General features: G+C 41.2%; 1 protein-coding gene and 1 pseudogene across 3 annotated transcripts; both read right to left on the bottom strand.

Moving 5' to 3' along the window:
* Positions 1-744: 744 nt before the first annotated feature.
* LOC128572880 (high mobility group protein B3-like) lies at positions 745-1,759 on the bottom strand (annotated as a pseudogene).
* Positions 1,760-12,575: 10,816 nt separating this feature from the next.
* On the bottom strand, positions 12,576-62,370 carry LOC128572871 (zinc finger protein 43-like). Of its 3 annotated transcripts, XM_053573002.1 has the most exons (5): positions 62,256-62,370; positions 34,643-34,881; positions 24,808-24,934; positions 24,236-24,331; positions 12,576-14,541 (listed from the first exon to the last, which is right to left on the bottom strand). In XM_053573002.1, the coding sequence occupies exons 2-5, from the start codon at positions 34,799-34,801 to the stop codon at positions 12,683-12,685; spliced, it is 2,241 nt and encodes a 746-aa protein (XP_053428977.1). In that variant the 5' UTR covers positions 34,802-34,881; positions 62,256-62,370; the 3' UTR covers positions 12,576-12,682. The 3 variants fall into 3 exon arrangements, with proteins under 3 accessions (XP_053428977.1, XP_053428979.1, XP_053428978.1); XM_053573004.1 differs by lacking the exons at positions 34,643-34,881; positions 62,256-62,370 and adding an exon at positions 57,759-57,834; XM_053573003.1 differs by lacking the exon at positions 62,256-62,370 and having other exon boundaries at positions 34,590-34,753.
* Positions 62,371-72,089: the final 9,719 nt, after the last annotated feature.

Raw genomic sequence — 72,089 nt, 5'->3', positions numbered from 1 at the left:
TGCCACTTGCCAACAATGAAGAGTTCTACGGTTTGTTTTAAAACACTTTAAAAACTACCGCACTTAACTAAAAAAAAAAAAAAAAAAGAAATCCAAACACTTCTCATGCCAACTGACCCCGCTTTGTCCACAGCTAAGAATGGAAGCAGAATGCTATGCCACTATACACAAAAACAAGACAACCTGAAGCTAAATGGATGCCTGCCACAGTGTCAACAGGTCCAGCTCACAGTGCATGCCCAGAGATACGGCCCCTCCAAAGGGCATCTTTCTCCATGGCCTTAATGACAAGCAAGGAGCAGCAAGAGTTGATCTCGGTTGTTTTGTTCTTTTTACAAACTATAAATATGTACAGTTGATAAGTCAGGATTTCTAGCCAATAACCATATAGTTAACACCACCTTACAAATTAAAAAAAAAAAAAAATACCAGAAACATCTTTAAATGCCTTGTCACACCAACAGCAAATTGCACAGAGTGAGGAGAACACGAGAGTGCCTTTTCATTTTAAAAATGTTTGGAAATATGTACAATTTTGATACAGTTTCAGGATGCTCCAGACACCCACGGCCACTTCATGTAAACCACTGACAATTTCTAGAGCACTTGGAGACTACAATATGATTGTGATCAAATTTTGTGATTAAACCTAATGAGGGCAATAGACATTCCTCAATTAAGAGATGTGTCATTTACAGCACTCCCTACTCCCTTGTATTCACAAGGAGACAGATAAACAGTTTTTTATTCATCCTCCTCCTCCTCCTCATCTTCTTCATCTTCCTCTTCCATCTTTTTCCTGGCAACTTTAGTGGGACCCTTTTTTTTATTTATTTATTTTAAGACAGAGCCTCAAGCTGTCACCCTGGGTAGAGTGCTGTGGCTTCACAGCTCACAACAACCTCCAACTCCTGGGTTCAAGCGATTCTCCTGCCTCTGCCTCCCAAGTAGCTGGGACTACAGGTGCCTGCCACAACGCCCAGCTTTTTTTTTTTTTTGTAGAGACAGAGTCTCACCGTACCGCCCTCGGTAGAGTGCTGGGGCATCACACGGCTCACAGCAACCTTCAACTCTTGGGCCTACGCGATTCTCTTGCCTCAGCCTCCCGAGTAGCTGGGACTACAGGAGCCCACCACAACGCCCAGCTATTTTTTTGTTGCAGTTTGGCCGGGGTTGGGTTTGAACCCGCCACCCTCGGCATATGGGGCCAGCGCCCTACTCACTGAGCCACAGGCACCGCCCTAGTGGGACCATTTGAGCCATCAAACTTTCCTTTAGACTTATAGTCAGCGACATCCTTCTCATACTTCTCCTTCAGCTTGGCTGCCTTAGTGATCTAAGGCTGCTTTTTGCTGTCACTTAAGTTATTACACATCTCACCCAGCTTTTTTGCCACATCTCCAATAGAGATATCAGGATTTGTACACTTGATCTTGGGGCAGAATTCTGAACAGAAGAGGAAAAATCCAGACGGTGGCCTCTTGGGGGCATTAGGGTCCTTCTTCTTTCCTCCTTTAGCTGGTCCATAATCCTTCATTTCCTGATCATAGTGGACATTATCAGCCTTTGCCATTTCATCAAATTTAGACTTCTTTTTCCCAGACATTGCCTTCCACCTTTCAGAGCACTTCTTGGAAAATTCTGCAAAATTTACAAGGACCTCTGGGTTTTTCTTCTTATATTTTTCTCTGCATGTCTGCACAAAGAAGGCATAGGCAGACATCTTGCCCTTTGGTTTCTTAGGGTCACCTTTAGCCATCTTGACTGTGTTGTTCACTAGTGTCCTTTCTAACTTCTAATAAAAGTCCTATCTTACCACTGACCAGTGGTCCATGGGTTCATTCTTCAGATCCCTGAGACCAAGGACCTACTGATGAATGAAATTCCGGTATCACTCTGACACCACAGCACTCTACCAAGTGTGACAAAGTGAGGCTCTGTCTCCAATAAATAAATAAACTTGAAACTTCACTATTTCAATTTTAATTAAAATACTTTACTACTTCTATTGCACACATACTTTATATCCACGAGACATTTAGAATTAGCTAGCTGGACTTTGTATTTTTATTTAAGGGGGCAGCCTGAACTTTAAAACGGGAGGCAGTCCTCTGAGTCAGCTTGTCCAAAAGAAATAAAATGAGAGCTATATGAATCACTTCCACTTTTCTAGGGGCCACATCACAAAAAAAAAAAAATGAAATATACAGCCATGCTGAATATTCAAACATTAAAACATATGCCCAGCCTAATGTTCGTAATTCTTTCAATAATCAGCACCACAACCAATTCGTCTGAGTAAATTTAAAAAACAACCTATTTTTTATTTTTTTGTTGTTGTTGTTGCAGTTTGGCTGAGGCCAGGGCCTGAACCTGCCACCCTCACCATAGGGTCTGGTGCTTTACTCCCTGAGCCACAGGTGCCACCCAAACAACCTATTTTCTTCTTCTTTTTTTTTTTTTTTGTAGAGACAGAGTCTCACTGTACCACCCTCGGGTAGAATGCCATGACGTCACACAGCTCACAGCAACCTCTAACTCTTAGGCTTACACGATTCTCTTGCCTCAGCCTCCCATGCAGCTGGGACTACAGGTGCCAGCCACAATGCCCGGCGATTTTTTTGTTGCAGTTTGGCAGGGGCTGGGTTTAAACCCGCCACCCTCGACATATGGGGCCCGTGCCCTACTCACCGAGCCACAGGCGAATACCTATTCTCTAAAACAAAAACTGACACCTATCTGAGAAGAAATAAGTCTCCCAGTTTCAGCCTATAGAGTAGTTTAAAAAAACAAAGGGAACCAAGTGGTAATCAGATAAGGCTGAAAACTCAGAATATCAGTTTCTGTCCCAGAAAGCTTTGTATTCCAAGTATGCTTCAAAGTCTTTATTTGAAGCAGAGCTCCAGATGTGCAACGACAACTATGTAATATAACTAATTCAGTTTCTCAATTTTCTTTTTTTCTTAAATTTTTTTTTTATTGTTGGGGATTCATTAATCTCTCAATTTTCTTATGAAAAATTTGCACCGTATAAAAGACAAGTTCTAAGGTAGTTTAAAGCACATTATTTGTCACTTCCTGCTCTGTAGTATCAGCACACTTCCTGCTCTGTAGTTTGATCAGAATAATTTCCTGGGGACTGCGTCTGTGGCTAAGTGGGTAGGGTGCTGGGGCCATATACCGAGGTTGGTGGGTTCAAACCCAGCCCCAGCCAGCTAAAACAGCAGTGACAACTCCAACAAAAATAGCCAGGCATTTTGGCAGGTGCCATAGTTTCAGCTACTCAGGAGGCTGAGGCAAGAGTATCACCTAAACCCAAGAGTTGGAGCTTGCTGTGAGCTGTGACACCAGGACACTAATGAGGGTGACAAAGTGAGACTCTGTCTCAAAAAAAAAAAAAAGAAAAAAAATGAATAATTTCCTGGCAGGGACCTGAATTACAATAAACACCACATAGAGTCCCATCTACCAATTTCAATTATTTCTCAGTAAAAAAGTTTTCTTTTAAACAAAGAATCAAAACTGGCCATGTTCTACCTACTTGTTCCATTTACTTTAGAAAAATATGTAGACAGGTCAAATGCTCTTTGATGAAACCCCTTTTGGGGGGTTGCTAAAATCTAATAATTTTATTGAATGGCAGATGAGACAGCAGGGTGACACTAGGGAATACCACCACTCATTCACATGAAGAAAGCACACTGTGGGGCTAGCACACTGTCTACAAACTAGTGCATTTAGCATATTATGGTAGTTTTCACTGAAACTGTACATACATATACCTATCTACTATGGTAAACAAATAGCTATAAGAAAAAAAATTAAGTGTTTTGTAATTAATATTTAAATGTTTTTTGCAAAATGCAAAAATTCTTTTTTTTTTTTTTTCTGTAGAGACAAAGTCTCACTGCACCGCCCTCGGGTAGAGTGCCGTGGCGTCACACGGCTCACAGCAACCTCTAACTCTTGGGCTTACGCGATTCTCTTGCCTCAGCCTCCCGAGCAGCTGGGACTACAGGCGCCCGCCACAACGCCCGGCTATTTTTTTGTTGCAGTTTGGCTGGGGCTGGGTTTGAACCCACCACCCTCGGCATATGGGGCCAGCTCCCTACTCACTGAGCCACAGGCGCCGCCCAACAATTCTTATACAAAATGACTGCTACGGTCATTTTGATTAGAGGTCAATTCAGTAGGCTTAAGGGAAAACAGAACCTAAACAGAGGCCTCAAGAAAGCCCTATATGCAAAGGGTAAGTAGAGCAGTGGCTAGTAAAAAATATTGAGGGAAACACCAGAGAGGTATGAGGACAATCCAGAAAGAATGATGTCGTGGAAGTCAAGGGAAGACACTGTTTGAGAATACAGGAAGTGTACAATGTGTCAAATGCTGCTAAAAAGTCAGGTAAGATGTGCACGTGATGAGCATAGGCATGGCAAATGCACGCACCTGAAGAGTGAAGCAGCCTGGGAGGCCAGTTCACCATGACTTGAGCGTGTGTGTTTGAGGCAGAAGGCAAGTAAGAGGAAGCAGCCAGGTCATGAAGACCCTTGTGTGCCATGCTAAAGGACTGTCAAAATATAAAAAGCCACACTTATAAAAATAATTGGCTTCACTTATAAAAATAACAAATTCATAATTGTGGTTTTAAAAGCTACTATTACTAACAGTCCGCAGAACAGAGTACGGTGTTTAAAGAGATGGTTAGAAGACTATTAAAAGGTTCAAGGTAGACATGAGGAAGGCCTCGGTGACCATGGTTAGCAAAGAGTTAAGAAACAGGAATGGTCCAAGTATCTAGCTTAGGTGACTGGGTAGGAGATAGTGTGGTGCACTGACTGCAGATTCCTAAAGCAGTCATTTAGAAAATCCTTTTTTTTCTCCCTGGCATTCATTTTTTGTTCTCCAAGAAAATGTTCTAAATTCTCATGTCTTTCTTCTTTAATGAAGAAGAGTGTTTAAAGATCTTTAAACATATTTACCCCAGTGGGAGTTTGGTGTAATCTTTAAGAAATTTCCTCTGACAGGTAGGACATTAATAAATTTGTATGTCAAAAAATAAATAAATAAATTTGTTTTTCTTTTGTCTTATGAATTTTCTATGTGTGTATTGGTATTCAGGGAACAATCAAAAAATTAAGAGGGAGATTTTCTTTTGGACTCTGAATTAGTGAGAGTGTTATTGATGGAGAGGGTCCAGCTGCCTGTCACCGTCAGCCAATATACAGGGATAGGTTCATCAAACTTTGTCAGAAAGCCAGTATTTCTGGAGAATAGTGAGAGTAGCCTGTCCACACTGTCTGTTCCTCCATTTCTAAAATCACACCTTTATATTTAATGGTTCATAGCAAATACCACATTAACTTTAAATAAAAAACAGCACTACTCAGTGACAAATTATAACATTTTCAATTGAAAAGCTAGTTCTCTTGGAGCCCAGTGTGGTGGCTCATGCTTTTATTCATAGCACTTTGGGAGACCATAGTAGGTGGATCACCTGAGCTCTGGAGTTTGAGATCAGCCTGAGCTAGACCGAGACCCCATCTCTAAAATTAGTCAGGATTTGTTGGTTTCTTTGTTCTTTCTTTCTTTTTTTTTTTTTTTTTGCTTAGCAAGCCCAGGCCAGTTTTGAACCCACTAGCCCTATAACCATTGAACCATGGGCACTCAGCAAAAATCATAGTTTAATACTTTCAAAGAGGCTGAGCACCAGGGCTCATACCTACAATCATAGAACTCTGGGAGGCTGAGGTGGGTGGATTGCTTGAGCTCAAGAGTTAGAGATCAGTTTGAGCAAGAAGATGACCACAGACTCTAAAAAACTAGCTAGGGATTGTGGCAGGTGTCCATAGTCCCAGCTACTTGGGAGGCTAAGGTGGGAGGATTGCTTGTGCCTAGAAGTTGAAGGTTGCTGTGAGCTATGACATTCCTGCACTGTAGTCTGGGGCAATAGAGTGAGACACTGTCCCCCAAATAGTTATTTAACCAATGCACATACTTATCTATTGTTTTATTTTTGCATCTCCACTCTTTGGGTAAGTTTCAGATTAATACAAGTGTAAAAATGATTAGGTGACATTGTGTTTGTGTGGTCAAGTCCCTGTTGCAGATGTGCCCCTCACCCAGGGTACATCTGCCATACATCCTTATATTGTGTACTTTAAGTGGGAGCACACCAATCTCCCTATGTCCTCCCCTCTAATTTTGTATTGTTTTGCTGTAAGACCAACCATTCTAACACTCTGAGAGCTTTGGGACCTAAAATGAAAGCAGAGTCCTGATTCTGTGTGGGCAACATGGCCTTTGATCAGTCAGGTATGAGTGGGCTGAATTTGAAAAATACGTCAGCAGGTGGGTTAATGAAGGGTGGAAATATAAGAATTGGCAGGGTGGTGATTGGCAGACTCATTTCCTCCTGGGTGGAATCACTGCTTCCTGGATAGAATGGTTCTATTTGGGTGGGTCCTACATTCGGCCATAACACAATGGGTCCATTATAAGAATAAATTGGAGTTGGATTTTATTTTCCTAACCTAGGAGTGCAAGGCTTTAGATCCCTTTCAGCCTAATTCCCTCCTATATATTTTAACACTCTGCAGGGGGACTGCTTTCCCCACTACATTTTTTTCACAAGTATAGCAAGCCTTAACCCATTGTAGCAACCATGGTAAAACTCACCCTATTCCCATGAGCATCCTGGGAAGCAGAAGAATGATTGTCCAATTTCTTTTTTTTTTGTGGAGACAGAGTCTCGCTTTATGGTCCTCAGTAGAGTGCCATGGCCTCACACAGCTCACAGCAACCTCCAACTCCTTGGCTTAAGCAATTCTCTTGCCTCAGCCTCCCGAGTAGCTGGGACTACAGGCGCCTGCCACAACGCCCAGCTATTTTTTGGTTGCAGTTTGGCCAGGGCCGGGTTTGAAACTGCCACCCTCGGTATATGGGGCCGGCGCCCTACTCACTGAGCCACAGACGAACAACCTATTCTCTAAAACAAAAACTGACACCTATCTGAGAAGAAATAAGTCTCCCAGTTTCAGCCTATAGAGTAGTTTAAAAAAACAAAGAGAACCAAGTGGTAATCAGATAAGGCTGAGCCACAGGCGCCACCCGATTGTCCAATTTCTAAGTGATGGTCAGAGACTTTTATGAATGCCTTTTAGAAGGGATGGGGGAGAATGTGGAAAGAATAGGTGTATCATGCTGTTGCTACAGAGGATGTGTAGATGGAGGGAAACAGGTAGATTTGTAAATTAACCTGAGAGGCAGGTCTTGTGATTTTTTATTTTTTTTTGAGACAGAGTCTCTCAGTTGTTGCTCTGAGTAGAATGCCATGATGTCATTATTCACAGACACCTCCAACTCAGGATCAAGCCATCCTCTTGCCTCAGTTTTTTTTATTTTTAGTAGAGACAAGGGTCTCACTCTTGTTCAGTGTCAAACTCCTGAGCTCAAGTAATCCACCCGCTTTGGCCTCCTAGAGTCCTAGGAATACACACATGAGCCACCCCTCCTGGTCCAGGTATTGTGTTGTCAATGATTTGGGCCCAGGTTTGTTAGTATTGAGAAAAGAAAGTCAGCAGCCCCTTTTGATTCCCAATCAGGTTACTCGGGTTTTATGTAGATAGAGGAAAGGCCTCTTCCAATGCTTCCTGATCATGAATGGCCTTTAATTCAGAATATTCTTTATACCAAGGAGTCACATTTTGAGGTAACATTTACTTAATTTCTTCATTCCCCTCTTCTGGAACTTCCATGGGCACTGCCCAAACTTTCTCTTATTAATCTACCACAATTACAAAATACAAAAAAAATTTTAAAAAAACTACCACAATTGTGAGTTAATCTGTTAATGAAGCAACCAAGGGAAAAAGGCAGGCTTTTCCATGATTCCTATATATACAAGGGGGTTTCTTATAATGTCACGTTTGTATGTCTATGAAGTACCACCTTATGAACAAGAGGCCAAGTTTGTAATTAGACTGGCATTTACAGTGGAGGACTTGGTAACAGAGGGCGTCAGATAACTAAGTCTACAGCGTCCTCAACATTCAGATGGAAGCCATTTGTATATGTTACTACTACAGAAGATAAAAAACACCAGTGGTATTTTTAGACAGAGTGAAGTTAAAACCTGTGACTTTCCATCGTGGAGTTTGATGTGTCTTCTCCTTCTCACTGGCACTTTCACATATCCAGTTGTCATGTGCCCCTGAGAAATTTTTCTTTTTTTTTTTGAGACAGAGTCTCACTTTGTCACACTTAGTAGAGTGCTATAGCATCATAGCTCACAGCAACCTTAAAATCCTGGGCTTAAGTGATTCTCTTGCCTCAGCCTGCCGAGTAGCTGGGAAGACAGGTACTCACCACAATGCCTGGCTATTTTTTGTTGCAGTTTTCAGTGCTGTTTTAGCTGCCCAGGGCTGGGTTCAAAAGTGCCACACTCGGTATTTGGGACTGGTGCCCTACCCACTGAGACACTTGTGCTGCCCTTCAGGTTTTTTGATGAAAAGAATGAGGGTGCTTGGGCGGCGCCTGTGGCTCAGTGAGTAGGGCGCTGGCCCCATATGCCGAGGGTGGCGGGTTCAAACCCAGCCCCGGCAAAACTGCAACAAAAAAATAGCCGGGCGTTGTGGCGGGTGCCTGTAGTCCCAATTGCTCGGGAGGTTGAGGCAAGAGAATCGCGTAAGCCCAAGAGTTAGAAGTTGCTGTGAGCCTTGTGACGCCACGGCACACTACCAAGGGCGGTACAGTGAGACTCTGTCTCTACAAATAAAGAAAAAAAAGAATAAGGGTGTTCATCTGGTATGGTGGCTCACACCTGTCATCTTAGCACTTGGGAGGCCGAAGTGGATAGGTTGTCTAAGCTCATAGGTTCAAGATCAACCTAAGCCAGAACTAGACCTCTTCTCTTAAAAATAGCTGGCAAAAATAGTCCCAGCTACTTGGGATGCTGAGGTAAGAAAATTGAGCCCAATAGTTTGATGTTTATGTGAGCTGTGATGCCACGGCACTCTACTGAGGATTACCAAGTGACTCTCTGTCCCTACCCCCATCCCCAAAAATTAAAAAATAGGAGCTCTATATAAAGATTCAGAGTCTTATAGGTCCACATCTCATGAAGTTGTCAAAGGGGCTTGGTCTACTATTGCTTCATAAAGTATGGACTTTTTTTGGTGGTTGAGCTTCTGATTTTAAGTGGGCCTCAACTGCAGTGATCCTGAGGGCTTTTCTAGGGATATCCTCTTCCCAATCAGAGTTCACCTGGATGTTGATTTATTTCTTCTGACCATTTGTCCTCAGCCTCCAGATGCTGGAGTAGCTCATACCAGACTGTTCCTGGTGTATCTTCATTGGAAGGCTATTGTTTCCTGGACAGAAGGTAATCTGAGTACATAATTTAGACAAGACTCTCCTCAGCAAGACAACAAGGAAATCAAGCATCTGAAAAAATCAGCGAGGCATGTCTTTTTCTCCAATCCAGTATGCAAGAGGTTTAAGAAAGTATTTGTGTTCCGGCTGTCCAGTCCCGCCTGCTACAGAGCCAGGTTGTTTAGTCATAGGAGAGAGTGCAGTATGAAGCACTAAATATGCAGCCCTAGCATTTGTTAGAAAGTCTTGGTCCACAGCTTTCCACAAGTAGAGAAGACAGGGTAGACTACCCATCAGTCACGGCATCCCTACAGTTACTGGGGCAAATAGTTGCTGTCCAGAAAGGCATCATTGTCATGGACAAAGTAATAATGCTGTGCCTATCTCAGGTGGCCAGAGTTCTCCAGGTCCTGCATTTTCCCACCCGGAATCACAACATCAGATTCCAGGTGCAGGAGGCATCTATTACCAAGTATCTAACCACTTTCTACCCTCAATACCTGAATATTACGCCTACCAGTGTTTGGGCACCTCTGTTTAGCCTTTGCCTCATTCAGTCCTCTTGCTCAGATGATGTCCCTGTCTGCTCTAATTCCAGGTGCCAAGAACAGTTATTACAACCAAGACAGAGAAACAAATGAGCAGAATAAGCAGATACAAGTGTCCAAAAGGGCAAAGTTTATAAAGGATTGCACACTCCAGAGAAAGAGCAGATCTACATTTTCAAGTGAAGACCCTGGGATTAGGAATATGTTTCCTCTTCATGGATTTTCCAATTTTAGGTTAGTGGCGTGAGGGTAAAATATTCGTGATTTTTTTGGAAATGGGGAAACCTTCCAGAATGGAGACTCCTCCCATTTCTATCAGTGTAATCAATGAACACTATTTGTCATTGTAATTGTAGATTATGATATAACTGGTGTAAATTGTACTATGTTTATGAAAATAGGTCACTTGAGCCTACTATCATCTTACTCATATGCCCACAAAAAGACTCCTTTTTTGTGGCGTTGGCCATATCTTCACATTGTGGCCTCTCTACCTCTGAGACTCATGTCTGTAGAACAAACATCAGTTCAGTTTTGGGACGCCTTCTTGAAATGTCAACTTTTGTTTCCTGGAAGTCCCTTCTGCTTGATTTGTTCTTCTTACATTATGGACAAAGGATCTCCTAGTATCACCTGCCCTTGGCTCTCCTTAGCTCTACCTAACAAGATAAACACAACTTTAAGGCTCTGAGACATGACTGACATTTGTAGAGTATTTCTTTCATTTGAATTTTTTTTTTTTTTTTGTAGAAACAGAGTCTCACTTTATGGCCCTCAGTAGAGTGCCATGGCATCACACAGCTCACAGCAACCTCCAACTCCTGGGCTTAAGCGATTCTCTTGCCTCAGCCTCCTGAGTAGCTGGGACTACAGGCGCCTGCCACAACGCCCAGATACTTTTTGGTTGCAGTTCAGCAGTGGCCGGGTTTGAACCCGCCACCCTCGGTATCTGGGGCCGGCGCCTTATTGACTGAGCCACAGGCGCCACCCTCTTTCATTTGAATTAGTATTGGAAAAGCATGAGATATATTTTTTTGTGTTTTTTTTTCCCCGGGGCTGGGTTTGAACCTGCCACCTCTGGCATATTGGACTGGTGCCCTACTCCTTGAGCCACAGGCACCACCCAGCATGAGATATATTTAAAGAAACTGTCACACTCTTTTTTTTTTTTTTTTTTTTGTAGAGATATAGTCTCACTTTATTGACTTTGGTAGAATTCCGAGGCATCACAGCTCACAGCAACCTTCAACTCCCGGGCTTAGGTGATTCTTTTGCCTCAGCCTCCCAAGCAGCTTGGACTACAGGCATCTGCCACAATGCCCAGCAATTTTTGTTTGCAGTTTGGCCTGGGCCAGGTTTGAACCCTCCACCCTTGGTGTATGGGGCCAGCACCCTACTTACTGAGCCACAGATGCCGCTTGATATTGTCAGTCTTAACATATGCAGTATTTCTCTATGAATTCTGTTATGTACCGAAATGAGTACAGGTGATATGATTTGACACTTCTCATTAGTAGGGAATTTCTGCTATAAATTTTTTATTTATACAATGGTTTACAGATTAAACAGCTGTCAACCTCTTCACATTTGTAGAATTTTTCTTTTTTATCTCTTTTTTTTTTTTTTTGGCCAGGGCTGGGTTTGAACCCACCACCTCCGGCATATGGGACCTACTCCTTGAGCCACAGGCGCCACCCTGTAGAATTTTTCTGTAACATGAATTCTGTTGTGTACATAAAAGTGTCTACTGGAATGAGGCTTTGCGACATCTTCACATTGTTACCACTTTTCTCTGCTATGATTTCTCTTATTTTTTTTTTTTTTTGAGACAGAGCCTCAAGCTGTTGCCCTGGGAAGAGTGCTATGGCTTCATAGCTCACAGCAACCTCCAACTCTTGGCTCAAGCGATTCTCCTGCCTCTGCCTCCCAAGTAGCTGGGACTACAGGCACCCACCACAAAGCCCGGCTACTTTTTGGTTGCAGCCGTCATTGTTGTTTGGCGGGCCCGGGCTGGATTCGAACCTGCCAGCTCACGTGTATGTGGCTGGCACCTTAGCCGCTTGAGCCACAGGCACCAAACCAATTTCTCTTATGTTTAATAAGACTGAGGACCACTAAAAACCTTTGCCACATTATTTACATTTGTAAGATTTCTCTCCAATATGAATGTTCTTATTTGTAGTAAGGTTTGAGCTCTGGTTAAAGTCAGTGCCACACTGTTCACATTTGTAGGATTTCTCACCAGTTTGAGTTCTTTTATGCTTAGGATGCTATGCACACCAGGTAAAGGCACTGCTACAGTCTCCATATGGAGGGTTTCTCTCCTGCGTGATTCCTTCTGGGTACAGTGAGAACTGAATGTGAATTACAGTTTGCCTACTGTATTCTCTCCAGAATAAATTCATAAATGTCTAGAAAAGTTCACAAATGAATTAAAGGCTTTGCCACATTTTTGACCTTTGTAAAGTTTCTCTCCACAACAAATTCTTTCATGTGTACTACTAGTTCACCTACATTTAAAGGCTTTAACACATTTTTTAAATTTGTAATTTTATGTATAGTGCAAATTCTTTTATGTTCAGAAAGGTGAGTACCAGTTAAAGGCTTTGTCACATTCTTGACATTTGTAGTGTTTCTCTCCAGAGTGAATTCTTTGATGTATAGAAAGGTGTGAGTGCCAAGTAAAAGCTTTTCCACATTCTTGACATTTGTAGGGTTTCTCTCCAGAATGAATTTGTTGATGTACCGAAAGGTTTGAGTATGGGTTAAAGGCTTTTCCACATTCCTGAAATTTGTAGTTTCTCTCCAGAGTGAATTTTTTGATGTCTAGTAAGGGATAAACTAACATTAAAGGCTTTGCCACATTCTTGACATTTGTAGGGTTTCTCTCCAGAGTGACTTCTTTGATGTACAGAAAGACCTGAGCGCTGGGTAAATGTTTTGCCACATTCTTGACATTTGTAAGGTTTCTCTCCAGAATGAATTCTTTGATGTGCAGAAAGGTGTGAGTGCTGGTTAAAGGATTTTCCACATTCTTGACATTTGTAGGGTTTCTCTCCAGAGTGAATTCTTTGATGTACAGAAAGGCTTGATTGCCGGGTAAAGGTTTTGCCACACTCTTGACATTTGTAGGGTTTCTCTCCAGAGTGAATTCTTTGATGTCTAGTAAGGGATGAACTAACATTAAAGGTTTTGCCACACTCTTGACATTTGTAGGGTTTCACCCCAGAGTGAATTCTTTGATGTATAAAAAGGTCTGAGCACCGGTTAAAGGCTTTGCCACATTCTTGACATTTATAGGGTTTCTCTCCAGAATGAATTCTTTGATGTGCAGAAAGGTGTGAGTTCTGGTTAAAGGATTTTCCACATTCTTGACATTTGTAGGGTTTGTCTCCAGAATGAATTCTTCGATGTTCAGATAGGTGTGAGTGCCTGTTAAAGGCTTTGCCACATTCTTGACATTTGTAGGGTTTCTCTCCAGAATGAATTCTTTGATGTACAGAAAGGTGTGAGTACTGGTTAAAGGTTTTCCCACAGTCTTGACATTTGTAGGGTTTCTCTCCTGAGTGAATTCTTTGATGTCTACAAAGGTGTGTGTGCCGGTTAAAGGCTTTGCCACATTCCTGACATTTGTAGGGTTTCTCTCCAGAGTGAATTCTTTGATGTACAGAAAGGTTTGAGTGCCTGTTAAAGGCTTTACCACTTTCTTTATATTTGTAGGGTTTCTCTCCAGAGTGAATACATTTATGTTTAGTAAAGGATGAAATAGTATTAAAAGTTCTGGCATATTCTTGATGTTTGTAGAGTTTCTGTCCAGAGTGAATTCTTTGACATACAGAGGGGCTTGAGTTAGCTTTCTCTCCCGAATAAATTCTTTGACGTCTAGAGAGGAGTGCCTGCCTGATAAAATCTTTTCCACATTGTTCACATTTGTATAGTTTCCCTCCAGAATGAAGTACTTTATGTACAGAAAGGCTTGAGTAATGTTTAAAGACTCTGCCACAGTCTTGACATTTATAGAGTTTCTCTCTGAAATGAATTCTATTATGGCCATAAATGTGAGAGTACTTCTTGGTAAGTTTGTCACATTTTTTACATTTGTAAGGTTTTTCTCCTGTACTCAAAATGTTATGTTTACAATACTTTGATCTGTGGTTAAGACATTTGCCATCATTTTCGTTCTTGTTGAGTTTCTTTCCAGTATGGAGTCTTGAGGAAGATTGGAAGACTTGGCTAACTTCTTTGCATTTGTATTGTTTTTCTCCAGTATTTGTTATCTTATGTTCTGTGATGTGTGAGAACTTAGATGCTTTCCCATACTTTTTACATTTAAAATTTTTTTCTAAGTTATATATCATCTTGTGTCTATTTAGATTTGACAACTGTCTGAAGACATTCATACATTTACTACATTGGAAGACTTTGCCATGGGTAGCTGTTAAACATTGGTCAAGTCCACTGTAACATAGTTTCTGCTGATCATACTCATACACACCTTCGCAATCTTTTGTAAAGTTCAAATTCTCAGGGCCACAGCTTTCACATTTGCTCAGGATCATCTCTGGAAATAAAATATTTGTGCTCAGCTCTTGCAAACTGTCTTTGGTTGAATGATTAGATAGGGCTGAAAAAAATTTAAACAATAATTTTAGCCACTCACTTTTTATCAGAAGCCAGTAAATATACATTAAACACTTTATTTACAAACTCATGTCAAGAATATTAGGAAGATGCCATAATACAGGAAAGAGTCACCAATTATCTTAAAGATAAGTAAATGTTGCATGTATACACTGCATTTTGGGGAATTCTGAAAACCTGATAATATGCAGCACAACAGGTAAGCAAAAGTTATACAGATAATGTAGAGGCAGGGCATTGTATCATGTATTTAATCCTAGAAATCAGGGACATTGAAGTGAATGGATCACTTGAGCACAGGTGTTTGAGACCTCATCTGGATCGGTGCCTGTAGCTCAAGCAACTAAAGCTCCAGCCACATACACTGGAGATGTAAGGTTTGAATTCAGACCCAACCTGCAAAACAACAATGACAACCAAAAACTAGCTGAGCTTTGGGGTGGGCAAATGTAATCCCAGCTACTCCTGGCTGTGGCAAGAGAATCGCTTAAGTCCAAGAGTTGGAGGTTGTTATAAACTATGATGCCATGGCAGTCTACCCAGGTTGACAGCTTGACAACTCTGTCTCAAAAAAATAAAAAAATGGGGGTGGAGCCTGTGGCTCAAGGAGTAGGGCGCAGGTCCCATGTGCCGGAGGTGGCGGGTTCAAACCCAGCCCCGGCCAAAAAAAAAAAAAAAAAAAACCACAAAAAAAAAAAAAAAAAAGAAAAAAATAATGAGACACCCCCCCCCCCCAACTATACCACAAATAGAAAAATTGGTCTGGCACTATGGCCCATGCCTCTATTTCCAAGAACTCATGAGGCTGAGGCAGGAAGATCTTTTGTGCCCAGAAGATTGAGAATGCTGTGAGCTTTGACAACACAGCACTCTTCCCAGTGTCACAATTACCTAGGCTGAAATAAATGAATAAAAATACATACATTCATACATTGTGTATGGTCATATACACAAATATAGTTCTAAAATAAAAGGAAAAATTGTCAATAATAATGAAAGACCCAAGGAGAACAATAAGAAAAGTTTGTCATATATACCCCCACCACAGAATTTATGCTGTCTTAATAGAGAATGGTGAAAATGGAAGTAATCTACTAAATCCCAGCTTTGTCTTCAAAAGGAAGAGTAAAACATGTGTTAATACTTCTTGCTTTTGAGGGTGTTTTTAAAGAAAGTTTACTGTCTTACATCAATGAGAGTGCTTAAAGGAATGGTGCTATAGTTTGTAAGACAGACGGCGGATGCTTAATTCAAAGGTAAAATATTATTATAGCAGCAGAGAGACTCCAATGTAACAGAGAGATTCAAGTCTGGCAAGTGATGAGAAACTCTTAAGAAGACGTGGAAAAATGCTTCCACTAGAAAGTAACCACACATTTCCACAGGCAAAACACTGTCCGAATGTACAGATCTCCTTTCCTTATTATAAGGTGTGTCAGAGTCTTGCAGGATAAACCATATCACAAAGTTTGTGAAAGATGACTTTTCTAATCCTCACAAGTCACTGAAAGCTTATAACATACACAAAATGTTAGGGGGACATAACCCATAGAACCAAAAAAAGAAAAAGAAAATCAGGATCTAACCATAAAAAATAGAGATGTCTAAATTACCCTAAATCTTTATCTGAATAGTGCTAAGTGCATCAAATAGAAATGATACAGACAACTAAGTAAAATAAAAAAATGAAGCTACCAAACACAATGAAAATGACTAAGCAGTCTCAAATGTAAGAAAAAAAACGTCATAAAGTATGAAGAAACCTCACCATACTTTAGCTAGGAAAAACAAAGAGTCCCATAAAAGACCGGTGAAGATCAAGGATTTGAAAGTCACACACAAGGTCGGCACGTCTGGCTCATTGGTTAGGGTACTGGCCGATGGAGGGTTGTGTGTTTGAACCTGGCTCCAGCCAAACTGCAACAAAAAATAGCCGGGTGTTGTGGCGGGCGTCGGTAGTTCCAGCTACTCAGGAGGCTGAGGCAAGAGTATCGCTTAAGCCCAGGAGTTGGAGTTTGCTGTGACCTGTGATGCCACGGCACTTTCCTGAGGGCAATAAAGTGAGACTCTGTCTCTTAGAGAAAAAAAAAAAAAAACAAAGAAAGTAAGTCACACACAAGAAGAGAATCTTGAAAACAGCAAGAGAAAATAGATGTGTAATCGCTAAGGATGTTCTCGTCAGATTACTAGTGGATTAATCAACACGAACCTTCCACATCAAAAAAGAGTTGGTGATAAGGTCAAAATGCCGGAAAAAGAAAAACTTGAAAGCACATACACGATATCCACCAAAACTGTTCTTCTAAATGAAGAAAAAAGAAATATTTATCAAGGTATATAGATGCTGGCAGGGTGAGGTGGCTCACGTCTGTAATCCTAGCACTCAGGAAGGCCAAGGGGGGTGGATTGCTAGAGGTCACAGGTTTGAGACCAGCCGTAGCAAGAGCAAGAAACCATTAGTACTAAAAATAGAAAATCTGAGGCAAGAGGATCATTTGAGCCCAAGAGTTTGAGGTCTGTGAGCTATGACACCATAGCACACTACACAAGGCGACATAGTGAGACTCTGTCTCAAAATAAAAAGAAAAAAAGAAAAAAAAGGTCTGCAGTAAACCTCTGGTAATGGGTGTATATTTACAATATAACAAGATATATTTCTTCACATAAGTAACAAAATCAGGTACAGATGTAAAAAGAACAAATTGTCAACAGTAAGCCCTTCTGTTTCAAAGTTATAATATAAATAATTCACAGTAATTTCTTCTCTTTCAAAAACTATGTATATGACTGGGTGGGGTAGCTCATGCTTGCAATCCTAGCACTCTTACAGTCTGAGGTGGGTGGATTGCTTGAGCCCCTGAGTTCCAAATCAGCCTGAGGAAAACTGAAACCCTGCTTCTACTAAAAATAGAAAATCTGAGGCAAGATCGCTTGAAACCAAGAGCTGAAGGTTGCCGTGAGCTATGATGATACCATGGCATTCTACTTAGGGTGACAGCTTGAGAATCAGTTTCAGAAAGAAAAAAAAAAATTATATACAAATTTATGGACTAAACTTCACAATGAAAGGACAAACATTAAATAAAGATAGGGAGCCCAGGCAAGGTGGCTCATGCCTTCAATTCCAGGACTCTTGGGACCCAAGGTGGGTGGATTTCTGGAGGTCCCGGTTCAAGACGAGCCTGAACAAGTGAGAGAGACCCTGTCTATAAGAAAATATCTGGGTGTTCTAGCTAGCACCTACAGTATAAGCAATTCCAGAGGCTGAGGCAAAAGGATCGCTTCGGCCCAAGAAGTTGAGGTTGCTTTGAGCTATGATGCCATGGCACTATACCGGGGGCAATTAAGTGAGACTCTGCCTCAAATAAAATAAAATGAATAAAGATAGGGATTTAAAAAATCAAAATCCAGGGCAGCGCCTGTGGCTCAGTGAGCAGGGCGCCGGCCCCATATACCGAGGGTGGCGGGTTCAAACCCGGCCCCGGCCAAACTGCAACAAAAAAATAGCCAGGCATTGTGGCAGGTGCCTGTAGTCCCAGCTACTCGGGAGGCTGAGGCGGGAGAATTGCCTAAGCCCAGGAGTTGGAGGTTGCTGTGAGCTGTGTGATGCTATGGCACTCTACTGAGGGCGATAAAGTGAAACTGTCTCTACAAAAAAAAAAAAAAAAATCAAAATCCAACTGTATCTTTGATACTCATCTTTCATGTAATGACAAACATGGAATAAAAAATGACAAAACAGAAAGGTATTAGGTCGGGTGGAGTGGCTCACAGCTGTAATCCCAGCACTCTGGGAGGCCAAGGTGGGTGGATAGCTTGAGATCATGGGTGGAGACCAGCTTCAGCAAAAAGCAAGACCCTGTGTCTTGTAAGAATAGAAAAACTGAGGCAAGAGTATCCCTTGAGCCTAAATTTGGAAGTTGCTGTGAGGTATGTTGCCATGGCACTCTCCCCAGAGTGAAAGCTTCAGACTCTGTCTCAAAAAAAAAAAAAAAAAAAAGAAAGAAAGAGAAAGAAAAGAACAAGAACGATATTTAATTCAAATATTAATCAAATGAGAGCAAGGGAGATTATCATAAGGAGATATGTACATAAATGTGTGTGCTTGTGTCTGTATGTATATACACACATGTTAAAACAGAGTCTCATCCTATATACCAGGCTAGAGTGCCACGGCATCAGCCTAGCTCACAGCAACCTGAAACTTCTAGGTTCAAACAATCCTCCTGAATCAGCCTTCTGACTAGCTGGCATTACAGGTGCCTGCAATGATATTTAGGTAAGTTTTTCTTCTATTTCTAGTAGACATAGGGTCTACAGACATGGGGTGTTGCTCTTGTTCTGGCTGGTCTCCAACTCCTGAACTCAAGACATCCTCTCCTCTCAGCCTCCCAGATTTATAGCATTATACACATATGACAAGGGTGCCCAGCAAGAGATAATATATTTTGAGGCAAAACATGTCTTATTTCATAAAATATACTTTAAGTCAAAGTGGTCACAAAAGGTGAAGAGTATGAAATTATAATATAAGGGCTTATAGTTAGAAAATAATAACTCGTTGTTATTTTAAATATATATAAAATACATACCGAAAAAATGTAGGACAGATATAAAACCATCACGTACATGCTCTCATAAAGAGCTATTTGCACATATATTTATTATAGCATTAGTCACATAATCCATTTGGTGAAATAAATACACATCAGCCTCAAGAAACAAATGGTGAAATTTAATTCAGGATATAAAAAGGATAGAGTATTACTCAGCTTCTAAAAATCAGGAAATCTAACATCTCTAATAAAGATAAATGTTAACTTTATGGTAAATGAAATGGCCTTTCAAAAATTATCTTTAATTGCACAAATAATCCACACAAACATAATATCTATTCACCAGTAAGTATGAGTTAAACTGAAGACAGTTTTACTACACTGGGGGCAGTGGTTCATGGCTACAATCCTAGCACCTCTGGGAGACTGAGCTGTACATTGCCTCAGCTCAGGTATTCAAGACCAGTCTAAGCCAGAGCAAGACATGTCTTCAAAAAAAGTAGATGGGGATTGTGGTGGATACCTGTAGTCTCAGTGACAGGGGAGGCTCAGGGAAAAAGATCATTTGAACCCAAGTGTTTCAGGTGCTGTGAACTATAATACCATGCCAGTCTACCGAGGGTGACAAAGTGAGACTCCGTACCCCCTACCCACAAAAAGAGTTTTCATATATATTCACCTACAGGATAAAATAACCATTGGCCAGCAACAAAGAGAAAATCTACTATTCCTAAACCAAATATAAGAAACTTGTAGGCCTATTAACAGAAACAAAATGAAATGAAATTCCCAGTAGACATGTAACTGATTTCTATTTAACTTTTGTTCTCAATGTCTTAAAGTATACAGAGTTGAATAATATCATGCAAAATTATAATTAAAAAAGTGTGAAAAAGTGACTCAGAGATAAAACAGTAATATTATATTTTACATTTTGAATCTTTATTTTCAGACAGAAAAATATGATGGAAAATCTTGTAATGAATATTTTGTAAAGAATGGTACATTTAGCTACAATTTCCCATTTTCCTTATCCATGTATGTCTGGCAAATTTTGGTACATCATGTATAGGTAAAAAGTACAAATAAAATTGACTGAGGTGAGGGGACATACTCTAAAAATTTAAAAAGAGGGACAGCGCCTGTGGCGCTCAGTGAGTAAGGCACTGACCCCATATACTGAGGGTGGTGGGTTCAAACCTGGCCCCGGCCAAACTGCAACAAAAAATAGCCAGGCGTTGTGGTGGGCACCTGTATTCTCAGCTATTCCGGAGGCTGAGGCAAGAGAAATTGCCTTAGCCCAGGAGTTGGAGGCTGCTGTAAGTTGTGACACCACGGCATTCTACCTAGGGTGATAAAGTGAGACTCTGTCTCTAAAGAAAAAAAGAAAAATTAAAAAGAGGCCTGGAGCAGTGGCTCATGTCTGTAATCCTAACATTCTAGGGGGCAGAACCAGGTAGATGGCAGGAGCTCACTAACACTTTTCAAAGAACTATAAATGGTCAATGAGCATTTCAAAGGATGCCTAAAGTCCTAATTCTTAGGGAAATGTGAAGCAAATCAGATTTTGCTTCACATCATACAGTGAAATATTACATCATACAGTGAACCCTAAAAAAACGTGTATCAAAGAATCATAGAAATTACAAACTTTTAGCAAAGTTGATGAAGATAAATGTTTCAGTATTAAAATGCTTGAAGCGGCGCCTGTGGCTCAGTGAGTAGGGCTCGGGCCCCATATGCCAAAGGTGGTGGGTTCAAACCCAGCTCCGGCCAAACTGCAACAACAACAACAAAATAGCTGGGTGCTGTGGCGGGCGCCTGTAGTCCCAGCTACTCGGGAGGCTGAGGCAAGAGAATCGCTTAAGCCCAGGACCTGGAGGTTGCTGTGAGCTGTGTGATGCCACGGCACTCTACCAAGGGCCATAAAGTGAGACTCTCTCTCTATGGAAAAAAAAAAAAAAAAAAAAAAGATGTAAAGTCTCAATCTTGGGCGGCGCATGTGGCTCAGTGAGTAGGGCGCCGGCCCCATATGCCGAGGGTGGCGGGTTCAAACCCAGCCCCGGCCAAACTGCAACAAAAAATTAGCCGGGCCGGGCGTTGTGGCGGGCGCCTGTCGTCCCAGCTACTCCGGAGGCTGAGGCAAGAGAATCGCGTAAGCCCAAGAGTTAGAGGTTGCTGTGAGCCGTGTGACGCCAGGGCACTGTACCGAGGGCGGTACAGTGAGACTCTGTCTCTACAAAAAAAAAAAAATGCTTGAAGGGTCAAAATACCTAATTACTGCTGTCAACAAATGATTAATGTTTACACCGGTCTGAGCTTTTCCTTCATAACCAATTTATGTCCTTTTCTTTTAGGAATCATTTATTCAATAAATGTAAACCTTGAAATTCGGAAAAAAAAAAATGCTTGAAGGTTTCTCAGAAAACTAAATTTAAAGTTATTATTTGGCTCTGTGCCTTTAGCTCTGTGGCTGGGGCATCAGCCACATGCACCAGGACTGGCGGTGTTAGAGGGCGTCTGTTCCCAGATAGTCAGGAGGCTGAGCCAAGGGGATGCCTTGACCTGAAGTGCTTATGGTTGTGAGATATAATGCCATGAAACATTACGTTGTCTCAAAAAGAAAATCCCAAAAATGAAATTTAGGGAGTAGATACGTTTAAACATACTAAGGTTGGCAAAGGCCGGGCGCTGTGAATCAGGCCTATAATCCTAGCACCGTGGGAGGCCGAGGCGGGTGGATTGCTTGAACTCACAAGTTTGAGACCAGCTTGAGCAAAAGCAAAATTCTGTCTGTACTAATAATAGAAAAACTGAGGCAAGAGCATCGCTTGAACCTGAGGTGGAGCCTGCCCTGAGCTATGACACCACTGCACTATAACCAGGGTGACAGCTTGAGACTCTGTCTCAAAAAAAATGGTTGGCAAATTACTGCACATAGAAATTAAATTATTTTTCACAGTCCATATAAAAACAGAATTTTCAGGCAAAAGAACATTAGACTCAGCTCAGCACCTGTGGCTCAAGTGGCTAAGGCACCAGCCACATACATCAGAGCTGGAGGTTTTGCCATAAAGCCCGGTCCTGCCGAACAACAATGATAACTGCAACCAAAAAATAGGTGGGCATTCTGGGGGGCATCTGTGATCTCTGCTACTAAGGAGGCTAAGGCAAGTTAATTGCTTAAGTACAGGAGTTTGAGGTTGCTGTGAGCTATAATGCCACGGTACTCTACCCAGGGGCACAGCTTGAGGCTTGGTATCAAAAAAAAAACAGAACATTAGACTTTCTTACATTTGGGGAAATTCTTAGTGTTCTGCTAAAATGAGACTATAATTTCTTCAGAAACTTATTTGAAATCTTTATAGCATAAAAAAATATAAAACATAAAATACGCAAAAACTATTTGTGGTGTTGCTAGGATTTCTGAAACAAATACTAACATCACCACCTCACTCACATGTTTTAGATATGATGCTAAAGAAAAAGAACCTTTGGCAGCGCCTGTAGCTCAGTGAGTAGTTTCGGCAGGTTAGAACATGGCCCGGTCCAGCAAAAACAACAATGACAACTGCAACAAACAAAATACACGGCGTTATCTCAGGCGCCTGTAGTCCCAGCTACTTCTGAGGCTGAGACAAGATAATAGCTTTAGCCCAGGCTGTGACATTGCTGTGAGCTGTGATGCCATAGCACTCTATCTAGGGAGACAGCTTGAGACTCTGGCTCAAAAAAAAAGAAAAGAAAGAAAAACTTTTATTCAGACACAGTCTCACCCTGTTGTTCAGGCTACAGTGTCATAAAATCAGCCTAACTGAAAGCAACCTCAAACTCCTGGGTTGAAGCAATTCTCCATCCTTATTCCCACCACCAAACCCCAGTAGGTAGGACAACATGCAACCACTACAATGCCTGGATATTTTTTTCTCTTTTTAGTAGAGATGGGTATCAATCTTACACTCCTGAGCTCAAGCAATAGTCCCATCTTGGTTCCCAGAGAGCTAGGATTAGAGGTGTGAGCCACCACACCCAGCCTAAAGAATATTTAAAAAAAATTCCCAGGAATACTAAAAACACACATATATTTCATATCCTTAGAAGCAATGGAAGAACAGTTACATCCTGCACTCACATGTAAGCCACAGGAAGTTCTTTCATTCTCACTGTAACCTAGAAGAAATATCAGTGAAAAGTAAGGTCCTTCTGGAAATTAAAAACATGAACAGGCTAGTGGCTCACAACTATATGCCTAGCACTCAGGGAAGCCAAGGAATGAGGACTTCTTCAGCTCACAAGTTCGAGTCTAGCCTGAGTAAGTATGAGAACTCCCCTGTTTAAAAAAAAAAAAAATTAGCCAGACAGGGTGGAGAAACCTGTAGTTCCAGCTATTTGGGGACTAAGAAAAGTCACTTGACACTGTTAGTTTAAGGTTGCTCTAGCAAGAGGGAAGGAGGGAGAAAGGTAGGGCCTTGGTGTGTGCCACACCTATTGGGGGCAAGGCACAATTGTAAAAGTGACTTTACCTAACAAATGCAATCAGTGTAAACTGGGTTCTTATACCCTCAATGACTCTTCAACAACACAAAAAAAGAAAAAGGTTGCTCTGAGCTAGGCTGATGTCAGGCACTCTAGTGTGAGGCAAGAGAGTGAGACTCTTTTTTTTGTAGAGACAGTCTCACTTTATGGCCCTCGGTAGAGTTCCGTGGCATCACACAGCTCACAGCAACCTCCAACTCCTGGGCTTAAGCGATTCTCTTGCCTCAGCCTCCCGAGTAACTGAGACTACAGGCGCCCACCACAACACCCAGCTATTTTTTGGTTGCAGTTTGGCTGGGGCCGGGTTTGAACCCACCACCCTCAGTATATGGGGCTGGCGCCTTACCGACTGAGCCACAGGTGCCGCCCGAGAGTGAGACTCTTTATCAGTAACAAAACAAAAATTAAAAAATGATAAAAAGATGAACAGAGATGCTTTTATGTAAAAACAATGGAAAGAAACTCAGGCTTCTCAGAAATAATTTCTGATTAAGCTGAGTTTCCCTAATCACACTGTATTGTGTGGTTTCCTCCTAGAACTTGGACCTCTGACCAGTGTTACCTGCTCCACTCACTGCAACCTACCTGGGTGCTTGAGCAATGTCTGCTGAGTCTTCAGCTTCCAGGGTTCTTTGCTTTGCTCCAGACAGGTAATGAGGTCTGGCTTAGAGACAGCAAGACCTGTTTTATTAGAAAAAAAAATTGGGATTCTTCAATTGGCAATCTAATGCCTTGTTGAAGTAGAGAAAAAGACATTTTAAAAGATCCTAAAATAATAATACCAAACAGATTTACTTCAGAATCTTTAAAAAGTATTTAAAGTTGGAACATTCCTAACTCCTCCAATACCAAAACTACTGAAATCAAATTTGGTGCTAGATATCAGACTTAAAGGTATTAGTAACCATCCAGGCCAAGAATTTTCTGAAATTTCCATTTATTTAGTGAAGGATATAAATCAGCTCAAAAAAGGTAAGATTAATGCCAAAATAAAACAACTCGAATTTTTCTTTTCTATACCAAGATATCCTAAAGTTTTCTACAGAAACAAGAACCTGATACTCAGTCAATGAATAAACTGAACAAAAACCTTCTACACAGAGAGAATATGAATTGTTTAGTGTAGCCGTGGAACTGTGTATATAAGTTGTCCTCACCCAGGAAGACCAGGTTTCTGTAGGTCTCTAACATGACTTCTCGATACAAATCCTGCTGAGCAGGGTCCAAGAAGGCCCACTCCTCCATAGAGAATTCAATAGACACGTCCTTGAATGTCAACATTCCCTGAAAAACACAGTTACCAAGAAAACACGAAGATATAAAATTTCACTTTTTTTTTTTTTTTTGAGAGTTTCAAGCTGTTACCCTGGGTAAAGTGCTGTGGCATCACAGCTTACAACTACCTTAAACTCTTGGGCTTAAATGATTTTCTTACCTCAGCTTCCTAGCTTGAACTACAGGCGCCCTGCACAAGGTCCAGCTAATTTTTTTGTTGCCATTATAATTGTTGTTTAGCTGGCCAGTGCAGGGTTCAAATCCACCATCCAGAATGTACATGGCCAGCCCCTTAACCACTGTGCTACAGGCACCAAGCCATGAATTTCACTTTAGGTTAAGTGAGTGAAGAGAACTCTTGCTGACTTATAAGAGTAAATGCAATTACCTAACAAGTAAAGAAGAGCTATATTCCCTTATGTGTTACCTAACACTGAAGACAGGGGATGGAATGGCATCCACAAAACCAGTGTACAGATTGTACACTTTTGGTTGATACAGTAGAAATAAAAGGCCACCAATACCAGCATGCAGAATTTTGTGCTTATTTACACCATATGTTATAATCTGTGTATGTTTTTTAATTAATTGATTAATTAATTTATTTATTTGCAGTTTTTGTTTTTCTTTTTTGGCCAGGGCTGGGTTTGAACCCACCACCTCTGGCATATGGGGCCAGTGCCCTACCCCTTTGAGCCACAGGTGCCGCCCAATCTGTGTATGTTTTTTATATGCAGTGTCAAGGTGAGAGAAATGATAACTCTAAAGTTTTAATGTGTATAAGAAAGAACTGGAGATCTTCAAAAAACACATTGTTATTCAGACAATATGGGCTGACGATTCCATTTCTAAATTTCCAGCCAGCTCAACAGGAATGACAATGCTTCAGTTCTATGATGATATTTTGTAAAACATGCAGTGAACTGCAGACACTGGTTTTACCCCACTTGATTGCTCAACTGGTAAAGAAAGATAACAACCTTTACTTTCCAAAGAAAGGTATGTGGAAGAGAATCTAAAGAAAGGGATGCTTCCTCAATAAATGTTTTGATTTGCTCACATTAGTTGATAATCTCTCCAAGTACTTATTAAAAATACAGAAGATATACTGAACCCTACAATGGAATAGGTGTCCAAGAGCACTGTAACTGAGTGAATGGAATTAACATCATCTGTAACAGGACAAATTAGTATCCGGCACTGATTCACACATGTAAACCCAACATCACTGCTGTGATAATACTACACAGAAAAAGTCAATTATAATGTGATAAAAACTAGTTGAGAAAAACCTATTTTTGGTAAAGTTCCAGTTACAGATATCTGGCATGTCTTCTAATCTCTAATTGTGTTTTTAAACAGCTTTATCGTCCCAGAAAGCAACTCTTTTCTAATTATTCTGTTGTTGAAACTTTGAATTACTCTAAGCAGTTAATGCCATCTTCTTTAAAAGTGCACGAATGTCATCCTACTTTACATAGAACTGGTGGAACTTCCAGATAAAGGCTAAACAGTACATATTCCCCTTCGTTGCTACAATCCAATGACCCAACCTCGTCCACAATGAAAATTTTGGGAATCCACATTTTCCCATTTTCAACAGTGAGAAATGAAACATTTTTACTATTGTGAGAAACAAATTAAAATGAGAATATTTTCAGGCATATGGAAAGCTGCATGGAGAGAGAATGGAAAGAAGACTCTGTCATATGTAGAGGAGAAGTTTTAGAGTCTCATGATTATTTTTTTTTTACTTTTTATTTTTTATTGTTGGGTATTCATTGAGGGTACAATAAGCCAGGTTACACTGATTGCAGTTGTTAGGTAAAGTCCCTCTTGCAATCATGTCTTGAGTCTCATGATTATTAAAAGGGGAAATGAATGTTTAAAACAAACCATTGGGCAGGAACATCACAAGTGTAAGGCTTGCAAAGTCTGAGAACATGATAATTGCAGGAGTAAAAGTGGGCACAGCCTTGGACCTTGGACACAGTTACCCCAGAAGCAATCACTTACTTTTCTTTCTCCTAGTTCCATTGATTTCCTTCTCAGGTGAGATTATCTGGACACATTACTCCTGTACCTTGACAATATGCCTTTAAAGGCCTAACACAAACTCTTCTCCTGCTATTACCACATCCATAGTCACAGGGACCTTGAAGCACAGAAAAAAAATTTACCCTTTCCTATTCTTTTTTTGGGGGGAGTTTTTGGCCAGGGCTGGGTTTTAGCCCACCTCCTCTGGCATATGGGGCTGACGCCCTACTCCTTTGAGCCACAGGCACCACCCCCTTTCCTATTCTTAACCATGAGAGAGGGTCAGGAAGGAGGTGGTTCCATATAAAGACCAAGGTGTGGGTTTCTAATTTCTTGGCCTCCAGTGGCCTCCCCTGCCAGCAATATCTGCTATGGAAATGGGAATATGGGCCCTCTGACCTTTTTCTGAAAAAAAAAATAAATAAATAAATAAATAAAATAAATAAATCAACTCAACTGTCCTAAATGTATCTGAAACCCTCATTCTTCACATTGGCCTTTATTTAGCATCACAGGGGGCCACATGGATGACACCAGCCACACTAATAGAATCTTTTGGCAGGCAGAATCACAGATAATGGTACTTCTTCAATCTGGCCATGGATTCCTTCCTGGAAGCCTGGGCTGAGAAGCACTTAGCTAAGCATCACCTTGCAGGCCTTAGTATGCATACAAGGTATTTATCAGTATGCCCCTTCTAAGTGTCTGATTCAATAATAACAGCAGTTACTCTACCTTCAAACGAATAATCAGTTTTATTTCACAGTGCCTATTTATGCCCTTCCTTTAGAATTTCAGAAAGGCCAGTCAGATGATTCAAGCCTGTAGTCCCCGCTCTCTTGTGGGTCCAAGGCAGGTGGCTTGTCTGAGCTCTGTACTACTTGATCAGTCTGAGCAAGAGTGAGACCCAGTCTCTATAATTGCTGGGCATTGAGGCAGATGCATGTAGTTTCAGTTACTTGGGAGGATGAGGCAAGAGGATGCTTGAGCCTAGGAGTTTTAGTTTGCTGTGAGCAGTGATGGCAGAACACTCTATGGAGGGTGACTAAGTGAGACTCTGCCTCATAAAAGAATAAATTGCGGGGTTTTGAGCCATTCACTATAGCATCAACATTGTACAACTCCCAAAGAAAATAGTGAGCAGTTAACCCCCATTTCTGTTTTGGTCTAGCTGATGTTAGCCAGACACCCAGAGAAACCATTTCAATGAGACATGGTTTCTCAAGCTCCTTTCCACTTTCACCACCATCTGGTCAGCCCAGACACATGAGGTGTTCTTTGCAACATTAGTCAGCCATCTCCTCACATTGCTCTTGAATAAACTGCTTGTTCTTCCACCAACTCTTGCATTGGGACTTTGACATTTCAGGAGAGAATAGTCGATCTTGGCTTTGGTTAAAAATTTGCAGGTTTTTTTTTTTAATTTTTTATTAAATCATAGTGGTGTACATTAATGCAATCATGGGGTACAATGTGCTGGTTTTATATACAATTTGAAATATTTTCTTTTTTTTATTGTTAAATCATAGCTGTGTACATTGGTGCAATCGCCTAAAAAATTGCAGGTTTTGAGTGAGTCTAGGAAGTGGCTTCTTTAACAATTCCCCCTATTGCTGCTGTTACTTTTTCTGGATTAAGGCAGCACTCAGCTAGACAAAGCACAGAGTTCCTTCTGCCCAACACTTTCTAACAAAACAAATAACTTTGGTTCAAGGAAGACCACCACTCACAATCTTGAAACAGGACAGAGTTTACTGGCACTTTAAAGTCTCCAGTGGTCAAACAAGGCAGCAGTGTCTGAGGAAGAACTCAGAATTTGGACCTGCCGATTTGGGTCTTGCACTGGTGGGATGCAGCTAGTGCCTTATGTACATTCATGAGAATTAGAGAAACAGAAAATGGGACTGAAGACATTCTCAGGCATACTGAATGTATATTTGTCATCCAGGATCAGCTTCAGGCCTTCTGGTCTCGGGATCAGTTTTAGGTTTAAAGATATCAGGATGATGGGGCAGTGCCTGTGGCTCAAAGGAATAGGTGCCATCCCCATATGCCAGAGGTGGCCGGTTCAAACCCAGCACCCTGGCCAAAAACTGCAAAAAAAAAAAAAAAAAAAAAAAAATCAGGATAATTGAAAGACAGAAACATAATGCCTGATTGCTGCCCTATAAAGGTAGTTTGTAAAAATTTACAGGTTGTTCTCAAACGTCACCATACATAAGGAACATTCAAAATTGTAGCTAAATATACCTTTACAAGATATTAATTATAAGTATTAGAAAGAGATAGAAAGACACAGAGAATAATCTATAAATATTTTGTAATTTTTGTTGGAAATAAAAGTATGTATAGCTAGATCCAGTGGATCACGACTGTAATCCCAGCACTTCAGAGGCTGTGGTGGGTAGATTGACTGAGCTCACAGTTTGGAGACCAGCCTGAGCCAGAGTGAGACCTTGTCTCTGAATAATAGTTGGGCGTTATGGCATGTGCCTCATGTCCTAGCTGCTTGGAGGTTGAGGCAAGAGAATCACTTGATCCCAAGCCTTTGAAATTGCTGTGAGATGTGAAGCCATGGCTGTCTACCTGGTAAAAAACTGAATGGTTCAACCTCCTGCGCTACCTAGGGATGTATCACCTGGGAAAGTTTAATGACCCAACCTCCACCTTTCCTACAGATGTCCAACCTGGGAAAGGGAATGTCCCAACACCCTAATTCCTGACCTTTAACCCTCTCCCTTCACTATTTCTCACATGTACATTTCTTCCCTGTTGGAAATCATACCCAACCCTCACCCAAGTGGAATAAAGATAATTTAATTGGAAAAAATAAATAGTACATTTAGCTACAATTTTTCTTTTTCCTTAGGTATAGTGACTATAGTGGAAAATTTTGGCACACCACACATGATAACTACTCAAGAAGTGTGATTGAAAATTGGCAGCAGGGGGCAGCGCCTGTGGCTCAGTGAGTAGGGCGCCGGGCCCATATGCCAAAGGTGGCGGGTTCAAACCCAGCCCCGGCCAAACTGCAACCAAAAAATAGCTGGGCGTTGTGGCGGGTGCCTGTAGTCCCAGCTACTAGGGAGGCTGAGGCACGAGAATCGCATAAGCCCAAGAGTTAAAGGTTGCTGTGAGCAGTGTGATGCCATGGCACTCTACCGAGGGCGGTACAGTGAGACTCTGTATCTACAAAAAAAAAAAGAAAAAGAAAATTGGCAGCAGGAACTTTGTAGTTTCATTATTTGGGACAGCATGCAATGTGCTGTGCTGAAAAAGGATACCCAGGAAGGGTGAAGTCTAGAACAGAGATCTTCTCAAGGAGACCCCAAGGATATACCTGTGGGGTCCACCCCATGGTGGCTCAAGTCTTAAAAATTTATAGAAACTTAACTTCCTGGGACCCAGAAATTGCCACTTCTGTGAAATCCTGTAGTCCAGTCAGGGCAGGAACAGCTTCTCCTGCATTATTCAAACAAAAACAAAGGAACCATGGGCAAGAAGTTTTTGACCGGGGATGAACAGAAGACAGAGTAAGTCATGGAGATGGCCATTTTGAATTCTTGTGAGCCTCCTTCTGCCAGCTGAAATATAGCCTTTCCTCATATAAACATGGTGTTTGGGTGCTCCTTCTCTCCATTGGGCCTCCCTGTGTGGATGCTACTGGGCGGAGAAAGGACCAATTCAGCAGGTCTTCAAGGAATCAAATAATGGGAGAAACTGAAGGGCAGGAACTGGCACTTGCACTGGGAGAGGTCTAAGACAAGGTAGGATAGTTGCCAGATGCCCACCATTTGGATGGGAGCTGGGATTCAATCAACCCCTGGGGCAAGTTGCTGCCAGGTCTGGTGAGAGGTGTATTAGTGTGTGGATGTGGTGTGACTGGGATGAACTTGGAGGGTGGTGTTGGACCTCCCCTCACAGGGCCTACAGGAGTGTTGATTCCGCCTCCTATCGCTAAGTGGCAGTTTGAGTGGAAAATCAAGGATGCCTAGGTTAGGAAAAGGATTGGAATTGTGTGCATGTGAGTACTTGGAGACTGACAGAGACGGGTAACAATAGGTGCGGTTTAGCAGCTCCCCTTCACAGGGCAAAATGATTGTGTGAGTGGCCCCTTTTTCCTTGCTCCAACATCATCCCCTGGCTATTCTGAGAGAAACTGGAATTCTGCTTTCCATCTCAGACATAGGCCTAGTCCTTGGCAGCCACATAACCATGTGATACTTACAGGTAAATGAAAAGACATGAGAAAGGATGACTGTGTTGTGGTTTTGTTACTGGAATTTCTTCATTCAGTGAGTCCTTGATCTCAGGGATTTGAGAATTGAGCCCACAGTCTGCAGATCAGGAATGAAATAGCATTTTGTTGGAGGAACGACCATGCAGAGGAAGTGGAGAGCACCACAGTGAGTAGGCCCAAGTCAGAGGTCTCCTGTATGGATCCTTTGTCTCGGGGTAAATAATTGGCCCTAACAGATATTTAGCCAGTGCCTGGTAGATGGAAAAAATAACCTTACGAGCTGAATGAGCATTTTTTTTTTTTTTTTTGTAGAGACAGAGTTTCACTTTATTGCCCTCAGTAGAATGCCGTGGCGTCACACAGCTCACAGCAACCTCCAACTCCTTGGCTTAGGCGTTTGGCCAGGGCTGGGTTTGAACCCGCCACCCTCGGTATATGGGGCCGACGCCCTGCTCACTGAGCCACAGGTGCCGCTCGCTGAATGAGCATTTTAACGAATAAATGAATGCAGTCCCTGTCCTTGGGTAAAGTTATTAGGTCTTTGCAGTTTTTGTTTAGAGAGGGGATCAGGGTGTGAACTCCCTACTCAGGGTGGAGTCATCTAAAACTTTATGGGCCGCTTTGTTCATGACCTTGCTAGAGCTCATAGGGAGTCCTCTGCAGTGTGCCATGTTTGTGCCTAGCTGGGAATCTGACTTCTGAACTCACCTGAGGCAGAAAAATGGGAGTTCCCTGTCCAGCCCTGAGTGGGAAAACCCTCTATCAATGCTATGTTTCACAAAATGTCTCTCATTTGTAAAATGTAATAATTCAGTTGTTTAAATTGTTTTGGAAACCGAGTCTTTGTCAAAGTATAAGATTCTTGCCTTTTACACCTTCTAATTATCAGTCTAGTCAAGCCAATAATTAACTTCATAGAAAACTGTGATTCTGTTTTGTGAAAAGTGGGTTTTTGACAGTGGGAGACTTTAGATGGAAAGGAAAATGTCATTGTGTAAGAAAAGGATATTGTAAAAAAAAAAAAAAAAAAGGATATTGTGTGGTAAATTTTGTCCCGAAACAGAATAGTTATATCAGAAAGTGATAGGCAGGGCAGTCTAGAAGATTTATGTTTGTAGATTGTTCAGGTTAAATGAAGCTCATAAAAGGGTATTTGTGAAAGATTTTACATGTGATCCATTTAACTATGTATTTTCGTTAGAATCTTTTGGCTTGTAATCTTGAACAAATAAATGTTTTAAGCCTTTGATATTTGAAAACCTTCCAAAACAAAAACTCTAAATTTGGTCATATTGCTATATCAAAGCCACTGAAAATCTGAGAAAGATATATTAGGCTTAATTGGTTTGTTGAAAATGTATAGGAAACATTGTCAAATCTGAAACAGTGATTAATTTTGTGTGGATTATGTTCATATGTATTTTCCAATATTTTAAAATATTATTCTGTGTTACTGTATATGGTCATCAAGAGTTTAAATTCAACTCAGAAAGTACTTTTTCTTTCTTTCTTTTTATTTATTTATTTATTTTTTTAGTAGATACAGAGTCTCACTTTATGGCCCTCGGTAGAGTGCCATGGCATCACACAGCTCACAGCAACCTCCAACTCCTGGGCTTAAGGAATTCTCTTGCTTCAGCCTCCTGAGTAGCTGAGACTACAGGTGCCCGCCACAACGCCCAGCTATTTTTTGGTTGCAGTTCAGCCCGGGGCCGGGTTTGAACCCGCCACCCTCGGTATATGGGGCCAGCGCCTTACCGACTGAGCCACAGGCGCCACCCCTTTCTTTTTTTTTTTTTTAATAGACAGAGTCTCACTTTATTGCCCTGGGAAAGTTTCCAACTTATTAAAAACAAGTTAGGATGTATAAAAGACATATTTGAAATAAACAACAAACAATATTTTTCAGAATATCCAATACTTCCTATCTAAAGAATTGTCATAATTACCCAACATTACCTAAGTCTGTACCTTTATAGTTATTCTTATGTTATATGCTATAAGTTTCTTAATATGTTACAAATTACAATGTATATCATTTGTATGTACCCGCTGTTTCACAAATTTCTTTTTTGTTTATTTTAGACAGAGTCTCACTTTGTCACCATCTGTAGAGTGCCTGGTGCCACAGCTCACAGCAACCTCAAACTCTTGAGCTTAAGGGATTCTCTTGCCTCAAACTCCAAAGCAGCTGGGACTACCAGTGCTGACTATGACACCTGGCTTTTTTTTTTTCTCTCTCTCTCTAGAGATTAGGTGTCCCTCTGGCTCAGGTTGGTCTCAAACTGATGAGCTCAGGCAATCCACCTGCTTCCACCTCCCAGAGTGATGGAATTACAGGCCTGAGCCACCGTGCTCAGCCACGTTTCACAAATTTCAAAAACAAAATTAAAACCAGCACAGCCCACGTCAATTTAACTAACCGTAACAAATTTAAAATCGTTTAAAATTATTTTTATTTTAAGTCAATTTCATAGATGTGAAAATAAATAGAAGTAGAGAATGAGGTAGACACAGACACCCCCACAACTTTTCTTAGTTATTTCTGAACGGAGAATTCACTTTAAAACATAGGAAGAGTAAGTCAGTCAAACAGGCCAAACCAGAAACAGGGAATAAAGATAATAATCTTGAAAAAAAAAAAAAAAGGAATTAATGACCTATTATACAATAGCATGTTCAATGATGTTTTATTGATGATGATTTTTGATTAGTTTTAAATTTTTGTATTTATTTAACTTGCCTACATGTTGTTTATCATACAAGTATATTTCTAGTATACTTGCGAAATTATCCTATAAATTATTAAAATTTGTTACATAAAAAAACAGCGTTTAAAAAATTACTCTTGCTGTTCTCCGGCATTACTAGCCCTGTCCCATAATAAAACCTTTTTACGAATCAACTCCCTGTGCCCGTGTTTAACTACAACTACAGGTAACCGGGCCACTTCCGGTTCCGCAACAGAGTGAGCCATCGGCTGGGGACCTCAGTTTATTTAACAAAAGAATGGAGGAGCTGTGGGCCCCCGCAGACTACAGTCCCTCTCATGAACAAACCTCAGAAGCTCAGTTGGGATTCCTCCCTGAGGACCCTTGTAACATCACCACCAGGGAAGCATGCCGGGCACTGCAGGCACACAGCTGCTCAGAGAGAGCTCTGGGCTGTGGTGCAAGTAACAGGCTGAGAAACCCTTGGAGCAACAGGGTTCCAAATCCCTGCCCCACTCCTCCTTTTGCCAAGTGGGGTTCGTGGGCCCAGGGGTGCCTGTGGCAAACTTTATTTTAAATACTCTAAAACTGAAGGGAAATTGTCCGGTCCGCCACAGCCACTTCCGACTCCAACCACGTCCCTCCCCTCTCAGGACACCCAGTCTACTATACTCACCATTTCCCAGCTCCCAGGACATCCCGGTGTCCTCCCTACAGATCTCCCAGTACCTGCAGGTCACAGGGTGACACAGGATGCTGCAGAGACACTTGGGATCTCCAGGAGATGGAACAGCCGAAGAGGAACCCCCAGCTCGAGAGACAAACGCTGCTCAGAATCCCCGGTGCCACCTTCTTCTTTCTGTCTGTGCATCTGATTGGACACTTCATATTGGATCATTTCTGATTGGATAGGGCCTAAGAGCACACCTCTCTGACTTTGACTGACAGGAATGCAATCCAACAAGAGGCTGGAAGAGGCAGGAATGCTTATAGTTTCTTACCCAAGGCACTTTTTCTTTCTTTTTTTTTTTTTTTTGCATTAAGAATAAATTCATTTATTAAGAGATCATTATTTTGTAGCACTTGAGATGTAACATTTCATTCATAATCAAATGTAATGAATTGGCATAAACATTGCAAAATTGATTTTTTATGGAGAACCAGCTCTATATCAAGACACAACTTTGATGTATAGAAATAATGACATTGAATTGCAGATTCTAGTTCATAACTTATAAAACCCATTTTATCACTTTCTTTGCAGTTAAATGCCAAATATAGGATATCATCACACATGGTATCTTATTTCAAGTTATTGATGATGTTATGATATCACCCAAAATGTTTAGTACAAATGGTTTATAAAAAGCAGTTAAGATTGTCTCTAATATTCCTTTTTTAAGCAATAAGATTAAAACACCTCGAGTGAAACAACATAGTAATAACAAAGAATGGAAAACTATTCATAGCTTCCCAGTCTAAGTTGGTTTAAAGGTAAAGCGTGGTATATTCTGATTATAGTAGTTTACTACAGCTGTATAGAAAATTACTACACACCCACCAGCTTTAAAAAAAAAAATCTACCATTATCTCACAGCTCTGGAGGGCAGGTGTCTTCTCAGAGTCTCATGAGGCTCCATGAAGGAGCCAGCTCGGCTGCTGCGGATCTGGGGTCCTGACAAGGAAATAATTCACTTCTGAGCTCACGTATAGAATTAGCTGAACTTACTTCCTTATAGCTGTATGATTGAGAACATGAAAAGATAGGATTGTAACTAACTGTTGGCTGGGGTCAAGATCCTAGAGGCAAACCAACATTATCCGGAATCATAGAGCTTTCCATAGGGAGCTTTTGTTTGTTTTTTGTTTAAGTTTAACTTTATCGCCCTAGATAGAATGCCATGACGTCATAGCTCACAGCAACGTCAAACTCTCAGGCTTAAGTCATCCTCTTGCCTTACCTTCCCAGGTAGCTGGGACTACCGGTGCCTGCCACACCTGCCTAGTTTTAGAGACCAGGTCTCCCTTTGTATCAGGCTGGTCTCGAACTCCCAAGCTCAAGCAATCCACTTGGCCTCCCAGGGTGCTAGGAATACAGGTGTGAGCCACCATGCCGGGCCTCTTTCCACCAGCTGTTAACAAGTTGGCTATTTTCTTACACAAGCCACACAAGATGATCTCTCTCTCAAGTCTGCCAAGACAGTTCTATACAATGTTACCAATCATAGGAGCGACATCCCACCACTCTGCATCAGTGTGGAGGTTTGGTTCTGTCCTTTAATTTCTGAGTTCTTACTTTGCTGCTGATCCATTGTGGTGGTCAGTGTGCAGAATAGGTTGAAGTATTTCCTGTAGAGCTGGTCTTGTTGTGGCGAATTTCCTCAATGTTTGCATATCCGTAAATGATTTGATTTCTCCATCAATTTTGAAGCTTAGCTTAGCAGGGTACAGAATTCTGGGCTGGAAATTGTTCTGTTTAAGTAGATTAAAGGTAGATGACCATTGTCTTCTTGCTTGGAAAGTTTCATTAGAGAAGTCTGCAGTCACTGTGATGGATTTGCCCCTGTAGGTCAACTGGCGCTTACTCCTGGCAGCTTTCAGAATCTTTTCTTTTGTCTTGACTTTGGACAGGTTCATCACAATGTGTCTTGGAGAAGCTCAGTTAGAGTTGAGGCGACCTGGGGTCCAATAGCCCTCTGAAAGCAGTGTGTCAGAATCTTTGGTGATATTTGGGAAATTTTCTTTTATAATATTCTCTAGTATGGCTTCCATTCCTCTGGGGCATTCTTCTTCCCCTTCTGGAATTCCTATAACTCGTACGTTGGAACGCTTCATAAAGTCCCATAATTCTGACAGTGAACGTTCTGCTTTCTCTCTCTTCTTTTCTGCCTCTTTTACTATCTGAGTTATCTCAAAAACTTTGTCTTCTACCTCTGAAATTCTTTCTTCTGCATGGTCTAACCTGTTGCTGATACTTTCCATTGCATCTTTAAGTTCCCTGATTGACTGTTTCATTTCCTTCAGCTCTGCTATATCCTTTTTATATTCTTCATATCGTTCATCTCTGATTTGATTCTGTTTTTGGATTTCCTTTTGGTTATTTTCCACTTTATTAGCAGTTTCCTTCATTGTTTCCATCATTTCTTTCATTGTTTTCAACATGTGTATTCTAAATTCCCTTTCTGTCATTCCTAACATTTCTGTATAGGTGGAATCCTCTGCAGTAGCTACCTCATGGTCCCTTGGTGGGGTTGTTCTGGATTGGTTCTTCATGTTGCCTGGAGTTTTCTGCTGATTCTTCCTCATGGGTGATTTCTTTAATCTGTTTCCTTGCCCTAATTTTCCTTTCACTTCCTCTTGCTCTTTAAGTTCTCGTGCCTGTGGAAGTTGCGGGCGGGTTTAGACGGATTGAACACATGCGACCACTTGCCGGTTTTCCACTGTTTTAGTCCTCCTCTTGGGGTCCAGAAGTCTCTCGCTGACTCCCTGTATCCTCTCAGGGGTGATGATAGGCAGATCCCACCAGCCAGAGATGCCTGGAGTCCTATATCCCCAGACTCACAGTGCCCAGATGCAAGGAAGCTGTTACTCAGCTGCCATCTTGCTCCGCCCTCCGGCACTTTTTCTTTTTTAATTTAAAGGCAGGGAACATGACTTTATTCATCTCCATATTCCAGGGCCACCATTCTTGCCAGACAGTAACTGGATAACAAATTTCCACAAAAGGAATGAAACTATTTACTGAGGGTTTAGTCTGTGCGAGGCTTGGGCACCTCCTATTTAAATAGGAGTTAGACTGCTGTGAAGGTGTTTTCAATATACATGGAGATTTCTAGGTAAAAACATGCACCTGAAGAACTCAGGAACCTGGCTGCCCCTGTGCCTCAGTGGGTAGGGCGCCGTCTCAAAAGGTAAGGGTGGTGGGTTGGAACCGGCCCTAGACAGCTAAAACAGTGACAACTGCAAGTAAAAATAGCCGGGCATTGTGATGGGTGCCTGTAGTCCTAGCATTCTGGGAGGCTGAGGTGGGTGGATTGCCTAAGCTCCCAGGTTCTAGACCAGCCTGAGCCACAGCGAGATCCTGTCTCTAAAAATAGCCGGGCGTTGTGGCGGGCGCCTGTAGTCCCAGCTACTTCGGAGGCTGAGGCAGGAGAAACCCATAAGCCCAAGAATTGGAGGTGCTGTGAGCTGTGATGTCACACCACTCTTCCAAGAGGGACAAAGTGGTACTCTGCCTCAAAAATAAATTAATAAATAAAAAAGAAAGTAACCTCGTTTATGGCTATATTCCTTACCATTTAAAAAACGAATAGTCACGTTTAATCACTTCTTCATTAAAGCACACCCTACTTTTAGAAATAAAACACATAACACATTAGATGCTGAGTGATTTTCACTCACTTTTTGCCTCAATCTAGTCCATTCTCCTTTTATCTTCCACTATACCTCTTCTTTCAAAGGATGCTTTACTTTTACTAGCCCTTACTCTTTTTCCAGCAATTCAGGCACAGACCCAGCACCCCTTTACATCAGTCTTTCAAACTTCTGCCACACTAATTACTCAGTTGCATTACTGGTTATTCCAACGTCTAGATCATATAAAGGAACTTGAATTTATTTTTATTTCTGCTAATATGATTGCCTGGTGAAACCATCTGGAAAACAGACATATCATTTAGTATCCACAGCCAAAGAATAAAAAACATACTATTTTACCAGATAAAAAGACAATTGAACATACAAAAACTTCTGTGAAAAATCAAGAACTATCTTTGCTCAGAGACACATGACAACCAGACATGTGAAAGTGCAGTGAAGAGGAGGAAACACAGCAAACTCCTGGCTGGAAAGTCACAAGTTCTAACCTGACTCTGTCTATATCTCTGCTCTTTTTATCTTGTGAGGCAATAAAGTATACAAATGGTTCCCACCCCAATGGTCAAGATGCTATGGACTTGGTTGTCTGACCCCCTCTGTTACCAAGTACTCCACTTTAAATGCCAGTCAAATGACAAACGTGGGCTATTTTTGTTCATAGGGTAGTACCTTATAAACATACAAAACACACCTTCATAGAAAGTCCCTTCTATGTAATAATTCAAAGTTCTTTTGAATTATCAAAATCCTTTCCCAACATTTGGAACTTACAAAATTGAAACAGCAGTCATGAATCTCTCCATAGTAATAGAACAAGAGCTCAACATCACCATGCGAGCATTGGGAACACTTCAACCAGAGCTTAATAGCCTGGCATCTATTATAATTCAAAACCAACACATCCTAGATGCTTTGACTATTCAACACGGAAGAGCTTATACTGTTATTGGAGAAAAATGTTGTGTGTTTATGTAAATCAGTCGGGGCAAATAAAGACACATCTACCTCTTTTAAAGGACAAGATAAATATTCTTCACCAAATTAATGAAACCATTCCATTGGACTGACCTCTTCCCAAGAATGAGAGACTAGTTTAATGGGCTGTGGGGAAATGTGCTCAGATCTGGTCTTTTCTGCTTATTCATTCTCATCATAATTTATGTTCTTGTATGTCTTTTCAAACATCTTATGACTAGATTACTAACCTGCTCTCTCTCTCCAGGTGCCAACACAGCTCTTTTATTTATATTATTATTTTTAATTAATTAATTTTTTTTTTTTGAGACAGAGCCTCAAGCTGTCACCCGGGGTAGAGTGCTGTGGCATCACAGCAACCTACAACTGCTGGGCTCAAGCGATTCTCCTGCCTCAGCCTCTCAAGTAGCTGAGACCACAGGCGCCCACCACATCGCCCAGCCACTTTTTGGTTGCAGCCATCATTGTTGTTTGGCGGGCCTGGGCTGGATTCGAACCCGCCAGCTCAGGTGTATGTGGCTGGCACCCTAGCTGCTTGAGCCACAGGCGCTGAGTCCCAACTCAGTTCTTAACGTGTGAAACTTTTAGGGAAATTCCAGTTGAGGGAAATAAAGGACCTAAGGAAATTTCACCCCAAAATATGACTCCTTGTGTTGTGCCCAGGAGTTCCACAAAGACCACACTGCCAAACAAGTTGAACTCATACCAGAGTCCTTTTATTGAAGAGTCACTTGGCCACTGCCTCAATGTCCCCAAATGGTGTTTCTGAGAGCAGCCCTGAGTGTTTAAGGAGCTGGGTTTGTAAGGCTTGGTCTGCATCCTGGTTGGCACGCAGTCTGTCCAGGTGCATCCGGGTAGGATAGCAAGCAAGCATTGTACAGAAGCAGAATTTGTGGGTTAGTTATATATCATACACACCATATACGTATTAGTTTCATACATCTTTGTCTCAGCATTTTCTCCATCTGGTATTGTTTAAAGGTCATTCTGAGGACAGTTGATTTGTTTCCCAGGTGGTTAGCCAAGCAAAAAGCTGGGAGTGAACTAGAAGCAAGAAAACGATTAGTACTTTCTCATTTATCTTGGGAGTGAACTAGACTTATTTCATTTCTTTTCTGAAAACTTGCACTCTGGAAATTTGTCAGGAGTTAAGTGGTATTTTTTCATTATAGCCTAGGCCTGACACTTATCTGCTTTAGGCTAGGCCCACTTAGCCCTAACACTTGGTAGAATATTTTCAATTAAAGACCAGTCAAGGGGCGGCACCTGTGGCTTAGTGGGTAGGGCCCTAGCCCCATATACCAAGGGTGGCAGGTTCAAACTCAGCCCCTGCCAAATTGCAACAAAAAAATAGCCAGGTATTATGACTGGCAGCTGTAGTCCCAGCTCTGCGAGAGGCTGGGGCAAGAGAATGGCCTAAACCCAGGAGTTGGAGGTTGCTGTGAGCTGTGATGCCCCCAGTACTCTACCAAGGGCGATAAAGTGAGACTGTGTCTCTAAAAACAAACAAACAAAAAAGAAACAATAAAGGCCAGTCATGATCAGAAAGCATTGGAAGAGGCCTTTTTAATATCTACATAAAACCTGAGTAACCTGATTGGGAATCAAAAAGGGCTGCTCACTTCCTTATTACATGCTAATAGATCTGGCCCCAAGGTCATTTGAAGGAGGATACCTATCTCTGAGGTTAATCTACAGATAAATCTGTTTCCACATCTACACATACTCTCCCCTAGCAAAGACTTGTTGCACCTACACTTTCTACATTCTCCCCCCTCCCTTCCAAAAGGCATCTGTAAAAGTCTCTGATCATTACCAAATCTATGAGTAATCATTCATGTGCTTCCACCCATACACATGGTATTTAGAATGAAACCTTTTTATTATTTATTTTATTTTATTTTTTAAACAGAGTCTTAAGGTGTCTCCCTGGGTAGAGTGCCATTGCGATACAGCTCACAGTCAACTCCAACCCTTGGGGTCAAGCAATTCTCTTCCCTAGCTGACCAAGTAGTGGGGACTACAGGCACCTCCCATAATGCCAAGCTATTTTTTTTTCCCTTGTTATTTTAGCTGGCCCAGGCTGGGTTCCAACTCACCAGACTCAGTGTATATGGCTGGTGTCCCACCCACTGAGCTACAGGCACCACCCAACATTTCTCTTATTAATCTACCACAATTAGAAAAACACACACAAAAAAAATTAAAAAAAAAAAAAAAAACTACCACAATTGTGAGTTAATCTTTTAATGAAGCAACCAAGGGAAAAAGGCAGTTTTTTCATGATCCCTATATATACAAGGGGATTTCTTTCTTTTTTTTTTTTTTTTGGCCGGGGCTGGGTTTGAACCTGCCACCTCCCGCATATTGGGTCGCCACCCTCCTCCTTTGAGCCATACATGCCACTGGGGATTTCTTATAATGTCACATTTTGTATTTCTATGAAGTACCACCTTATGAAGAAAAGAGGCCAAGTTTGTAATTCAACTGGCATTTACAGTGGAGTACTTGGTAACAGATGGTGAATAACTAAGCAGAGGTCCTCAAACTTTTTAAACAGGGGGACATTTCACTGTCCCTCAGATCGTTGGAGGGCCAGACTACAGGTAAAAAAAAAAATATGAACAAATTCCTATGCACATTACACATATCTTATTTTGAAGTAAAAAAAAACAAAACTGGAACAAACACAATCACACGACCTCATGTAGAGTTTGAGGACCCCTGGACAGCGTCCTGACAATTCAGGTGAAAACCATTTGTATATGTTACTACTACAGAAGATGAAAAACACAAGTGGTATTTATAGACAGAGTGAAGTTAAAACCTGTGACTTTCCATCGTGGAGTTTGCTGTGTCTTCTCCTTCTCACTGGCACGTTCACATATCCAGTTGTCATGTGCCCCTGAGAAATCTTTCATTTTTTTGAAATAATCTCACTTTGTCACCCTTAGTAGAGTGCTGTGGCATGATAGCTCACAGGCAACCTCAAACTCCTGTGCTTAAGCAATTCTCTTGCCTCAGCCTCCAGAGTAGCTGGGACTCCAGGCACCCACCACACTGCTTGGCTATGTTTTGTTGCAGTTGTCACTGCTGTTTTAGCTGGCCAGGGCAGGGCTCAAACCTGCCACCCTCGGTATTTGGGGCCGGTGCTCTACCCACTGAGAAACAGGTGCCACCCTTCAGGTTTTTAGATGAAAAAAATAGCGGTTTTCATCTGGTGTGGTGGCTCACACCTGTCATCCCAGCACTAGGGAGGCCAAGGTGGATAGGTTGTCTGAGCTCACAGGTTCAAGATCAGCCTAAGCCATAGCTAGACCTCATCTCTAAAAACTAGCTGGGCATGTGGCTGGCACCAGTAGTCCCAGCTACTTGGGAGGCTGAGGTAAGAAAATTGATTGAGCCCAATAATTTGATTTTGATGTGAGCTGTGATGCCACAGCACTCTACTGAGGGTTACCAAGTGAGACTCTGTCCCCCACCAAAAAAAAAAAATTTGAAAAAATTAGCTTTATATAAACATTCACCGAGCATTATAGGTCCACATCTCATGAAGTTGTCAATCAAAGGGGCTAGGTCTATTATTGCTTCATGCTTCAAAAAGTATGGACTTTTTTGTGGTGGTTGACCCTTTCATTTTAAGTGGGCCTCAACTGGGTTGATCCTGAGGGCTTTCCTAGGGGTATCCTCTTCCCAGTCAGAGAAGTTTACCTAGATGTTGATTTCTTCTGACCATTTGTCCTCAGCCTCCATATACTGGAGTAGCTCCTCTCAGACATATTCCTGGTGTATCTTCATTGGAAGGCTATTGTTTTCTGGACAGAAATAATCTGAGTACCTAATTTAGACAAGACTCTCCCCACCAAGACCACAAGAAAATCAAGCATCTGAAGGAACCAGTGAGGCATCTCTTTTTCTCCAATCCAGAATGTAAGAGGTTTAAGAGAGAATTTGTGTTCCAGCTGTCCTGTCACTCCTGCCACAGAGCCAGGTTGTTTAGTCATAGGAGAGAGTTGCAGTATGAAGCACTAAATATGCAGTCCTAACATTGTTAGAAAGTCTTGACCCACAGCTTTCCACAGGTAGAGAAGAAAGGGTAGACTATCCATCAGATAAGGTATCCCTACAGACATTAAGGCAAATTGTTGCTATCCAGAAAGGCATCATTGTCATGGATGAAGTAATACCTGTGGACAATGCTGGGCCCATCTTAGGTGCCAGTTCTCCAGGCCCTGCATTTTCCCACCCAGAATCACGTCAGATTCCAGGTGCAGGAGGCATCTGTTACCAAGTATCTAACCACTTTCTACCCTCAATACCTGAGTTTTATACCTACCTGTGCTTGTACACCTCTGTTTAGCCTTTGCCTCACCCAGTCCTCTTGCTCAGATGATGTACCTGTTAGCTCTGATTCTTATCAGTGACCACAGTGAAAGAGCTGCCCATTGATTCAATCTGAGAGGAGTCTGGAGTGTCTTCCTGGATCTTTCTCGGACTCTGTGAAGAGGTTTATCACAGACCATTTGCCTCCAGTTGAGGGGTGGCTAACGAGAGCTTTTATAAAGCCAAGAGAAGATCAAGGCTGTAGGTTTATAAAAGACCACAGTGATGCAGTAGGTGAACAATCTCATCCAAACACCTTATTTAATTGAGAAAGCCACAACTCAAAAAGGGCAGGATTAAGGGCATGGAGTCCCCAGTTTGTCCCACAACCAGAAAGAATGGAGTGTGGCCAGAGTACACATTTGTGAAAGAAAAAAATCTGTTGTTCAAGTGTGGCAGAAGTTACATTTACATGTTTATCATCTTAGCTTAGTAACAAAAATCCAAGAGGCGTGACCAGTGAATTAAAGACAAAGAGGAAGGAGTGAAAATGTCAGGCAGTTGAGAAAAAGAGAGTCATATTTTATTTTATTTTTTTTTTTTTGTTTTGCAGTTTTTGGCCAGGGCCAGGTTTGAACCTGCCACCTCTGGTATATAGGGCCAGTGCCTTACTCCTTGAGCCACAGGCACCACCCTGAGAGTGGTATTTTTTTTTCTATTTATTTTATTATTTATTTATTTTTTGAGACAGAGCCTCAAGCTGTCACCCTGGGTAAAGTGCCGTGGCATCACAGCTCACAGCAACCTCCAACTACTTGGCTCAAGTGATTCTCCTGCCTCTGCCTTCCAAGTAGCTGGGATTACAGGTGCTTGCCACAACACCCAGTATATTTTGGTTGCAGTCATCATTGTTGTTTGGTGGGCCTGGGCTGGATTTGAACCCGCCAGCTCAGATGTATGTGGCTGGTGCCTTAGCCCCTTGAGTGACAGGTGCCGAGCCCGGAGAGGTATTTTAACAGATTAAGTTGGCTCCTTTTTTTCTTCCTTTGGTTTCAAAGGAGTAACTGATAATTTTGAGTAGAGATAACAGCTTAATAATCTTGATCTCAACACCCATAACTAATCACATACAGCTGCAGGCAGGCAGAACATAGAGATTTATTTTCACTCTATAGTGGAAGATTGATGCTAAATAATTGATGCAATTTATTTGCCAGTTTCAATATATACAGAGCAATCCAAAGAGGTTTTTGTTTTTTTTTTACTTTAAATATTTTTTTTATTGAGATATAATTTACATACCATAACAATTTCCGAAGAGGTTTTAAACAAGGTCTCATAACAAAAAGAACACTTTGTGGTATTATTTATTTTTATTTCTTTGAGACAGAAACTCAAGCTGTCACCGTGGGTAGAGGGTTATAGCATCATAGTTCACAGCACCTCCAACTCCTATGTTCAAGAGATCCTCTTGCCTCAGGGATTCTGTTTTTGTTAAAGATGGGGTATTGGTTGTGTTTAAGCTGTCTGGAACTCAGAAGTTCAACCATTCCAGACAACTTTTCCTCCTAGAGTGGCAAAATTACCGACTTAAGCCACGGCCCCCAGCCCACTTTGTTGTTTTAATTAGAGATTCCCTTTCAGTTAGACCAACTTGTTGACATACAAAATGTTGATAAATTCACATGTGCAAATATTATGCCTTACATAGACTATTTTTGACATGCTGAAGCCCTGTGTTTATTCCAAAAATTTCTTATTAAAACATGACTTATTTTAGGACAAAAATTGCTATATCAGTTTTTGTCCTAGACAAAATTATTCCCTTACCATTTAAAGTTCCTTATGGGGGGCGGCACCTGTGGCTCAGTCGGTGGGGCGCCGGCCCCATATACCAAGGGTGGCGGGTTCAAACCCGGCCCTGGCCGAACTGCAACAAAAAAATAGCCGGGTGCTGTGGTGGGCGCCTGGGAGGCTGAGGCAAGAGAATTGCTTAAGCCCAGGAGTTGGAGATTGCTGTGAGCTGTGTGATGCCATGGCACTCTACCGCGAGCCATAAAGTGAAACTCTGTCTCTACAAAAAAAAAATAAATAAATAAAGTTCCTTATGGGGGCGGCACCTATGGCTCAGTCGGTAAGGCACGGGCCCCATATACCGAGGGTGGTGGGTTCAAACCTGGCCCCAGCTGAACTGCAACCAAAAAAAATAGCCAGGCGTTGTGGTGGGCGCCTGTAGCCCCAGCTACTCGGGAGGCTGAGGCAAGAGAATTGCTTAAGTCCAGGAGTTGGAGGTTGCTGTGAGCTGTGTGATGCCATGGCACTCTACTAAGGGCCATAAAGTGAGACTCTATCTCTACAAAAAAAAATAATAAATAAATAAAAAATAAAGTTCCTTATGAACCATTGTTTTTCATAGTCATAACTGTCTTCACATTTCACTTCTATATTTTGAATCCTTCTTTTTTTCTACTTTGAAATAAAATTGCATCCTAGTTAAGTCTTTTCTTCATAAAGATGTGAGAAAGGAGACCTGTGTATTTCAAGGACTTAGGTCTCTACCCTGAAGAGGAGACTTCATCCAAACAATGGGTTAGGGCAGTTGAAAAGCATCAAAAGGGTTAAACAAAGACATCATCAACTAGTGAGCAGAGGGACTTTAGCAATCACAAGGGTTTCTATTTTACCTTCCATTTTGAGAGAGATATAGGAGAGGGAAACAGAGGCCCTGAATGTCCAGGGAAAGCAGAGAGGCTCTAATGTTATGCACACCCATTTGTTTACTATGACAGAGAGACAGCTTGCCAACACTCAGCCTTCCCAGCTGAGCTTGTTCTGAAGTTGCAGTTTGTCCATTAGACTGAGAGAGTTTCAGAGGGTCAGTGCTGGTTCACGGATTTCACAGAGTGTACAGGTTCTAAACCTTCCTAATGCCGTGATTTGTTTTCATTGTTACAAAGGAGCCATGACCCACAGGTTGAGAACCGCTGGGAGGACAATGTAACTTCCACTGCACCTCTCTAATAGAGAGGGTATAGTTCCAGCACAGGCCTCTTTCTGAGCCATTTATTATTCCAGGAACCTAGACTGGGAAGGGCTCAGGCATGGTGTCTTCTTGACTGAGCCTCTAGGGGAACTCAGTGCCCGACAACCTTCCCCAGTGATAGTAACCATTTCAAAAGCTTCCTTCTGTCCAGGCGTGGTGGCTCACACCTGTAGTCCCAGTGCTGTGGGAGGCTGAGGCGGGTGGACTGTCTGAGCTCAGAGGTTCAAGACCAGTATGAACAGCAGTGAGCCAGAGTAAGACCCCGTCTCTACTAACAACATCAAAAACAGCCAGCACCGTCAGAGGAAGAAGAAAATCAACAAAAAAGAAGTACTTCAAACAAAGAATGAACAAGCAAACTGAATTTACAAAAAAAAAAAAAAAGCTTCCTTCTGCTCTTAAGATCTGCTAATGGAGCTCAGTGCCTGTAGATCAAGCAGAATACACCAGAGCTGGAGGGTTTGAATCCAGCCTGGGCCGGCCAAACAAAAAGGACAACTACAACCAAAAACAAAAACAAAAACAAACAAAAAAAAAACAGGCATTTTGGGGAACACCAGTAGTTCCAGCTACTTAGGAGGCTGAGGCAAGAGAATCGCTTAAGCCCAAGAGTTCCAGGTTGCTGTGAGCTGTGATGTCACAACAAAGAAGCAAACAAACAACAACAAAAGCCCAAGAAAACCCCAAAGATCTGCTCATGGCCTGACTTTCTCCCTTTGTCTACTCATCCCCATTCTATATATCAATACCTTAAAATCTGGTTTAACATTCTTTATATGGGGCCTGAAACCCCTTTTTAAGCTTTTGAATATTAGCACTAACTGAGAGATGAAGTGCACTGTCAAGATGAGGAAGAAAAAAGCTGATGAAGCAGGTGCAGGTAAGGAGCTACGTTACCTGGAAGTGAAGACAGCCAGAGAGATGTAGGAATAGTAAGTAATATGAGTAATATGCAGCAGCAGAGTGAATTCAGAATGTCTATTTTTCCATTAGCTTATCTTGTTGAAGATGTATATTTTCCTCCCAAATAGGAACACCAAAATGTCAGATATTAGGGGACCAGACGTGAGGTAAATGTGTTCCATTTTTTTGTTGCAGATGTCAAAGATCAGTTATTACAACCAAGACAGTGAAACAAATGAGCAGAATAAGCAGATATAACTGTGCAAGAGGGCACAGTTTATAAAGGACAGTACACTCCAGAGAAAAAGCACATCTACATTTTCAAGTGGAGAAGACCCTGGGATTAGCAAGATGTTTCCCCTTACATGGATTTTCCAAATCTGTGTTAAATGGTGCGGGGGTAAAATATTCATGATTTTTTCTTGAAAAGGGGAAATCTTCCAGAATATACAGTACTCCCATTTCTATCCCTGTAATCAATGGACATTATTTGTCATTGTAATTGTAGAGTATGATAGAACTGGTGTAAATTGTACTATGTTAATAAAAATAGGTCACTTGAGCCTACTGTCATCTTACTTCTATGCCCACTCCAAAGTGCCTTTTTTGTGGCCTTGGCAATATCTCCACATTCCAGTACAGATGTTAAAAAAGTTGTCAACAGTAAGCCCTTCTCTTTCAGAAGTTTTTTTTTTTCTTTCAAAAGTTTTAAAAATCACAGTAATTTCTTCTCTTTCAAAAACTACATACACATGACTGGGTGGGGTGGCTCATGCATGTAATTCTAGCACCCTTACAGGCTGAGGAAGGTGGATTGCTTGAGCCCCTGAGTTCCAAATCAGACTGAGCAAAATTGAGACCCTGTCTAAAAAGAAAAACGTAGGCAAGAAGATTGCTTGAAAGTAAGAGTTGAAGATTGCTGTGAGCTATGATGATACCATGGCATTCTACTCAGGGCGACAGCTGGAGACACATTTTCAAAAAACAAACAATTTACATACAGATTTTTGGACTAAACTTCACAATGAAATGACAGACATTAAATAAACATATGGAGGCCAGGCACGGTGGCTCATGCCTTCAATCCCAGTACTTTTGGGGTCCAAGGTGGATGGATTTCTTGAGCTCCCAGCTTCAAGACTGTCCTGAACAAGTGAGAGAGACACTGTCTATAAGAAAATATCCAGGGCGGCGCCTGTGGCTCAGCGGGTAGGGCGCTGGCCCCATATGCCGAGGGTGGCGGGTTCAAACCCAGCCCCAGCCAAACTGCAACAAAAAAATAGCCGGGCCTTGTGGCGGGTGCCTGTAGTCCCAGCTACTCGGGAGGCTGAGGCAAGAGAATTGCCTAAGCCCAAGGATTTGGAGGTTGCTGTGAGCTGTGTGATGCCACGGCACTCTACCGAGGGCGATAAGGTGAGACTCTGTCTCTACAAAAAAAAAAAGAAAATATCCAGTTGTTCTGGCTAGTGCCTACAATACAAGCAACTCCAGAGGCTGAGGCAAAAGGATCAGTTCAGCCCAGGAAGTTGAGGTTGCTTTGAGCTATGATGCCATGGCACTATAACAGGGGGAACAAAGTGAGACGGTCTCAATAAAATAAAATAAAATAAAATGAGTACAGATAGGGATTTAAAAACTAAAAAAATCAAAATCCAATTCTATATTCGATACTCATCTTACATGTAATGACAAACATGGAATAAAAAATGACAGGACAGGCTTGGCACCTGTTGCTCAAGTGGCTAAAGCACTAGCCACATACACCTGAGCTGGGGGGTTAGCATCCAGCTCAAGCCCACCAAACAATGACAGCTGCAATCAAAAAATAGCCAGGCCTAGTGGCATACACCTGTAGTCCCAGCTACTTGGGAGGTGGAGGCAGGAGAATCGCTTGAACCCAGGACTTGGTGGTTGCTATGAGCTGTGATACCATGGCACTCTACTCAGGCTCTGTCTCAAAAAAAAAATTACAGGACAGAAATATATTTGGCCGGGTGCAGTGGCTCACGACTGTAATCCCAGGACTCTGGGAGGCCAAGGCGAGTGGATATCTTGAGCTCATGGGTTTGAGACAAGCTTCAGCAAAAAGCGAAACCGTGTCTCTACTAAGAATAGAAAAACTGAGGCAAGTGGATCCCTTGGGCCCAAATTTGGAAGTTGCTGTGAGGTATGATGCCACAGCACTCTCCCTGGAGTGACAGCTTCAGACTCTGTCTCAAAAAAAAAAAAAAGAACAAGAGAGATATTTAATTCAAATATCTGTCTCTCTCTATATATATATACACACACATGTGTTAAAACAGAGTCTCACCTTATGGCCCAGGCTAGAGTGCCACTGCATCAGCCTACCTCACAGCAACCTGAAACATCTAGGTTCAAGCGATCCTCCTGAATCAGCCTTCTGACTAGCTGGCACTACAGGTGATTTTATTTTCTATTTTATCAGCTAATTTTATCTTCTATTTCTAATAGACATGGGGTGTTGCTCTTGTTCCAACTGGTTTTCAACTCCTGAGCTCAAGACATCCTCTCATCTCAGCCTCCCAGATTTATAGCATTATAGACATATGGCAGGAGCGCCTAGCAAGAGACAATATATTTTGAAGCAAAACATGTCTTATTTCATGAAATATGCTTTAAGTCAAAGTGGTCACAAAAGGTAAAGAATATGAAATAATAATATGAGGGCTTATTTGTTAGAAAACTGTAACTCATTGTTGTTATTTTGAATATATATAAAATACATACTGAAAAAAAAGGTAGGACAGATATACAACCGTCACGTACGTGCTCTAATAAAGAGCTATCTGCACACATATTTATTACAGCATTAGTCACATAATCCATTTGGTGAAAGAAATCCACATTAGCCTCAAGAAACAAATAGTGAAATATAATTTAGGATATAAAAAGGACAGAGTATTACTCAGCTTCTAAAAATCAGGAAATCTTCTAACATCCTTAATAAAGGTAAATGTTAACTTTATGGTAAATGAGATGGCCTTTCAAAAATTATCTTCAACTTACACAAATAATTCACACAAACATAATATATATTCACCAGTAAATATGAGTAAAACTTGACACACTTTTTGTAGGTAGGGGCAGAGGTTCATGCCTACAATCCTAGCACTCTGGGAGACCGAGGCAGGTACATTGCCTGATCAGTCTAAGCCAGAGCAAGACCCCCATCTTCAAAAAAAGTAGATGGGCATTGTGGTGGATACTTGTAGTCCCAGTGACAGGGGAGGCTCAGGGAAAGGAATCATTTGAACCCAAGTGTTTGAGGTTGCTGTGACCTATAATACCACACCACTCTACCGAGCGTGACAAAGTGAGACTCTGTTCACCCCCACCCACAAAAAAAGTTTTCATATATATTCACCTACAGGATAAAATAACCATTGGCCAGCAACCAAGAGAAAATGTACTATTCCTAAACCAAATATAAGTAACATGTAGGCAAATGAACAGAAACAAAATGAAATTCCCACCAGACATGTGGTTGACTTATATTTAACTGTCATTCTCAATGTCTTAAATTATATAGAGTTGAATAATGTCATGCAAAATTACAAAAATTGTGACAAAGTGTCTCAGAGATAAAAAAGTGATATTATATTTTAGATTTTGAATTTCTTTCTTTTTTTTTTTTTTTGTGGTTTTTGGCCAGGGCTGGGTTTGAACCCGCCACCTCCGGCATATGGGACTGGCGCCCTACTCACTGAACCACAGGCGCCGCCCGAATTTCTTTCTTTTTGTACAGAAAAATATGATGGAAAATCTTGTAATGAATATTTTGTAAATAATGGTACATTTTCCTACAATTTCCAATTTTCCTTATCCATGTATGTCTGGCAAATTTTGGTACACCATGTATAGGTAAAAAGTACAAACAAAATTGACTGAGGTGAGGTGACATACTTTAAAAATTTAAAAAGAGGGGCGGCACCTGTGGTTCAGTGAGTAGGGTACCTTTCCCATATACTGAGGGTGGTGGGTTCAAACCTGGCCCTGGCCAAACTTCAACAAAACATAGCCGGGCGTTGTGGCGGGTGCCTGTATTCTCAGCTACTCCAGAGGCTGAGGCAACAGAATCACTTTAGGTAATCACTAGGAGTTGGAAGTTGCTGTAAGCGTGACACCACAGCACTCTATCAAGGGTGATAAAGTGAGAATCTGTCTCTAAAGAAAAAAAAAAAATTAAAAAGAGGCCTGGAGCAGTGGCTTATGTCTGTAATCCTTTTTTTTTTTTTTGAGACAGAGCCTCAAGCTGTCGCCCTCTGTAGAGTACTGTGGCATCATAGCTCACAGCAACCTCCAACTCCTGGGCTCAAGCAAGTCTCCTGCCTCCTCCTCCCAAGTAGCTGGGACTACAGGCACCCGCCACAATGCCCGCTATTTTTTGGTTGCAGCGTCATTGTTGTTTGGCGCGCTCGGGCTGGATTCGAACCCTCCAGCTCAGGTGTATGTGGCTGGTGCCTTAGCCGCTTGAGCCACAGGCGCCGAGCCATATGTCTGTAATCCTAACATTCTGGAGGGCAGAACCAGGTAGATGGCAGGAGCTCACTAACACTTTCCAAAGAACTATAAATGGCCAATGAGCATTTCAAAGGCTGCCTAAAGTCCTAATTCTTACGGAAATGTGAAGCAAAACCACAATGAAATGTTACATCATACTCACAGTGAACCCTAAAAAACGTGTGTCATGGATACATAGAAATTAGAAACTTTTAGCAAAGTTGATGAATAAAAATGTTGCAGACTCTATTAAAATGCTTGAAGGATTCTTCTTAAAGTTACTATTTGGCTCTGCTCCTTTACCTCAGTGGCTGGGGCACAGGTCACATGCACCGGGACTGGCGGGTTCAAACCTGGCCAGGGCCTTCCAAACAACAATGACAACTATAACAAAAAAATAGCCTGGCGTTGTGGCGCTGGGCTATTAATTTTGTTGTTGTAGTTGTAGTTGTAACTGTTGTTTAGCACACCCGGGCCGGGTTCAAACCCGCCACCCCCCAGCGCCCTAACCATTGAACAACATGCACTGAGCCCAGGTATTTTTTGTTAATATTAGTTAACATTTTGTTGGATGAGAGCAGGTATACTGAATATTTTATGCACCATCTTTCAATAAAATTTAATGGAAAATGTATAATTTATTAATATGAGATACTTATCAGAAAATGTTAATAAATATTTGAAAATAGTAAAGATAATTTTATTTATTTTTTTTTTTTTTGTAGAGACAGAGTTTCACTTTATTGCCCTCGGTAGAGTGCTGTGGCGTCACATAGCTTACAGAAACCTCCAACTCCTGGGCTTAGGTGATTCTCCTGCCTCAGCCTTCCTAGTAGCTGGGATTACAGGCGCCCGCCACAACGCCCGGCTATTTTTTTGTTGCAGTTTGGCAGGGGATGGGTTTGAACTCACCACCCTCAGTATATGGGGCCGGCGTCCTGCTCACTGAGCCACAGGCGCTGCCCAGTAAAGATAATTTTTATTATGTTATTAATATATTCTTATTTTTTCAAAAACTGAAAAGGTTTAACTCACCCTTAAGAAACAATAAAAAAAAATTATAAATAAAATAAAAATATAACTTTGTAAATACGATAAATCATACTATTTAAAATAAGCATTTGGGCAAAATTAAGATATCATTTAGATACAGGTTGAGGAAAGTGATAACAATCCTGCTGATTTATGTTTGCCCCGAGTAAACTAGAAATTTTAAGTTTGTTTTGAAAAATAAACTTTCTTTGAAAAAAATTTTCAAGAAATTTATTTATTTTTCTTTCTTTATTTTTTGAGACAGAACCTGAAGCAGGGTACAATGCCATGACATTACAACTCACAGCAACCTCCAACTCCTGGGCTTAAGCAATTCTCTCGCCTCAGCCTCCCAAGTAGCTAGGACTACAGGCGCTCACCACAATGCCTGGCTATTTTTTTTTTTCCTTTGTTGGTTGTAGTTGTCATTGCTGTTTGGCAGGCCAGGGCTGGATTTCCCCCCACACCAGGTCTGACGTATGTGGCTGAGGCCTTAGCCGCTTGAACTACAGGCACCAAGCCTTATTTATTTATTTACTTTTTTTGAGACAGAGTTGCTCTGTGTTGCCCTCAGTAGAATGCCGTGGCATCACAGCTTACAGCAATCTCAAACTCCTGGGACCAAGCAATTCTCTTGCCTCAGCCTCCCACATAGCTGTGACAAAGGCGCCGCCAGGATAACTGGCCATTTTCCTCTTGCAGTTGTTACTGTTGTTTAGCTGGCCCGGGCTAGGCTACAACTCACCAACCTCGGTGCATGTGGCTGGCGCTGTATCCACTGTGGTACAGGTGCCAAGCCAAATGAGCCTTTTAATAAATCTGGAATTCCTACTCATTCTCTAAATTACTTGCTACAATCTTGTTAGATTGAAATTCTAACACATAGTTCTGAATATTTAAATCTAAAATTACAAAAGATTGAACACAAAATAAATGGAATGTGAAAACATAGATACAGACAGTAAAACCAGCAAGACAGCAGAATACAAGTCCTGTCTTCATGTATTCCTCCCAAGGGAGCCATCTATAGGGAAAGATGCTTCAGTGACAGCCCAGCACACGGACTCACACCTGTCATCTCACCTATTGGGAGGCTGAGGTGAGAGGATCACTTCAGTCCAACAGTTGGACACCAGCCTAGGCAAAACAGTGAGTCACCATCTCACAATAAGTGATGTTATGCGAGCTTTAGAATCCAGGGAGGAGGTTGTGACATCCTTCTAATGCCCTTAAGAAGGGTCACTCAGACAAGGCCGACCCTCATTCACTTAGCAAACTAGAGGATCCCTGATCTGGGTTACTGACTGGAGAATGGCCTGCATGCCTTTGTCCTATTAACAATTCTGAGGGGACAATGTGGGACTCTCCAACTTCTCCCAGCCATGTGTGGGAATGGTGCTACCCATCCAGAGACCTGGAGGGAAATGTTCACTCATGACCATGGAGACAGGCCTGCAGACCTTGACACTTTGTGTGCGTGTGTCTTTATGTTATTTGGATGTGTATATAAATATGTGTACTATTTGTGTGTATGTGTAAATGTGTGTGTGTGTGTATACATACTATTTGTGCATGCATATATATGTATGGACTATTTTCTGTGTGTATATGTATTTGCGTCTGTGTATATACATATATATATATACATATTTTGTGTGTATACATACATGCATATATATACACACACACAAATAGTAAATATGTATACATACACACACACATTAGAACCTCCATAGTGAGCCATCTCCCTACATTGACCTTCTCCTCAACTTGACCTGATTTTCATAGAGCAGACACGCACCACATATGTGTATTGGTACAGCAGGCCTGGTTCCTTATGCTAATCACCTCTGTATGTTGGCAAGTTTGTCACAGTCCTTTGAGTGGTCAACTTGCAGAGGTTCTGCTGCCTGCATGCTCTGTGTGTGTGTGTATGAATAAGCATATCATAAGCCAGAGACAGTTATAAAATGAGAATTATATTGTAACAACAGAGACACTAATGTATCCTCAGGAATACTCTAAACTCCTGAATAACATAATATTATTAAGAAATATAGGCTCGATGCCTGTAGCTCAAGCGGTTAAGGCGCCAGCCACATACACCAGACCTGGTGGGTTCAAATTCAGCCTGGGCCTGCCAACAACAATAACAACTACCACCAAAAAACTGCCGGAAGTTGTGGCAGGTGCCTGTAGTCCTAGCTACTTGAGAGGCTGAGGCAAGAGAATCGCTTAAGACTAGCAGTTGGAGGTTGCTGTGAGCTGTGATTTTACAGCACCCCACCCAGGGTCTCAACTTGAGACTCTGTCTCAAAAAAAAAAAAAAACAGAAAAAGAAATGTAGCCATCAGATGTGGGGGATCATACCTAATCCTAACCCTTGGGGAGGGCAAGGCAAATAGGCTGCTTGATCTCAAGAGCTCAGGACCACCCTGACCAAGAGGGAGATACCAACTCTACTAAAAATTTCAAAACTAGTCAAATGTGGTGGATGCCGCAAACACTCAGGAGGCTGAGCCCAGGGGATCCCTTCACCTGAAGTGTTTAAGGTTGTGAGCTATAATGCCATGACACATTACATTGTCTCAGAAAGAAAACCCCAAAAATGAATTGTAGGGAGTAGATACCTTTAAACACACTAAGGTTGGCAAAGGCCAGGTGCTGTGGATCAGGCCAAGGTGGATGGATTGCTTGAACTCACAAGTTAGAGACCAGCCTGAACAAAAACAAAATCCTGTCTCTACTAAAAATAGAAAAAGTGAGGCAAGAGCATCATTTGAGATTGAGATGGAGCCTGCCATGAGCTATGATGCCACCGCACTGTTACAAGGGTGACAGCTTAAGACTCTGTCTTCAAAAAAATGGTTGGCAAATTACTACACATAGAAATTAAATTATTTTTCATAGTCCATATAAAAACAGAATTTTGAGGCTAAAGAACATTAGACTTGGATCAGCGCCTGTGGCTCAAGCAGCTAAGGAGCCAGCCACATACACTAGAGCTGGAGGGTTTGAATCCAGATCAGGCCTGCCAAACAACAATGATAACTGCAAACAAAAAATAGCTGGGTGTTGTGGGGGCACCTGTGATCCTGCTACTTGGGAGGCTGATGAAAGAGAATCACTTAAGCCCAGGAGTGTGAAGTTGCTGTGAGCTATAATGCCATGACACTTTACCCCGGGGAACAGCTTGAGGCTCGGTCTCAAAAAAAAAAAAAAAAAAAATTAGACTTTCTTACATTTAGGGAGATTCTTAGTGTTCTGTTAAAATGACTATAATTTCTTCAGAAATTTATTTGAAATCTTCATAGCATAAAAAAATATACAGCATAAAACACACAAAACCTATTCGTGGTATTCCTGGGATTTCTGAAACAAATACTAATATCACCACCTCACTAACATATTTTGGATATGATGCTAAAGAAAAAGAAATTTTGGCAGTGTTTGTATCTCAATGGATAGTTTTGGAAGGTTCGAACACAACCTGGGCCAGCAAAAACATCAATGACAACTGCAACAAACAAAATAGAAAGGTGTTGTCATAGGCACCTGTAGTCCCAGCTACTTGGGAGGCTGAGGCAAGAGAATTGCTTAAGCCCAAGGGTTTGAGGTCACTGTGAGCTGTAATGCCATAGCTCTGTCCAGGGAGATAGCTTGAGATTCTTGTCTCAAAAAAATAGAGAAGAAAGAAAACTTTTATTCAGACACAGTTTCATTCTGTTGTTCAGGCTACAGTGTCATAAAATCAGCCTACGGATAGCAATCTCTTAGTCCTAGGTTCAAGCAATTCACCATCCTTATCCCCACCACCAGCCCCCAGTAGGTGGAACAACACGAAAACACTACAATGCCTGTATACTTTTTCTCTTTTTAGTAGAGATATGGTGTCAATCTTGTTTAGGTTGGTCTCACACTCCTGAGCTCAAGCAATAGTCCCATCTTCGTTCCCAGAGAGCTAGGATTAGAGGTGTGAGCCACCACACCCAGCCTAAAGAATATTAAAAGAAATTTCACAAGTATACTAAAAAATACACACATATTTTATGTCCTTAAAAGCAATGGAAGAACAGTCAGATCCTGTACTCCAATGTAAGCCATAGGAAGTTCTTACATTCTCACTGTAACCTAGAAGGAATATCAGTGAAAAGTAAGGTCCTTGTGGAAATTAAACCAAGAACAGGCATAGTAGCTCACAACTATATGCCTAGCACTCTGGGAAGGAAAGGAGGGAGACTGCTTCAGCTCACAAGTTCGAGACTAGCCTGAATAAGTATGAGAACTCCCCTGTACTAAAATGATAATAATAATAATAATAATAAAACGTTAGCCAGAAAATGTAGAGAAACCTGTAGTCCCAGCTATTTGGGGTCTGAGATGGAACAATCACTTGACACCAGTAGTGTAAGGTTGTTCTGAGCTAGGCTGATGTGATGGCACTCTCGTGTGAGGGAAGAGAGTGAGACTCTTTATCAATAAGAAAATAAAAATTAAAAAATAATAAAAACAAGACAGATGCCTTGATGTAAGAATAAGGAAAAGAAACCCAGGCTTCTCAGAAATAATTTCTGGCTAAGCTGAGCTTCCCTAATCACACTGCATTGTGTGGTTTCCTCCCAGAACTTGGACCTCTGACCAGTGTTACCTGCTCCACTCACTCCAACCTACCTGGGTGCTTGAGTAGTGTCTGCTGTGTCTTCACCTTCCAGGGTTCCTTGCTGTGCCCCAGACAGGTGATGAGTTCTGGTTTAGAGACAGTAAGACCTGTTTTGGGGATTCTGCAATTGGCAATCTAATGCCTTGGTGAAGTAGAGGAAAGGACATTTTAGAAGATCCTGAAATAATAATCCCAAACAGATTTCCTTGCAGAAACTTCAGATCTTTATAAAGTATTTAATGTTGGAACATTCCTAACTCCTCCACCACTGAAAACTACTGAAATAAAATTTGGTGATAGAAATCAGACTTAAAGGTATGAGTAACAATCTAGGCCATGAAATTTCTGAAATTTCCATTAATCTAGTAAAGGATATAAATCAGCTCAAAAAAGGTAAGATTAATGCCAAAATAAAGCAACTCCAATTTTTCTTTTTTATACCAAGATATCCTAAAGTTTTCCATAGAAACAAGAACCTGATACTTAGTCAATGAATAAACTGAATAAAAACCTTCTACAAGGACAGAATATGAATTGTTTAGTGTAGACCTGGAACTGTGTATATAAGTTGTCCTCACCCAGGTAGACCATGTTTCTGCAGGTCTCTAAAATGACCTCCTGATACAAATGCTGTTGAGCAGGGTCCAAGCAGGCCACTCATCCATAGAGAATTCAATAGATAATTCCTTGAATGTCAACACTCATTGAAAAACAAACATATTTACCAGGAAAACACAGGCATATAGAATTTCACTTTTTTTTTTTTGAGACAGAGTCTCAAGCTGTCACCCTGGATAAAGTGCTATGGTGTTACAGCTCACAGCAACAATAAAGTCTTGGGCTTAAATAATTTTCTTGCCTCATTCTCCTAGCTGGGACTACAGGTGCCCTCTACAATGCCCAGCTATTTTTTTGGTGCCATTGTCATTGTTGTTTAGTTGGCCTGGGCCAACTTTGAACCCACCAGCCGGGGTGTTGTGGCCGGCGCCTTAACCACTGTGCTAAAGGCACCAAGCCATGAATTTCACTTTTAGTTAAGTGAGTGAAGAGAACTCTTGCTGACTTATAAGAGTAAATGCAATGACCTAATAAGTATAGAAGGGATATATTCCCTCATGTGTTGCCTAAAACTGAAGAAAGGGGATGGAATGGCATCCACAAAACCAGTGTACACATCAGACATTTTGGGTTGACACAGTAGAAATGAAAGGCCACCAATACAGGAATGTATAATTTTGTGCCTTATTTACATCATAGGTTATAATCTGTGTGTTTTTTATATGACAATGTTATGATGAGATAAATTGTAACTCTAAAGTTTTAATTTGTAGACTTGGAGATCATGAAAAATGTAGATTTTATTCATGTACATTGCAAAATGTATGGGGATGATATGGGGCGAAGATTCCATTTCCTAATTTCCAACAAGCTCAACAGGAGGGATAATGCTTCATTCCCATAATGATATTATGTCAAACATGCAGTGAACTGCAGACATTGGATTTACCCCATTGATTCCTGAACCTGTAAACAAACAAGACAATCTTTACTTTCCCAAGAAAAGTATAATGAAGAGAATCTAAGAAGAAAGGGGTGCTTCCTCAATAAGTGTTTTGATTTTCTCATATTAGTTGATAATCTCCCCAAGTTCTTATTAACAATACAGAAGATATACTGAACCGTACAATGGAATATGTGTCCAAGAACAGTGCAACTGAATGAATAGAATTAACATCAACTGTAACAGGACAAATTATCAGGTGTTGAATCGCAAGTGCAAGCCCAATATCACTGCTGTGATAGTACTGGCCAGAAAAAGTCAATCATAATCTGATAAAAACTATCTTATAAAAACCCAGTTTGGGGAAATTTCCAGTTACAGATATCTGGCATGTCTTCTAATCTCTAATCATGTCTTTAAATAGCTTTCTTTACCATCCCAGAAAGCAAGTCTTTTGTAATTATTCTGTTTATGAGAACTTTGAATTACTCTAGGTCGTTAATGCCGTCTTCTGTAAAAGTGCATGGACATCATCCTATTTTACATACAACCGATGGAACTTCCAGATACAAGTGAAACAGTACATATTTCCCTTCTATGCTACTATCCAATGACACAACCTCATCCACAATGAAAATCTTGGGCATCCACCCACATTTTCCCACTAGAACTTATGAGAGATTTCACTTTTCCCATATATCCACAAAATTATCACATACTCGGATATTTACAGTTACAAAACAACCACTACTCTCAAAAAAAGAGATATATTTGCTATACAACTGAAAAATGAAACTGCTAGTCATAAATATATCAAGCTTCAACAGTACCCATTCCGATACACTAACCTGAATAATTTCTTAATTAAATGTAACTTAACTGCCTTTCTACCTTATGCCAATAGACACACCAAGCTACCCTGAAGACAGTTCTTATTATCTGGCACCCAGGATTTTTCATCCATCCCTGCTACAACACAGGGAAACTTTGTTTGCTAAGATTCACCCTTTTTCTACCCTGGGTACAAAACTTAAGTCCAACTGGTCTAAAGTAACTTAATATATTAACCTCCCTGAAAACTATAATAGTCAACTACACCTTTTAGCCCTGCTAAATACACCACTTCAGCCATTTTTTTCATACCAACAATAGCTATTGGACTCAATCTGAAAATCAGTCCATTGGCCTTTGCCATCATCAAGACCTAAGACCTTTTCAAGCCATAAACACTCTGAGCATTGAATTAAAACAAGTATGAGAAGGTATACTAAAAAATCAAGCAGTCATTATTACTAAAACATAATCATAAATGTAAAAACTTTAAAATCTATATACTGTGTCAATTTATCTAACAGTTCCCAACTCATTAAAAACAAGAAAACATGGGCGGCCCCTATGGCTCAAGGAGTAGGGCGCTGGCCCCATATGCTGGAGGTGGCAGGTTCAAATCTAGCCCCGGCCAAAAACTGCAAAAAACAAACAAACAAGTAAACATGTGTAAAATGCATAGTACAAATAAAACAGCAAGCAAGATTTTTCAGAATATCCAATGGTTCCTATCTAAAGTATTGTCATAATTACCCAACATTACCTAAGTCCATACCTTATAGTTATTTTTATTTTATATACTATAAGCTTCATAATATATTACAAAAGACAATGTATCCAATTTATATGTCCCATCTGTTTCACAAATTTCTTTTTTTCTTTTTTTAGACAGAGTCTCACTTAGTCACCCTCCGTAGAGTGCTCTGGCATCACAGCTCACAGCAACCGCAACCTCTTGGGCTTAAGCGGTTCTCTTGCCTCAGACTCCCAAGTAGGTGGGACTACAGACACTCGTCACAATGCTCGGCTATTTTTTTTTTTTCTCTTTTAGTTTTAGAGAGGAGTTGTCGCACTGGCTCAGGCTGGTCTCAATCTCATGAGCTCAGGCAATCCACCTGCCTCGGCCTCCCAGAGTGCTAAGATTGCAGGCCTGAGCCACCAGGCCCAGCCTTGTTTCACAAATTTCAAAAACAAAATTAACCAGGACAACCTGCATGTCAATTTAACTAGCTATAACAAATTTAAAATTATTTTCATGTTAAATCAGTTTCATAGATGAGAAAATAAAATAAATAAAAGTAGAGACTATGGTAGACACAGACACCCCCACAACCTTTCTTAGCTATTTCTGAACTGAGAATGCCTTTAAAACATAGGACCAGCAAGTCTCTCAAACAGGCCAAACCAGAAATAGGGAATAAAGATAATAATCGTGGAAAAAAAGAATACGAGGAAGTAATGAGGCACTATAGAACTAGTTAATAGGATGTTAAATCTGTTTTATTGACGATGATTTTTGATTACTTTTAAATTGTCATATGTATTTAACTCGCCTACATGCTGTTAATCACGTAAGTGTATTTCTGGTATACTTGCAAAATTATTTTCTATATAATGTATTAAAAATACATTTTAAATGTATTACATACAAAATACATTTAAAAAATTACTCTCACTGTTCTCCAGAATTACTAGCCTTTCCTATACTAAAGCCTTTTTAAGCATCAACTCCCTGTCCCCGTGTTTAACTACAATGACAGGCAACAGAGAAAGCCACTGCGTTGGTACCTCACTTTGTTTGACAAAAGAATGGAGGAGCTGAGGGCCCCCCAGACTACAGCCTCCTTATGAACAAACCCCACATACTCAGCTGGGATTCTCCCCTGAAGACCCTTCTATCACCAGGAGGGAGGGACTACAGACGCTGCAGGCACACAGTTGCTCAGAGCGAGCTTTGGGCCATGGTGCAACAGTTTCAGAAACGCTTGGAGAAACAGGGTCCCGACTCCCTGCCCCACTCCTCCTTTTGACAAGTGGGGTCCGTGGGACAAGGGGTACAAGTGGCAAACTTTGTTCTGAAGACTGTAAAACTGAAGGGAAATTGTCGGTCCTGCTACAGCCACTTCTGGCTCCAACCACTTCCCTCCCCATCTCAGGGCACCCAGTTTCCTATACTCACCATTTCCCAGCTCCGGTGATGTCCTGGTGTCCTCCCGACAGATCTCCAGTACCTGCAGGTCACAGGGTGACAGAGGCTGCTGAAGAGACACTTGGAATCTCCAGGAGATGGAACAGGAGGCCCCAGCTCAGAGCCCAGCTCAAGAGACAAACGCTGCTCAGAATCCAAGGTGCCGCCTTCTTCTTTCTGGCTGTGCATCTGATTGGACAGTTCATATTGGAGCATCCCTGATTGGATAGAACCTAAGAGCCCACCTCTCTGACCGTGAGTGAAAGGAATACCATCCAACCAGAGGCAGGAAGAGGCCGGAATGCTAATAGTTTCTTCCCCACAGCACTTTTTTTTTTTTCTTTAGATTAAGCGCAGGCTTAGTCCCAGCTACTTGGGAGGCTGAGGCAAGAGAATAGGAGTTGGAGGTTGCTGTGAGCTGTGATGTCACTGCACTCTACCCAGAGCGACAGCTTGAGGCTCTGTTTCAAAAACAAAAATTAATAATAATAATAATATAAATTAATTAATACATTAATAAATTAAAGGCAGGGATCATGACTTTATTCATCTTCATATTCCAGGGTCACCGAGCATGCCATACAGTAATTGTTTAACAAATTTCGACAAAAGGAATGAAACTCTATTTACTGAGTGTTTAGTCTGTGAGAGGCTTGGGCACCTATTATTTAAATAGGAGTTAGACTCTGCTGTGAAGGTGTTTTCAATATACATCATGATGTCTAGGTAAAAATATGCACAGGAAGAACTCAAGATGAATGCCATTGGGAGTTAAAGCAAGGCTGACTATCTATGGCAGTTCACAGAAGGGTGAAATTACCTGTCATCTCCAGGAGGTTGGCATTGTAGGAGGCTTCATGCAGGAGGTGATGTTTAAGCTCCCAACAGGCAATGCAAGGGACTATGTGGTACAACTCTTGGTGGAAGGGCTGAGCTGCAATGTGGACTTTTCCTAACAAACTCTGTAGCTCTTTTTACACAGGGCTTTGTGCCTTCTTTGGCATGCAGCTCTGCCTGAGGGATATTTGTATTTAGTGCTGGATATAAATTATATCCTTTTATTAACTTCAGTTTTATATATATATACATATATATATACACACATATGTGTTTCTATATAAACACAAAGAAAATACATGTTTTCCAGTCATGGAAAAAACACTTTAACATATATATAATATATATATATATATTATATATATACACACACACATATATATTATGGTGAAAAGTTATATACAGAGTGGATATAAAGTTTGTGGCAATTTACAATAGTTTACCATTTAAACTTAAAATTTCAGGGTGGGCTGGGCATCTGTAGATCAGTGGTTAGGGCGCCAGCCACATACACCAGGACTAGTGGGTTGGAAGTAGGCCTGGGCCTGCTAAAATAAACAAACAAAAAAATATCTTGGTGTTCCTATGGGCACCTGTAGTTACTGGGGAGGCTGAGGCAGGAGAATCCCTTGATTCCAAGAGATTCATGTTCCTGTGAGCTGTGACACCACAGCACACTACTGAGTGTGACAAAGTGAGATTCCAAAAAAAGAAATAAATTTGAAACTTTATGATTTCAATTTTAATTAAAATACTTTACTATTTATATTACACACGAACTTTACATCCACGCTGTATTTAGAATTAGCCAGCTGGACTTCATATTTTTCTTTATTTATTTACTTTTCTTTTTGAGACAGATTCTCACTTTGTCATCCTCAGTAGAGGGACATGGCATCACAGCTCATAGCAAAATAAACCTCTTGGGCTTAAGAGATCCTCTTGCCTCAATTTCCCAAGTAGCTGGGATTACAGGCACTCGACACAGTGCTCGGCTATTTTTTTTTTAGAGACGGGTTCTCGCTGTGGCTTAGACTAGTCTCCAACCCATGAGTTTAGTCAATCTACCCACCTCGGCCCTCTAGAGGGCTAGGATTACAGGTATGAGACACAGTGCCTAGCATTGGACTTGGTTTAATCATGCCAATTTGATGGGCAACATCCAAAGCATCATAATCAGCAGCCAGTGGAACATATGCCTTCTTCTCTCCATCAGGCATGATCTGGGTGTTGACCTTTGCCACATCAATTTCATAGATCTTCTTCACAGCCTGTTTGATCTAGTGCTTGTTGGTTTGACATCCACAATGAACACAGTGTGTTGTCTTCTCTCTTGTTCATGGTAGACTCTGTGGTCAGGGAGAACTTGATGATGCACAGTGGCCAACCTTGTTTCTCTTGGGGAAGCCCTTCCTGGGATATGTGGACTGCCTTCAGAGGATCCACAGAGCCTTTGGCCACCTGAATGTGGGTGATGTATGAATATCCTTTTTTTGTGTGGCTCTGGTTGCTTTTTAGCACTGCCTTCTGTGACTTCAATGCCTTTGCTTTGGGAGGGGCGGGAGCTTCCTTGTTTACCTTCAGCACCATCTTGTGAAAAGCAACAATTATTTTAAAGTTTGAGATTTTTAAAAATTTGCCTGGACTCTGGTCTTTTGAGGGGGCTAAAATGGGAAGTAATCCCTTAAGTTAGCCTGTTCAGTAGAAAAGGGTCTACCTGTAAACACACTTCACACACTGCTTGGTAGATGCCTATCTATCTTCCAGAAATCATACAATGAACAAAAATTAATGGGCCTCCAAGAAGGAACCTCAATACTTTGGTTACATAACTGCAAAGAATGGGATATACACATAAGCAATGTGATTACTGTGACTGGACAGGGTAGGGTGGGTGTGAGATCTAGGTTTCTGAAAAGTACCTGAAGTCTGATAAGTACATCCACCACCCCCAGGGATTAATCCAAACTTCCAATTTGACTCTCCAAATTGAACACAGGTGAGCACAACACCAGCCTCTTCTCTGCCTCTGGGCTGCACCAAGGGGAAGAGACCTTGGGGCTGAGCTGGGTAAGCAGTGATGTGGAGCCAGGACAAGTGGCAGGTTGGTGGTGCCTATAGTTCATTGGGTAGGGTGCCGGCCATGTACAACAAGGCTGATGGCTTCAAGACCAGCCCGGCCTCCTAAACAACAATGACAATTGAAATAAAAAAAATAGCCGAGTGTTGTGGTGGGGGCCTGTAGTCACACCTACTTGGGAGTTTGAGGCAAGAGAATCTATTAAGCCCAAGAGTTGGAGGTTGCTATGAGCTGTGATGACAGAGCACTCTACTGAGGGTGAATTCTGGGACTCTGTCTCAAAAAAATAAAATAAAATAAATAAAGAGAAGTGGCAGGTAATGGCTGGGCTGGGCCTGCACCAAGGCAGGACGTTAGCACTTGGGACCAGGCACATCCTAGGGCTTCTACTACACTAACTTCTTCTTTTGTTTTTTGAAACAGAGTCTCACTTTGTCCTCCCACTCCCACCCAGAGTGCCATGGTGCCATAGCTCACAGAAACTTCAGACTCGTGGGCTCAGCAATTATCTTGTCTAAGCCTTGGGAATAGCTGGGATTACAGACATCTGCCCAACCCCAGGCCTTTTTAATTTTTTTTTGAAACAAAATCTCACTTTGTTGCCCTCCTTAGAGTGCCCTAGCATCATAGCTCATAGCAACGTCAGACTCTTGGGCTAAAGTAATCCTCAGGCAGTCAGAGGAGAATTGTTAGTTTGGATTGGTTAAACTAAAATTGGTTTCTGCTAAGTTGATGCTGGGGACCAAAAAGTAATTCTTAAAAAATTGTATTTTAGGGCCAGGCGTGGTGAATCACACCTCTAATTCTAACTGTTGGGAGGCCAAGGCAGGTGGATTGCCTGAGCTCATATGTTTGAGACCAGTATAAGTAAGGGCAAACCCCAGCCTCTATTTTTTTTTTTTTTTTTTGAGACACAGTCTCAAGCTGTCACCCTGGGTAGAGAGCCATGACATTATAGCTCATAGCAACCTCAAACTCTTGGGCTGAAGTCATCCTCTTGTATCAGTTTTTCTATTTTTTTGTAGAGATGGGGTCTTGCTTTTTGGTCAGACTGGTGTCAAACTCGTGAGCTCAAGCTATCCACCAGCCTCAGCCTCCCAGAGTGCTGAGATTACAAGCCTGAGCCACAGAGCCCTGCCAGACCCAGTCTCTATTAAAAGTAGAAAAACTGAGGCTATCCAGGCTTGGTGGCTCATGCCTGTATTAGCAGCACTAGGGAGGCCTAGGTGAGCAGATTGCCTGAGCTCACAGTTTCAAGACCAGCCTGAGCCAGAGTGAGACTTCATCTCTAAAAATACCCAGGCATTGTATCAGGTGCCTGTAGTCCCAGCTACTTGGGAGGCTGAGGCAATCCTAAGCCCAGGATTTTCAGGTAACTGTGAGGTATGACTCCACGGCACTCTACCCAGGGTAACAACTTGATGACTCTCAAAAATAAATAAATTGAATAAATAAAATATTCTAGTAACAAACAAATCTTACTAAAACAAAAACAGTTGCTCTGTATTGCTTTTCTATTAGCTCATTAACTGCTGCACATAAAATATTCAACCACTATGGGAGGATGGTTTATTACTCAACATACTTTTTGCCTCTCAGATTCATTCAGATTCCTAAAACAATCATTTATGACATCCTTCTCCCCGCCCGTCCATTCATTCTCTCTAATCATTTATTTGTTCTCCAAGAAAATGGTCTAAATTCCCATCTCTTTCTTCTTTAATGAAGAAGAATGTTTCAACATCTTTATCCCAGTGGGAAGTTGGTGAAATGTTTCAGAAATTTCCTCCCACAGGTAGTACATTAATAGTACCAGCTACTCGGGAGGCCTGAGGTGGGAGGACTACTTGAACATAGGAGTTAGAGGTTGCTATGAGCTATATGACATTCCTGCACTGTAGTCTGGGGCAATAGAGTGAGACACTGGCCCCCAAATAGTTATTTAACCAATGCACATACTTGTCAATTGTTTTATTTTTGCATCTCCACTTTTTGGGTAAATTTCAGATTAATATGAGGGTAGAAATGATTAGGTGATATTGTGTTTTGTGGTCAAGTCCCTGTTGTAGATGTGCCCCTCATCCATTGTACATGTGCCATACACCCTTATGTTGTGACCGTTAAGTGAGAGCACACCAATCTCCCTACCACCTCAACTCTAATTTTTGTATTATTTCACTATAATACCAACCATTCTAACACTCTGAGAGGTTTAGGACTGAAAATATAAGGTTATTCTGAGACATGAATGAAAGGAAGTAGAGTCCAGATTCTGTGTGGGCAAAGTGGCCTTTGATTTGTCAGGTGTGAGCAGACTGAATTTGAAAAAGAACTCAGTAGGTGGGTTAAGACATGGTAGAAATATAAGAGTTGGCAGGGTGAGGATTGGCAGACTCATTCCTTCCTGAGCGGACTCGCTACTTCCTGGACAGAATGGTTCTATTTGTTTGGATCCTACATTTGGCCCTATCACAATAGGTACCTTATAATAAATTGGAGTTGGATTTTGTTTTCCTAACCAAGGAGTGCAAGGCTTTAGATCCCTTTCAGCCTAAATCCCTCCTGTATATTTTAACATTCTACGGGGGAACCAGTTTCCCCCCTACATTTTTTCACAAGTATGGCAAGCCTTAACCCATTGTAGGGATCATGGCAAAACTCACCCTATCCCCATGAGCATCCTGGGAACCAGAAGAATGATTGCCCAATGTCTAAGTGATGGTCAGAGACTTTTATGAATGCCTTTTAGAAGGGGAGGAGAATGTGGAAAGTATAGCTCTACCATGCTGTTGCTAGGGGGTATGTATAGATGGAGGGAAACAGATTGATTTGTAAATAATCCTGAGAAGCAGGTATTGTTATTTATTTATTTATTTTGAGACAGAGTCTGAAGTTGTTGCCCTGAGTAGAGCGCCCTGATTTCATAATTCACAGCAACCTCCAACTAGGTTTCAAGCAAGCCTCTTGCCTCAGTTTCTCTATTTTTAGTAGATATGGTGGTCTCACTCTTGCTCAGTGTCAAACTTCTTAGCTCAAGGAATCCACCCTCTTAGGCCTCATAAAGTGCTAGCAATACAGGCATGAGCCACCACCCCTGGCCCAGGTATTATGTTTTAAATAATTTGTGCCCAGGTCTTTTAGTATTCAGAAAAGAAAGTCAGCAGCCCCTTTTGATTCCCAATCAGGTTACTTGGGTTTTATGTAGATAGAGGAAAGGCCTCTTCCAATGCTTCCTGATCATGAATGGCCTTTAATTCAGAATATTCTTTATACCAGTGAGTCATATTTTGAGGTATCATTTGCTTAGCTCCTTCATTCCCCTCTTCTGGAACTTTCATAGAAGTTTCACACATTAAGAGCTGAATTGGCAATTGTGAAGAGAGAGAGTGTAGGTTTGTAATCTAATAATAAGATGTGTGAAAAAAGATACAAGAACATAAATACAAGAACATAGGAATGAATAAGCAGAAAAGAAAAGATCTAAGCTCATTTCCTCATTCCCCATTAAACCAGTATCACACTCTGGGGGATAGGTCAGTCTAATGGAATGGTTTGTCAATCTGATGAATAATAGTTTGTCTTCTAGGAGATGTAGCTCAGTCTCTACTTGCCCTGACTGATTTACATAAAAACAACATTGCTCTCCTTGCTCTCAACAGCACTAGCTTCTCCTTGTTGAGCTATTAAAGCACCCAAGATGCTGCAATTTTGAATTTTGACAGATACTAGATTATTAACTTCTGTTGAAGGGTTCCCCGTGTCTGCATGATGATGTCAAACTCTTGTTCTATCACCATGGAGAGGTCCACTGTAACATAATTTCTGCTGCTCACACTCATACACCCTTTCCCAGTTTTTTTAAATTTTCAGAGCCACAGCCTTGATATCTTATCATGACGATCTCTGGGAATAAAATATTTGTGTCCCACTCTTAAAAACGGTCATCAGTAGAATGATTATATAGAGCTGAATGAAATTTAAACACTGGCTTTTTATCAGAATCCAGTAAATATACATTACACATTTTATCTGCAAAATCAGGTCAAGAACATTAAGAACATGGCATAACACAGTAGAGAGGAGGCAATTATCTTAAAGATAAATAAATGTTGTGTGTATACACTGCATTTGAGGTAATTCTCAAAATCAGGTAAACATTTGTAGCACAACAGGTAAGCAGAAGTTGTACAGGTAAAGTATAGGCTGGGTGTAGGCTCATGTTATTAATTCTAGAACTCTGGGAGACTGAGATGAATGGATCACTTGAGAAAAGGTGTTTGAGATCAACCTGAGCAACAGTGAGATCCCATCTCTACCCCAAATGAAAAAATAAGGACAAAAAATGACTCCTTTATAGCTTCTATGAATGAGAAGTCACCCAGGAGGGCACTTGTACTTATAATCAGATACAGTACTCTATGTGTAACACAGGGAAAGGTCAAAACTCATACTTATATTGGCCTACCACCATGGTACAATTAAGGCCTGGGTAGAGAACCCTAGAGGAGTCACAGTCCTGGAAATCTGAATGCTGGTCCAGACCAGAGAAATAGGAAAGCCCTGCCAGGTGACTCTGAAGGTTACTACCTGAAACCCTCTGTAAGTGTGATAAAGGAGAAGAAACTGGGAAAGAAACTATAGAACAGATCAGAAATAATTCTACACCTTAGGTTTTGTAGAAAAGTTATGCAAAGTTAAATATGAAAATTAATTAATACTGGCTCCCACAGAAACAAGCTGCTATTGAGACCTCAAATCAATATATATATGGAGTCTCAAAAGGGAGGAAGGAGAGAGGATGCCCGGGAAGAACAGGTTTTCTCAAGGAGACCATAAGGATACACCTGCAGAGTCCTATCTTTTTCTTGATTCAAACTGACCAAGGAGAAAGGTACCTGTGGGTTGGAACTTTTTGACTGGAGATAAAAAAGGAAAGACTGAGGCAGTTGGAGAACATGGCCAATTTGAATTCTTCTATGTCATAAGATCCACCAGCTGAAATAAATCCCTTCCTCTTATAAACATGGTGTTTAGGTGCTCTTTGGGCCTCATCTTCCTGCAATAATGTCTCAGAACAACCTCTCATTTTTGGTCCCGAATCTCTCACTAAACAATAATGTGTCCTAGAAATGAAGATGAAGGCTGGTATTAAAAACAATTGAATTATTATATAGATGGGGATTTCTTATAATGATGGGTTTTGTATGTTTATAAGGTATTACCTTATGAACGAAAATAACCCAAGTTTGTCATTTGACTGGCATTTAAAGTAGAGTACTTGGTAACAGAGGGTGTCAGATAATCAAGTCCATAGCATCTTGACCAATGGGGTGGGAACCATTTGTATACTTTATTACCTCACATGATAAAAAGAGCAGAGTTATAGACAGAGTCAGGTTAGAACTTGTGTCCTTCCAGCCTGGAGTTTGCTGTCTTTTCCTCTTCACTGGCACTTTCATATATCTGTTTGTCATGTGTCTCTCAGCAAAGATAGTTCTTGATTTTTCACAGAAGTTTTGTATATTCAATTGTCTTTTTATCTGGTGAAACAGTATGTTTTTTATTCTTTGGCTGTGGATACTACATGACACATCTGTTTTCCAGATGGTTTCACCAGGCAATCATATTAGCAGAAATAAAAATAAATTCAAGTTCCTTTATATGATGTGGATGTTGGAATAACCAGTAATACGAGTGAGGCGTTAGTGTGGCAGGAGTTGAAAAACTAGTGTAAAGGGGTGCCAGGTCTGTGCCTGACTTTCTGGAAAAACAGTAAGGGCTACTAGTTCTTCCAAATGATCAAAATCCTTTTCTCAACATTTGGAACTTACAAAATTGAAAGAGCAGTCATGAATCTCTCCATAATAATAGAACAAGAGCTCAACATCAACATGCAAGCATTGGGAACTCTTCAACTAGAGCTTAATTGTCTGGCATCCATTGTAATTCAAAACCAGCGCATCCTAGATGCATTGACAACTCAACATGGAAGAGCTTATACTGTTATTGGAGAAAAATGTGTGTTTACGTAAATCAGTCAGGGCAAATAAAGACTCATCTACATCTCTTAAAGGACAAGATAAATATTCTTCACCAAATTAATGAAACAATTTCATTGGATTGATCTATTCCAAGGAATGAGAGACTGGTTTAATGAGCTGTGGGGAAATGTGCTCAGATCTGTTCTTTTCTGCTTATTTATTCTCATCCTAATTTATATTCTTGTCTCTCTTTTCGAACATCTTATGACTAGATTACTAACCCACTCTCTCTCTCCCCAGGTGCCAACTCAGCTCTTGACGTGTGAAACTTTTAGGGAAATTCCAGTTGAGGGAAATGAAAAAGCTAAGGATATTTCACCCTAAAATATGACTCCTTGTATTGTGCCCAGGATTTCCACGAAGACCGCATTGCCAAACAAGTTGACTTCATACTAGAGTCCCTTTATTGAAAAGCAAATTGGCAACTGCCCAGTGAACCAACATGTTGTTTCTGAGAGCAGCCCCGAGTGTTTAAGGGGTTGGGTTTTTAAGGCTTTGTCTGCATCATGGCTGGCACACAGGCTTTCCAGGTCCATCGGGGAAGGATAGCAAGCAAGCATTGTACAGAAGTAGAATTTGTGGGTTAGTTAGTTATAGGTCATACATCCTGTATATATATTAGTTTTATCATTTTTGTTTCAGTATTTTCTCCACCTGGTATTGTTTAAAGGTCTGTCTGAGGACAGTTGGTTCTTTTTCCAGGGAGTTAGCCAAGCAAGAAACTGGGAGCGAACTAAGTAAGAAAACAATTAGTACTTTCTCATTTATCTTGGGGGTGAAGTAGACTTATTTCATTTCTTTTTTGAAATCTTGCAGTCTGGAAATTGCCAGGAGTTAACTGGTGTGTTTCCATTATAGCCGAGGCCT

Source organism: Nycticebus coucang, chromosome 20 (genome assembly GCF_027406575.1).
Source record: "Nycticebus coucang isolate mNycCou1 chromosome 20, mNycCou1.pri, whole genome shotgun sequence".
NCBI lineage: Eukaryota > Metazoa > Chordata > Mammalia > Primates > Lorisidae > Nycticebus > Nycticebus coucang.
The sequence above is the reverse complement of the archived record's forward strand: the minus strand, read 5'-3'. Positions and strand labels throughout refer to the sequence as shown.

Excerpts from the sequence above, each read along its gene's own strand:
- LOC128572871 (XM_053573002.1), bottom strand. The coding sequence starts at position 34,801 with ATGAAGTGTCCAATCAGATGCACAGACAGAAAGAAGAAGGTGGCACCG. Across the intron at positions 24,935-34,642 it reads TGTCACCCTGTGACCTGCAG|GGAATGTTGACATTCAAGGA; the intron begins GTACTGGGAGAT and ends TGTGTTTTTCAG. Across the intron at positions 24,332-24,807 it reads CAGAAACCTGGTCTTCCTGG|GTCTTGCTGTCTCTAAGCCA; the intron begins GTGAGGACAACT and ends CTAATAAAACAG.